Source organism: Aegilops tauschii, chromosome 2 (genome assembly GCF_002575655.3).
Source record: "Aegilops tauschii subsp. strangulata cultivar AL8/78 chromosome 2, Aet v6.0, whole genome shotgun sequence".
Taxonomy (NCBI): Eukaryota; Viridiplantae; Streptophyta; class Magnoliopsida; order Poales; family Poaceae; genus Aegilops; species Aegilops tauschii.
The window spans coordinates 590,757,477-590,829,565 of record NC_053036.3 but is presented as its reverse complement, the minus strand read 5'-3'; the positions used below and the strand labels follow the sequence as shown (position 1 = coordinate 590,829,565).

Below are 72,089 nucleotides of genomic sequence, written 5' to 3'. Positions count from 1 at the left end.
CGGAGGGGGCTAGGGTTGTACAAAGTCGGTTACAGAGAAAGGAATCTTCGTATCAGGACGCCAAGCTTGCCTTCCACACCAAGGAGACTCCTATCCGGACACGGGAGAGAGTCTTCGGTCTTGTATTCTTCACAGCCCATTAGTCCGGCCCACGTACCATAGTCCGGATGCTCGAGGACCCCTTAATCTAGGACTCCCTCAGTAGCCCCTGAACCAGGCTTCAATGACGATGTGTCCGGCGCGCAGATTGTCTTCGGCATTGCAAGGCGGGTTCCTTCTCCGAATACTCCAACACAGTCCTCGGAGAGAAAGACCATGTCCGGCTCTGCAAAACGAGCACCACGCATAACCGCAGAGAGTATAATATTTCATGAGTCCAATCCGCTGACAACTTTTGTAACGTGATACCACGTCATTACCCAGTTATTATTTCGAACCATTTTTCGGCCTGCCGCTTCGAGATGCGGTCTCACTGGCACGTCTTGTTAAAGCAGAGATCGTGTCCCCTTATTGCGGGATTCTCATCAATACGGGCGTGGGTAATCCAACCGTGCCGTCTGCATGACCCTTGGGAACAGGCGAGTTTTAAGGCGAGTGGGGAGGCGCTTGATATTCACTGCCTTTATAAGGAGATAAGGATTCCCTTCTTTCACCCACGCCTTCTCTCTCTCTCTCTCTCTCTCTCTCTCTCTCTACGCTCCCATTCTCGAGCTCAGCGCCCAAGTCCTCATTTTTTCCGCCTCGAGAAAGCACTCGACCATGTACGGATCTGGAGCACAAGGCAGGTGGATGGCCTCCTCCGTCAAGGAGAAGGACATCACCAAGCTTCGGGAGGCCAGGTACCTGGCGAAAGAAATCGCCCATCGGCTGCCGGCCAAGGGGCAAATTGTCCCCACACCGAAACCCAATGAAAGGGTGGTGTTCATCCCCCACTTCGTCCGCGGGTTAGGGTTTCCTCTCCACCCTTTCGTCCGCGGACTCATGTTCTATTACGGGCTAGATTTCCATGAGCTAGCCCCAAACTCCTTCCTCAACATCTCGGCGTTCATCGTCGTGTGCGATGCTTTCCTCCGCATTCCACCACACTTCGGACTGTGGCTTAAGATCTTCAATGTGAAGCCGAAGGTGGTGGATGGCCAACACGCGGAGTGTGGAGGTGCCATGGTGAGCAAGATGCCCAATGTCACATGGCCCAAGGGTACTTTTGTGGAGACCGTCAAAGAGTGGCAGAAACTGTGGTTCTATATCACAGAGCCCCGCGACGCCACCTGGGCCGCGGCTCCTAAATTCAAGTCCGGAGCTCCAATGCGGCTCACCTCCTGGCTAGAGAAGGGCCCGAATTGGTCTTCGTCGGACGAACTGATAGCGCTGCAAACGCGCATCCAAAGCATGGTGGACAAAAACATCAAGCTCGTCAACGTGATCCAGGTGATGCTAGTTCGCCGGATCCTTCCATGCCAGAGCCGAACTTGCCCTTTATGGGAATTCGATCCGGAGGAGCACCAGACCTTGGAAAGGCTCTTCGGAACCACGCACGAAGATATCTGGAAGTTGCTCTTCAAGGGCAACGAGACGCCGCCGGAGACCACCGAGGACCGCGGGCACGGTCTGGCCCATCCCTCCAGTGCGGTAAGTCTTTCGTGTTTCAAGGTGTATCCTCTACTTGCTTATTCAAGGAAGATACCTAAACTTCACTATTTATTTTTTCAGGTATGGACAGAGAAAGCAGAGCGGATCAAGTGTCCGGCTCCGCTGCCCGAGGAACCAGTCATCCCGCTCCTGACAAAGATGTTGGTACCGGCGCCTTACCAGGCACCGGAGAAGAAGGCCAAGGGGGCCAGAAGTGGCCTCCGCCGCAAGGGAGCTTCGGACGTCTCGTCCGAAGACAACAAGACTCACTCCTCTGCCACCGAAGACGACGACGAGGAGGAGGAAGAAAGCAACTCTCCCCCTGAGGGGGAAGGAAGAAGAGGGCGGCCTCCACAAGTCTGGAGGCAGGAGCATCCAAGAGTGGGAAGGGTTCCCTCGCGGATAACTCCGTGTGGGATGTTGACAATAGCCCAGAGTCGCGCCCCCGAAACAAGCCTCTGGCCGCATCGTAGGTACTAAAAACCCCTGATGCATCCATATATCCGGCATCTCTACTTCATAGCTTTAACATGTTGAATTATGCAATTGCAGTCCGGCCCACGACAGCTCCCTGCGATCCTCATCAGGGGGTTTGCTGGATTCGAAGGTGATGGCCAGCGAGTCACCGCCGACGGCTTACTCTCCCAAGGCCAAGGGCGACACCGAGGTGTTGTCCCGAAGGACCTTCCCACGCCAGGGAGAGGTTTAGGAGGCCGTCAGGGTGGCGCCGGAGGGTGAACCCTCGGCCACCGGACACCTTGGGGAGAAAATCCCCATGGAAAGTGGCGATGGGGGCCATATCCAATTCGGCCCCCTGCCGAATACCATTCCGGAGACCTACATGGCTCCGGAATCAAGCGAACAGCATCCTCCAAAGGGAGGAGGTGCGCCTATTCCGCCGGTGACCTCTGTCCATCCAGAGGCACCGGATAATCTGCTGGAAGCGCGACGAGGCGCTTCCATTGTGGAGGAACACCGTATCATTATGGGTATGGTGGTTGATGCTACCTCTTGAGCACTGCATTGGTTTTTCCCTTGAAGAGGAAAGGGTGATGCAGTAAAGTAGCGTAAGTATTTCCCTCAGTTTTTAAGAACCAAGGTATCAATCCGGTAGGAGACCACGCTCAAGTCCCGCGCACCTACACAAACAAATAAGAACCTCGCAACCAACGCGATAAAGGGGTTGTCAATCCCCTCACGGTCACTTACGAGAGTGAGATCTGATAGATATGATAAGATAATATTTTTGGTATTTTTATGATAAAGACTGAAAGTAAAGAAAGCAAAAATAAACGGCGTCAGAAATAGCTCGTTGACGGGAAATTAATATGATGGAAAATAGACCCGGGGGCCATAGGTTTCACTAGTGGCTTCTCTCAAGAGCATAAGTATTATGGTGGGTGAACAAATTACTGTCGAGCAATTGATAGAATTGAGCATAGTTATGAGAATATCTAGGTATGATCATGTATATAGGCATCACATCCGTGACAAGTAGACCGACTCCTGCCTGCATCTACTACTATTACTCCACACATCGACCGCTATCCAGCATGCATCTAGAGTATTAAGTTCAGAAGAACAGAGTAACGCTTTAAGCAAGATGACATGATGTAGAGAGATAAACTCATGCAATATGATATAAACCCCATCTTTTTATCCTCGATGGCAACAATACAATATGTGTCGTTTCCCCTACTGTCACTGGGATCGAGCACCGCAAGATTGAACCCAAAGCTAAGCACTTCTCCCATTGCAAGAAAGATCAATCTAGTAGGCCAAACCAAACTGATAATTCGAAGAGACTTGCAAAGATAACCAATCATACATAAAAGAATTCAGAGAAGATTCAAATATTGTTCATAGATAAACTTGATCATAAACCCACAGTTCATCGGTCCCGACAAACACACCGCAAAAGAAGATTACATCGAATAGATCTCCACAAGAATCGTGGAGAACTTTGTATTGAGATCCAAAGAGAGAGAAGAAGCCATCTAGCTAATAACTATGGACCCGAAGGTCTGAGGTAAACTACTCACACATCATCGGAGAGGCTATGGTGTTGATGTAGAAGCCCTCCGTGATCAATGCCCCCTCCGGCAGGACACCGGAAAAGGCCCCAAGATGGGATCTCACGGGTACAAAAGGTTGCGGCGGTGGAATTAGGTTTTCGTGGATGCTTCTGATGGTTTGGGGGTACGTAGGTATATATAGGAGGAAGAAGTACGTCGGTGGAGCAACATGGGCGCCATGAGGGTGGAGGGCGTGCCTGTTGGGGTAGGCGCGCCTCCTGCCTCGTGCTCTCCTCGTTGATTTCTTGACGTAGACTCCAAGTCCTCTGGATCACATTTATTCCAAAAATCACATTCCTGAAGGTTTCATTCCGTTTGGACTCTGTTTGATATTCTTTTTCTGCGAAACACTGAAATAGGCAAAAAACAGCAATTTGGGCTGGGCCTCCGGTTAATAGGTTAGTCCCAAAAATAATATAAAAGTGTATAATAAAGCCCATTAAACATCCAAAACAGAATATAATATAGCATGGAACAATAAAAAATTATAGATACGTTGGAGACGTATCAAGCATCCCCAAGCTTAATTCCTGCTCGTCCTCGAGTAGGTAAATGATAAAAACAGAATTTTTGATGTGGAATGATACTTGGCATAATTTTTAATGTAATTCTCTTAATTGTGGTATAAATGTTCAGATCCGAAAGATTCAAGACAAAATTTTAATATTGAGATAAAAATAATAATACTTCAAGCATACTAACTAAGCAATTATGTCTTCTCAAAATAACATGGCCAAAGAAAGTTATCCCTACAAAATCATATAGTCTGGCTATGCTCTATCTTCATCACACAAAATATTTAAATCATGCACAACCCCGATGACAAGCCAAGCAATTGTTTCATACTTTTGGTGTTCTCAAACTTTTTCAATCTTCACGCAATACATGAGCATGAGCCATGGACATAGCACTATATGTGGAATAGAATGGTGGTTGTGGAGAAGACAAAAAGGGAGAAGATAGTCTCACATCAACTAGGTGTATCAACGGGCTATGAAGATGCCCATCAATAGATATCAATGTGAGTGAGTAGGGAGTACCATGCAACGGATGCACTAGAGCTATAAGTATATGAAAGCTCAACAAAAGAAACTAAGTGGGTGTGCATCCAACTTGCTTGCTCACGAAGACCTAGGGCATTTTGAGGAAGCCCATCATTGGAATATACAAGCCAAGTTCTATAATGAAAATTTCCCACTAGTATATGAAAGTGACAACATAAGAGACTCTCTATCATGAAGATCATGGTGCTACTTCGAAGCACAAGTGTGGTAAAAGGATAGTAGCATTGTCCCTTCTCTCTTTTTCTCTCATCATTTTTTCTTTTTTTTATGGCCTTCCTCTTTTTTTCTTTTCTTGCCTTTCTCTTTTTTTTAGTCCGGAGTCTCATCCCAACTTATGGGGGAATCATAGTCTCCATCATCCTTTTCTCACTTGGGACAATGCTATAATAATGATGATTATCACACTTTTATTTTCTTACAACTCTAGAATTACAACTCAATACTTAGAACAACAATATGACTCTATGTGAATGCCTCCGGCGGAATACCGGGATATGCAATGAATCAAGAGTGACATGTATGAAAGAATTATGAACGCTGGCTTTGCCACAAATACAATGTCACTACATGATCATGCAAAGCAATATGACAATGATGAAGCATGTCATAGCAAACGGAACGGTGGTAAGTTGCATGGCAATATATCTCGGAATGGCTATGGAAATGCCATGATAGGTAGGTATGGTGGCTGTTTTGAGGAAGGTATATGGTGGGTTTATGATACCGGCGAAAAGTGCGCGGTATTAGAGAGGCTAGTAATGGTGGAAGGATGAGAGTGCGTATAATCCATGGGCTCAACATTAGTCATAAAGAACTCATATACTTGTTGCAAAAATCTACAAGTTATCAAAACAAAGTATTGCGCGCATGTTCCTAGGGGGATAGATTGGTAGGAAAAGATCATCGCTCGTCCCCGACCGCCACTCATAAGGAAGACAATCAATAAATAAATCATGCTCCGACTTCATCACATAACGGTTCACCATACGTGCATGCTACGGGAATCACAAACTTTAACACAAGTATTTCTCAAATTCAAAACTACTCAACTAGCATGACTCTAATATTACCATCTTCATATCTCAAAACAATTATCAAGCATCAAACTTCTCATAGTATTCAACACACTCATAAGAAATTTTTTTCTTTACTAATCTTGAATGCCTATCATAATTAAAGCAAATTACCACGCTGTTTTGTAGGACTCTCAAAATAATCTAAGTGAAGCATGGGAGAACAATAGTTTCTGTAAAACAAATCCACCACCGTGCTCTAAAAGATATAAGTGAAGCACTAGAGCAAAAACTATATAGCTCAAAAGATATAAGTGAAGCACATAGAGTATTCTAACAAATTCCGAATCAAGTGTGTCTCTCTCAAAAGGTGTGTACAGCAAGGATGATTGTGGCAAACTAACAAACAAAGACTCAAATCATACAAGACGCTCCAAGCAAAACACATATCATGTGGTGAATAAAAATATATCTCCAAGTAAATTTACCGATGGATGAGGACGAAAGAGGGGATGCCTTCCGGGGCATCCCCAAGCTTAGGCTCTTGCCACTCCTTGTTTCATACTCCATTAAATCTTTACCCAAAACTTGAAAACTTCACAACACAAAACTTAACAGAAAATCTCGTGAGCTCCGTTAGTGAAAGAAAAGAAAACACCACTTCAAGGTACTGTAATAAACTCATTCTTTATTTATATTGGTGTTCAACCTACTGTATTCCAACTTCTCTATGGTTTATAAACTCTTTTACTAGCCATAGATTCATCAAAATAAGCAAACAACACACGAAAAGCAGAATCTGTCAAAAACAGAACAGTCTGTAGTAATCTGTAACTAACGCAGACTTCTGGAACTCTAAAACTTCAGCCAAAATAGGATGACCTAAATAATTTGTTTATTGATCTGCTGCTATTGGAATCACTATTATATCACGTTCTGGTAATTTTTAACAATTGTTTTCGTGAACAGAAAGTTTCTGGAATTTTCAGCAAGATCAAATAATTAACATCCAAGAAGATCCTATAGGTTTAACTTGGCACAAACACTAATTAAAATATAAAAACAAATCTAACCAGAGGCTAGATCAAATATTTATTCCTAAACAGAAGCAAAAAGCAAAAAAAAACTAAAAATAAAATTGGGTTGCCTCCCAACAAGCGCTATCGTTTAACGCCCCTAGCTAGGCATAAAAACATGGATAGATCTAGGTATTGCCATCTTTGGTTTTAGGGAAGAAAAGTGCAAACTTGTTATCTATGGAATTAATCTTTCTATTTTGATAAAGCACGTGGCTATTAATGGTAGAAGAAAGATAAGCACGTTGCGGAAATTTGCATCTAAGCTAGCTTTTATCTCTTTGATAGATTCGTTTTGGTAGGAGAGCAAAAGAGATGTAGATTCAACTTTCTCATTCATGGGGTGCCCAAATATGGTTTTCATCTTTTCATAAGTATCTACGGCATCCCCTTCAAGAAAGCCTTCTTCAAATATAGAATCTAAGACATGCTTAAACGAAGAAGGTAGGGCAACGTAAAAGCTCTTCAAGTAAATTTCAATTTGGTATTGGGGCACATAGTTAGCCCGTATCCTTAACAGTCTATCCCAAGCATGTTTCAAAGATTCATCGAGTAAATAACGAAAAATTCCGGAATCATCTTCATCAAAATTATTAAGACTCTCATTGACAACTCCGGCAGGTTTTTCCATAGCATTATTTATGAGTTTAGATAGAATAGAAGGATCATCCAAAGTACTAAAACTCGGGAGAGAACCCCCAACTCTTTTTGGTTCCGACATGGCGAAGGAAAGGCGAGCGGAAAAGAGAGGGCGAATAAAACGGCAAGGGTGAAGTGCGGGAGAGGAAAACGAGAGGCAAATGGCAAATAATGTAATGCGAGGGATAAGGGTTTGTGACGGGTACTTGGTATGTTGACTTTTGCGTAGACTCCCCGGTGAAAGATCGTGGATGTCGCCTAGAGGGGGGGGGGTGAATAGGCGCTTTAAAATAATTACGGTTTAGGCTTGAACAAATGCGGAATAAACCTAGCGGTTAATTTCTCAAGCACAAAACCTACAACAACTAGGCTCACCTATGTGCACCAACAACTTATGCTAAGCAAGATAAACTACTATGTGATAGCAAGATATATGACAAGAAGCAATATGGCTATCACAAACTAAAGTGCATAAGTAAAGAGCTCGGATAAGAGATAACCGAGGCACGCGGAGACGACGATGTATCCCAAAGTTCACACCCTTGCGGATGCTAATCTCCGTTTGGAGCGGTGTGGAGGCACAATGCTCCCCAAGAAGCCACTAGGGTCACCGTAATCTCCTCACGCCCTCGCACAATGCAAGATGCCGTGATTCCACTAAGGGACCCTTGAGGGCGGTCACCGAACCCGTACAAATGGCAACCCTTGGGGGCGGTCACCGAACCCGTACACTTTGGCAACCCTTGGGGGCGGTCACCGGTACCCGTCAAATTGCTCGGGGCGATCTCCACAACCTAATTGGAGACCCCGACGCTTGCCCGGAGCTTTACACCACAATGATTGAGCTCCGAACACCACCAACCGTCTAGGGCGCCCAAGCACCCAAGAGGAACAAGCTCAAGGGCACCAAGCACCCAAGAGTAATAAGCTTCTCAACTTGTAACTTCCACGTATCACCGTGGAGAACTCAAACCGATGCACCAAATGCAATGGCAAGGGTACACGGAGTGCCCAAGTCCTTCTCTCTCAAATCCCACCGAAGCAACTAATGCTAGGGAAGAAAAAGAGAGGAAGAACAAGAAGGAGAACACCAAGAACTCCAAGATCTAGATCCAAGGGGTTCCCCTCACATAGAGGAGAAAGTGATTGGTGGAAATGTGGATCTAGATCTCCTCTCTTTTCCCTCAAAAACTAGCAAGAATCCATGGAGGGATTGAGAGTTAGCAAGCTCGAAGAAGGTCAACAATGGGGGAAGAACACGAGCTCAAAGGATAAGGTTCATTGGGGAAGAAGACCTCCTTATACAGTGGGGGGAACAATCCAACCGTTACCCCCACTTCAGCCCCGCAGAGAGCGGTACTACCGCTTGGCCAGCGGTACTACCGCTTGCCCCTATAAGCGGTACTACCGCTCCCCCTCGTGGTACTGCCGCTGGGCCCAGAGCGGTACTACCACGGTGGCAGGGCGGTACTACCGCAAACGAGCGGTACTACGGCCCCACTGCCGCGGCTAGTACCGTAGAACCCGACACGAAAAAGACCCCTCGAATCGAGGCGGTACTAGAACGAGACCGCAGCGGTACTACGGCTAGGGGCTACCAGCGGTACTACCCCTCTGGAGCGGTACTACCGCTCTAGAGCGGTACTACCGCTTGTAGCACCCAAGCGGTACTACCGCTCCGGCCCGCGGTACTACCGCTGGGACCAAAACTGCCATAACTTCTGCATATGAGCTCCGAATTGAGCAAACTCAAGCTTGTTGGAAAGAGGAAGACGAGTAGCATCAAAACAGCATAAGCTCCAACCGAGAGGAGTGAAACCTCCAACCGAGAAGAACCGGCATAACCTCCAACATCAAAAACATCATAGAAGATGCGAGTGAACTCCGTTTTCGATGAACTCGAGCTTGTCAACAAGATGACCATAAGCTCCAAAACTCACAAAGAAAAGAACCAAACAAGAACCAATAAGGATGATGCAAGGATGCAATGGTTTGAGCTCTCTACGAATGATATGATCAAGCTACTCATCGAGAGCCCCCCTTGATAGTACGGCAATCGATCCTATAACCCGGTCTCCCAACTACCATCATGAGACCGGTAAAATAGAAAACCTATCAAGGGCAAACCTTTGCCTTGCACATGGTCCACTTGAGCTAGATGATGACGATCTTGACTCCCGCAAGTTGGACCACCTTTCTTGGTTGCGTTGGCTCGATGAAGACTAGTTGATTGCTCCCCCATGCTCCACTATGGGTGAGCCACTCTTCCGCACATCTTCACAAGTCCATTGTCACCACAATGGACGGCAAGCTTCAAGCATTTGATCTCTTCATGATGCTTCACTTGAACTTGCACACCGCAACATCTTCACAAGTCCATTGTCACCACAATGGACGGCAAGCTTCAAGCATTTGATCTCTTCATGATGCTTCACTTGAACTTGCACACCGCAACCTAACCCCACAAAGAACTCTCACGAAGATCATGGGTTAGTACACAAAGCGTAATTGACAATGCTTACCACACCATTGGATCGCTTGATCCCTCTCAGTACATCTTCTACGCTTTGTGAGTTGATCAAGTTGATTCACTCTTGACTTAGTCTTGATCAACCATGAATCTTTTCAACTCTCTTCATTTGGATGATGTCTTGAAGATATACATGAATGATCACACGATCTTCTTCTCCAAGGCATGCTTGCAATAAGCTCAACTCTCACATGACCAATCTTTGGATAATTCCTTAATAACACCTTGGTCACCACATAAACTCCTTGAAACCAACACATGAACTTCAAGAAATGCCTATGGACAAATCCTTCAAATATAACTCAAGGCAACCTTGTCATCAATTACCAAAACCAAACATGGGGGCACCGCATGTTCTTTCACCCGGCAACGGCGCTAGAAATGGCTCGTTGTTGGGAAATCAAATCTTGACTTGAATTGGCGCGAATCTCCCCGGCAACAGTGCCAGAAATGGCTCGTTGTCGGGAAATCAAATCTTGACTTGACTTGGCGCGAATCTCCCCGGCAACGGCGCTAGAAATCCTTCTTGCTACCTCTTGAGCACTGCGTTGGCTTTTCCCTTGAAGAGGAAAGGGTGATGCAGTAAACTAGCGTAAGTAGAACCAAGGTATCAATCCAGTAGGAGACCACGCTCAAGTCCCGCGCACCTACACAAACAAATAAGAACCTCGCAACCAACGCGATAAAGGGGTTGTCAATCCCTTCACGGTCACTTACGAGAGTGAGATCTGATAGATATGATAAGATAATATTTTTGGTATTTTTATGATAAAGACTAAAAGTAAAGAAAGCAAAAATAAACGGCGTCAGAAATAGCTTGTTGACGGGAAATTAATATGATGGAAAATAGACCCAGGGGCCATAGGTTTCACTAGTGGCTTCTCTCAAGAGCATAAGTATTACGGTGGGTGAACAAATTACTGTCGAGCAATTGATAGAATTGAGCATAGTTATGAGAATACCTAGGTATGATCATGTATATAGGCATCACGTCCGTGACAAGTAGACCGACTCCTGCCTACATCTACTACTATTACTCCACACATCAACCGCTATCCAGCATGCATCTAGAGTATTAAGTTCAGAAGAACAGAGTAACGCTTTAAGCAAGATGACATGATGTAGAGGGATAAACTCATGCAATATGATATAAACCCCATCTTTTTTTCCTCGATGGCAACAATACAATACGTGTCGTTTCCCCTACTGTCACTGGGATCGAGCACCGCAAGATTGAACCCAAAGCTAAGCACTTCTCCTGTTGCAAGAAAGATCAATCTAGTAGGCCAAACCAAACTGATAATTCGAAGAGACTTGCAAAGATAACCAATCATACATAAAAGAATTCAGAGAAGATTCAAATATTGTTCATAGATAAACTTGATCATAAACCCACAGTTCATCGGTCCCGACAAACACACCGCAAAAGAAGATTACATCGAATAGATCTCCACGAGAATCATGGAGAACTTTGTATTGAGATCCAAAGAGAGAGAAGAAGCCATCTAGCTAATAACTATGGACCCGAAGGTCTGAGGTAAACTACTCACACATCATCGGAGAGGCTATGGTGTTGATGTAGAAGCCCTCCATGATCAATGCCCCCTCCGGCAGGATGCCGGAAAAGGCCCCAAGATGGGATCTCACGGGTACAGAAGGTTGCGGCAGTGGAATTAGGTTTTCGTGGATGCTTCTGATGGTTTGGGGGTACGTAGGTATATATAGGAGGAAGAAGTACGTCAATGGAGCAACGTGGGCCCCACGAGGGTGGAGGGCGCGCCCCCTGCCTCGTGCTCTCCTCGTTGATTTCTTGACGTAGACTCCAAGTCCTCTGGATCATGTTTGTTCTGAAAATCACGTTCCCGAAGGTTTCATTCCGTTTGGACTCCGTTTGATATTCTTTTTCTGCGAAACACTGAAATAGGCAAAAAAACAGCAATTTGGGCTGGGCCTCCGATTAATAGGTTAGTCCCAAAAATAATATAAAAGTGTATAATAAAGCCCATTAAACATCCAAAACAGAATATAATATAGCATGGAACAATAAAAAATTATAGATACGTTGGAGACGTATCAGTACAGTCCGTCAGGAGCAGACTGACCGAAGCCTGCACTAGCCTACTGACAGGCTTTGAGGTAAGCGACGCAAAAGAGAAAGTCATAGTATAGACAGTAGCCCCTGAGACACTGTCCGGTGTTCGGAAAGACAAGCCAGACAGAGGATCAAGTAATTTTCGCAGGAAACTACCTAAATATGTCTTATGTGCATAAGCAGGCATCGTTGCTGGCCGCAACCTCTCATGCTGCTGAGGTCTCCGGACTAAAGCAGAATCTGGAGCGGACCGAAGAAGAGCTCGGCCTTGTAAAAAGGCAGCTGGAGGACAAGCAAGGTATGTGGTGACTTGTTGTATATTCGGAAAGAATGAATGATGTGTATTGACCGTAGTGCCATGATATTTGTAGGAGCGGCGACCGAGGTCGAGGTCCTTAAAAAGGCGCTGGCCGATGCCGAGGAGGAAGCTGCCAGGAACAAGCCGCCCGTGATAAGCACGAGGCCAGGCTTAATGAGGTCCAGCAAGAGCTCTAGGATGCCATGAAGAAATGCGAGTCCTTGGAGCGCGATGTTTCGGCTCAACAGACCGAACTCGCCAAGGCTCGCCAAAGCGCGAAAGAGGCCCGGGTTGAAGCCCAGGGCGCCCTCCAGCAGATCCAGGAGGCCAAGAAAATCGCGGCAGGTAAGGCTTTTAGTATGCAAAGCAAGTATGTGAAGAAGAGGTATCTGTTACTAACCCGAATTTGGAGTTCCCCAGGGGCGTTTGTGGATCTGCCATGCAGTGTTTCTGACGCTGCGGAATTCTTTCGAGCCGAAGAAGGGAGCTCAACGGAGAAGCTATTCTGGTCGCAATACCTTGCGCCAGAACATCCGGTACCCTTTAGCGATCAACTAAAACAGCTGGTCGAACTGCATAGGGTGGCCGAACTGGCCATGAAGGACTTAATAATCTGGATGTGGCCTGCCGAAGCCATACCCAGCAGCTACTTTGGTCTCGTGAAGCGGCTAGTCGATGCCTGCCCTCGGCTTGACGCCATCAAGCGGTCGGTCTGCATCGAAGGTGCGCGAATGGCCTTCGCCCGTGTCAAGATGCAGTGGGCGAAGATGAATGCTGTCACGGTCGCGACCGAGGGACCACCCGTGGGCAAGGAGCACCGCACGCCTGCGCGATATTTTAGCGATGTCCTGGAGGGATCCCGCATTGTGGCGGAGCAATGTACGAAGGATGTAATCTTTGAATGAGTTCATTCATATTGTCTTGCTCTGTATTATGAAACAAGATCGGTTATGTAATATAATGCTTGCTTAATATTTTACCTCCTGTGCGGCCGTGTTTATGAAATTTTGAGAGTTGGCCAGTCGTCGGCTTCAGCCCCCACGTAGGTAGTACGGGGGTGTTCAGGATGGAATCTAAACACTCTTGATCCAATTGTTTGGTCCTTGAAGGAGCCGATTCATCGCATAATGCGGAAAAAATTGCTAAAGATTTGAAACCTCCGAAGAGCTGACCGGCTCTCGCCGCATCATGAGAGTCAGTTTTCGGCTTTCTCTACTGAGGTGCTCATCCGGATAAACCAGGACACAATCGCAGTAGTTCTCCCTTTACTACCCTAGCCGATATAGCGAAACGTAAGGTAGTAAGCACAGGAGCCGGGCAACCCAACTATTGACCAAAGACATGATTCGGAGCCAATGCATATAATGCTAAATTTGGGGTGCCGAACTATATTGTAAAAAGTGTTCGGACTTTGTTGCCGTATTATGGGTTGCAGTGAAGCCGCTGGCAGATTAAAGCGTACCAAAGTGCACGGGTGAAACTTGAGAAGATTATCAAAAAAGGAAAAAGGGGGGTAGTAAGCTAGTGCCGCAAAAGTTGGGCCGCAAACTGTTTCCATTATAGTTTGATTAATATGTCAAAGCGTATTTGTAAAAGTGGTGCAATAAGCAACCGGGCTATTTAACATGCCACCACCAGGTCCTGAAAACAGGTAGAGTGATCTTTAAAGAGACCACCTAGAAATTCCCTTGTACACCAGTGCTTCTTGCCAGCTTGGTGTATCCATCCTGTCGAGAGGACCGATGATCAGGTCATCAGAAGAAGCCTGCGGAAAAGAAACTTGAAAAGGATAGAAAAGAAAAATTGAAAGTATGTGTGTCCAGGAGCGGTCGAGCCGTAGTATGGATCACAAGCTAGTTATGCCTCCGTCTGTGCCCATGGTAATTTGAGTGCGTAGTTATGTACGCGCGGTACGAATGCCGCCACTTGGTTGGTACTGGGACGGAGGCCAAATTGCTAATCGAGCTCTTGACGAGCTGGGCTGTCCTGCTGCAGAGTAGTCCGGACTCGTTTGACAGTGTCCGGGAGCTCGGACGAATTAAGGTTCTGCTTGAGAAGGCCGCTCTGTACTCCTGCTGCTAACGCAGCGGTGTGCTCCTCGGTACGGAGGGAGCGTTCCATGTTTCCATTAACTGTTATGACGCTGCGTGGTCCGGGCATCTTGAGCTTAAGATAAGCGTAGTGTGGCACCGCGTTAAAGCGCGCAAATGCGGTTCGTCCAAGCAGTGCGTGATAGCCGCTGCGAAAGGGGACGATATCAAAGATCAGCTCTTCGCTTCGGAAGTTGTCCGGGGATCCGAAGACAACCTCTAGGGTGATTGAGCCCGTACAGCGGGCCTCTACACCTGGTATGAATCCTTTAAAGGTAGTCTTTGTGGGCTTAATTCTTGAGGGATTAATGCCCATTTTGCACGCTGTATCCTGATAGAGCAGGTTCAGGCTGCTACCACCGTCCATGAGGACTCGCGTGAGGTGGAATCCATCAATGATTGGGTCGAGGACCAGTGCGGCTGAACCGCCATGACGGATACTAGTCAGATGGTCCCTGCGATCAAAAGTGATCGGACAGGAAGACCATGGGTTGAACTTTGGGGCGACTGGCTCCATCGCGTAGATGTCCCTGAGCGCGCGCTTGCGTTCCCTCTTGGGGATGTGGGTAGCGTATATCATGTTCACCGTTTTAACTTGGGGGGGGGGGGACTTCTTCTGTCCCCCTGTGTTCGGTGGACGAGGCTCCTCGTCATCCTCCTCACTTTGCGACCCCTTTTCCTTGTTCCCGGCATTTAACTTGTCGGCCTGTTTAAAAACCCAACAGTCTCTGTTGGTGTGATTGGCTGGTTTGTCGGGGGTGCCGTGTATCTGGCATGGGCGATCGAGTATGCGGTCCAAGTTGGATGGGCCCGAACTGTTCCTTTTGAACAGCTTCTTCCGCTGGCCGGACTTGGAGCCGCTGAATCCGGCGTTGACCGTCGTGTCGTCGGTATTATCACCGTTGTTTCGACGCTTGTGTATGTTGCGTCGGGGCTTGCCATTGCTATTGCTGGCTTTCGCAGTGCCAGGTTCGCTTGCATTGTTGTTGCTACGGGCTAGCCAGCTATCTTTGCCTGTGCAAAAGCAGGTCATAAGTGCCGTAAGGGCTGCCATGGACTTTGGCTTTTCTTGGCCGAGGTGTCGGGCAAGCCATTCGTCTCGGATGCTGTGTTTAAAGGCCGCCAGGGCTTCGGCATCCGGACAGTCAACGATCTGGTTCTTTTTGGTTAAGGACCTAGTCCAGAATTTCCTGGTTGACTCTCCGGGCTGCTGAATTATATGACTTAAGTCGTCGGTATCCGGGGGTCGAACATATGTACCTTGGAAGTTTTCAAGGAAGGCCTCTTCCAAGTCCTCCCAGCTGCCGACGGAGTTTTCGGGCAGACTGTTCAACCAGTACCGGGCTCGTCCTTTGAGTTTTAGTGGGAGGTATTTGATGGCATGGAGATCATCGTCGCGGGCCATATGAATGTGAAGAAGAAAATACTCGATCCATACCGCGGGGTCTGTTGTCCCATCATATGATTCGATGTTTACAGGTTTAAACCCTTCTGGGAATTCGTGCTCCATTACCTCGTCAGTGAAGCAAAGGGGGTGTGCGGCGCCTCTATATCGGGCCACGTCACGACGTAGCTCGGATGGAGTCCGCCTGCGGTACTCGGCCCGGGTGTGAGTATGATTGTTGCGTCCGGCTAGGTAGCCGTTGTCGCGTGTCGGGGCACGTCCCCGTGATCCGTAGATCGATCTGTTCTGACCTGCTCTACTATCCAAGTCCTGCCGCAGGTCATATGTATGTCCCCGAGCTGTTTTATCTCTACCTTTACGGTGAGGTGGGGCGGGCTGGTGTTCGGCTTGGGTTGCCGCTTTGTCCCAGCCACGTGGTGGTCGGTCAGCCGCATTGTGCGATGATGGTACGGGCTCCAGCGCCTCATCATCAAACTGAGGTAGCAATTTGTGCTTCAGGTAACTTTTGGCTGGGCGCTTGAGGCCGTATTCCTCGGCTGCCAGGACAACAATCCATCTATCGTTGAGCAGATCTTGATCAGCTTGAAGCTGCTGCTGCTTCTTTTTCAGGCTCCTTGCAGTGGCTATTAGCCGGCGCCTAAAGAGCTCCTTCTCGAGAGGTTCCTCAGGCACGATAAAATCCTCATTGCCGAGGCTCACCTCATCCTCGGAGAGCGGAAGATAATTACTGTCCTCCGAGTCTTCGTGTATGGCCTGTTCATCAGGGCTAACTTGCCTGTCTTCCCGTTCGACCTGTTCAGAAGTTGCCTCAACGGGGTCTTCATTGTCTTCGGCACCGTCCGGAGTGTTATCTTCTCTTGTGCCGGTATCGCTGTCTTTTGCACGGCGTGATTGAGAGCGGCGCCGCTGACGTCGGCGTTTTGGCTGCATCACTGGATCCTTCTCATTGTCGCCATTGTTCTCTTTAGGTGTGTCCACCATGTATACGTCATATGAGGAAGTGGCTGTCTAGTGTCCGGTAAACGGCGGGTTTTGGGCCTCCTCTTCTCCGGCATCGTCGTCCATACCGTCGATGTCTTCGGAGCCGTAATCAAGCATGTCGGTTAGGTCCTCGACAGTGGCTATGAAGTGGGCGGTGGGTGGGAAATGAAATTCTCCGTCATCAGCCTCCAGTTCGAACCGGATATAATTCGGTTGTGAGTCCCCCGCTAAGGAGAGTGTTTTTAATGAGTTTAGCACGTCGCCTAAAGGCGAGTGCCGGAAGATGTCCGCGGAGCTGAACTCGACGATCGATGCCTGATCGAGCTCAACGTGCGCGGACGCACATGGTTCGGATCCTGTAGTCGGAAACGAGTCCGAGGTTCCGGTGACACAGATCCCACTCGAGGTTGGGTCTGTGTGCGGCTCCGACGCCGCAGAGTCTGCGGCTTCCGTGGCAGGGCTGGGCCTCCCATCCTCGGACGACGCGATCTGCTCCAGATCTAGGGCCGGAGCGGTTACAGGTGCTATCTCCTGGGTATGGTCCGATGACAGATTTAAGTCGTGTTCATCGTGGTGACAGGGAGCGGCTGCCGTGGTCTCGAATCGGTCGAAGATCAAGTCTCCGCAGATATACGCGACGTAGTTCAAGCTTCCAAATCTGACCTGATGGTCAGGGGCGTAGCTGTCGATCTGCTCCAGATGGCCAAGGGAGTTGGCCTGCAGTGCGAAGCCGCCGAATACGAAGATCTGTCCGGGGAGGAAGTCCTCTCCCTGGACAACATTGTTGTAGATGATTGACGGGGCCATCAAACCTCTTGATGATGACACAGCGGAACTCTCAATGAAAGCACCAATGTCGGTGTCAAAACCGGCAGATCTCGGGTAGGGGGTCCCGAACTGTGCGTCCGAGGTCGATGGTAACAAGAGACAGGGGACACGATGTTTACCCAGGTTCGGGCCCTCTCTATGGAGGTAATACCCTACTTCCTGCTTGATTGATCTTGATGAATATGAGTATTACAAGAGTAGATCTACCACGAGATCGTAATGGCTAAAACCCAAGAAGTCTAGCCTGTATGACTATGAGTATTCTTATTGCCTCTACGGACTAAGCCCTCCGGTTTATATAGACACCGGAGGGGACTAGGGTTGTACAAAGTCGGTTATAGAGAAAGGAATCTTCATATCAGGACGCCAAGCTTGCCTTCCACGCCAAGGAGAGTCCTATTCGGTCTTGTATCTTCACAGCCCATCGGTCTGGCCCACGTACCATAGTCCGGATGCCCGAGGACCCCTTAATCCAGGACTCCCTCAGCACATTCCAAGCCATTGAGGTCAACATTCCCGCATTCTACGTTGGGCGTACGTTGGGCGGTGAATGTGCCTGTGGCACCTCCGGTGAATGTGCAGTTCTTGATTCCTTGGAAAAATGGCATGATCACCATGCTAATATATTGAAGTGCTCATTTTGTTTGCTAGTTTTTTTAGAATCACCAGGGGAGGATTCCCTCCACCTGAATATATTGCTCAAAGTGGCCATAATGCCAGGAGAGTGATCCAGTTTATAAGGAAAACCGGATCGAAAACCTTAACAAATTGACCATGTTTATGAGGAAACCCGAGCCGAAAACCAGACAAGTAACAAGTGTTACAAGAAAAGGAGAGGAACATGACGCCCAGCATAAGGAAAGACCTAGCTAGCAAACTAACAAGACCAGGTAGATGAGGGGTGCATCGAGGGATCACAATACCAAGACTCTACAAACAGCCTAACGCACCGCACCGGCGTGCGTATCAAACCCCACGGCACAACAGAGGAGCATCCACAATCAACGAGTGCCAACGCTTAACACGAACCTTGACTGAGAGCTCCGCCACGGATGTTCAAGACGATTAGAAAGTCGGGGAGGCGTCATTGCGTCGTCATTGAGCAAAGATGAGCCAAGACGAGACCAAGAGCCCGAGGCTCGCCTCAACAGAACAGGGTCATGAGCATGCAAAGAAGCAGGCCGGAGACCACACGTAGGACAACCGAAGAGAAACACCTGAAGAAGAACACACCACCCTCGGTCCTGAGCAGGCCACACCACCACCACCACGCAAACCACCCTCAACCGGATGTAGTAACTGAAGCCGTCGTTTGGGTGTCCAAGACGACGCCTCCAAGGAGGTAGTGTTGTCGAGGACACAACATCGCCATCCGATCCCGCAAGCCCGATCTTAGGTTTTCACCCGGAGACCACAAAGCAAAGTATTGTAGGTGCTAGAGCTCCACAACGGCACCTCCTGCAAGGAAAACGATGTCCATAGACGTCGTTACCGCCGGCATCGACATAGTCGATACAGGGTTCTCACCCGGAGTTTGAGCACATCCCTACAATAAGACGACAACCAACCACCACCACCATCGAACCCTTCAAAAGACGAAGAAGCACGACAAGCCGCCGGAGCCAACCGCACCTTGCGGAGACCACCAACAACCAAACGTCAGCACTAGGCGCCAGATCCATCAACGATTCTGTTCGCTAGTGATCTTGCCCAGACAAATGCAGTGGTCAGGGTATATGCAAAGCTAATGGGATCTGCGAATGGGAAAGTGGTTGGACTCGAATCAACTGTTCAACAGGTAAACCTTAAATAACAACCGAATTTCACTCAAAAGTTGTAACATTATAGAGACAACACAAGTTCCACCAACGTCTAATCCTGGCATACAACCAATCCCATAGTAGCTTTGCAGTCAGCACTGTGACAATGCAAGTTAAAAACAAAAGGTATCTGCTTAAGAGAACGCACAATGTTTCAAACCAATCTCATATGGATCGACAGAGCTTCCCTGACCTTGTCACCCGGTCCTCAAGATAATATGCACCCCACTCTCAGTATCAACCAAGTCGCTTATATCCCCCACTTTCATACCAATCACTGCCTTCTCGAAAGGCTTCTGCATCTTGCCCTTCTCGAAAGGCTTCTGCTATTGGGGAACGTACTAATTTCAAAAAAAATCCTGCGCACACGCAAGATCATGGTGATGTATAGCAACAAGGGGGAGCGTGTTGTCTACGTACCCTCGTAGACCGTAACCGGAAGCGTTATGACAACGCGGTTGATGTAGTCGTACGTCTTCACGATCCGACTGATCCAAGTACCGAACACATGGCACCTCCGAGTTCAGCACACGTTCAGCTCGGTGACGTCCCACGAACTCACGATCCAGCAGAGCTTCGAGGGAGAGTTCCGTTAGCACGACAGCGTGATGATGGTGATGATGATGCTAACGACGCAGGGCTTCGCCTAAGCACCACTACGATATGACCGAGGTGGATTATGGTGGAGGGGGCACCGCACACGGCTAAAAGATCAATGATCAACTTGTGTGTCTATGGGGTGCCCCCTGGCCACGTATATAAAGGAGTGGAGGAGGGGGGAGGGCCGGCCCTCTATGGCGCGCCCTGGAGGAGTCCTCCCGATGGGAGTAGGATCCCCCCCCCTTCCCTAGTTGGACTAGGAGAGAAGGAAGGGGGAGAGAGGGAGGAAGGAAAGGGGGGCGCCGCCCCCCTCCTAGTCCAATTCGGACCAGAGGGAGAGGGGGCGCACGGCCTGCCCTGGTCTCCTCTCTCTCTCTCTCTCCACTATGGCCCAATAAGGCCCATACACTTACCGGGGGGTTCCGATAACCTCTCGGTACTCTGGTAAAATCCCGATTTCACCCGGAACTATTCCGATGTCCAAATATAGGCTTCCAGTATATCGATCTTTATGTCTCGACCATTTCGAGACTCCTCGTCATTTCCGTGATCATATCCGGAACTCCGAACTACCTTCGGTACATCAAAACACATAAACTCATAATACGGATCGTCACCGAACGTTAAGCGTGCGGACCCTACGGGTTCGAGAACTATGTAGACATGACCGAGACACGTCTCCGGTCAATAACCAATAGCGGAACCTGGATGCTCATATTGGCTCCTACATATTCTACGAAGATCTTTATCGGTCAAACCGCATAACAACATACGTTGTTCCCTTTGTCATCGGTATGTTACTTGCCCGAGATTCGATCGTCGGTATCTCAATACCTAGTTCAATCTCGTTACCGGCAAGTCTCTTTACTCGTTCCATAATACATCATCCCACAACTAACTCATTAGTTGCATTGCTTGCAAGGCTTATAGTGATGTGCATTACCGAGAGGGCCCAGAGATACCTCTCCGACAATCGGAGTGACAAATCCTAATCTCGATCTATGCCAACTCAACAAGTACCATCGGAGACACCTGTAGAGCACCTTTATAATCACCCAGTTACGTTGTGACATTTGGTAGCACACAAAGTGTTCCTCCGGTATTCGGGAGTTGCATAATCTCATAGTCATAGGAACATGTATAAGTCATGAAGAAAGCAATAGCAACATACTAAACGGTCAAGTGCCAAGCTAACGGAATGGGTCAAGTCAATCACATCATTCTCTAATGATGTGATCCCGTTAATCAAATGACAACTCATGTCTATGGCTAGGAAACTTAACCATGTTTGATTCAACGAGCTAGTCAAGTAGAGGCATACTAGTGACACTCTGTTTGTCTATGTATTCACACATGTACTAAGTTTCCGGTTAATACAATTCTAGCATGAATAATAAACATTTATCATGATATAAGGAAATATAAATAACAACTTTATTATTGCCTTTAGGGCATATTTCCTTCAGTCTCCCACTTGCACTAGAGTCAATAATCTAGTTCACATCGCCATGTGATTTAACACCAATAGTTCACATCACCATGTGATTAATATCCATAGTTCACATCACCATGTGGCCAACACTCAAAGGGTTTACTAGAGTCGGTAATCTAGTTCACATCGCCATGTGATTAACACCCAAAGAGTACTAAGGTATAATCATGTTTGCTTGTGAGAGAAGTTTAGTCAACGGGTCTGCCAAATTCAGATCCGTATGTATTTTTCAAATTTCTATGTCTACAATGCTCTGCACGGATCTACTCTAGCTAATTGCTCCCACTTTCAATATGTGTCCGGATTGTGACTTAGACTCATCCAGATCGGTGTAAAAGCTTGCATCGACGTAACTCTTTACGACGAACTCTTTATCACCTCCATAACCGAGGAATATTTCCTTAGTCTTCTAAGGATAATTTTGACGGCATTCCAGTGATCTACTCCAAGATCAAAATTGTACTCACTTGCCAAAATCAGGGCAGGGTATACAATAGGTCTGGTACACAGCATGACATACTTTATAGAACCTATGGCTGAGGCATAGGGAATGACTTTCATTCTCTCTCTATCTTCTGTCGTGGTCGGGCTTTGAGTCTTACTCAACTTCACACCTTGGAACACATGCGAGAGCTCTTTCTTTGACTGTTCCATTTTGAACTACTTCAAAAACTTGTCAAGGTATGTACTCATTGAAAAAACTTATCAAGCGTCTTGATCTATCTCTATAGATCTTGATGCTCAATATGTAAGCAGCTTCACCGAGGTCTTTCTTTGAAAACTCCTTTCAAACACTCCTTTATGCTTTCCAGAAAATTCTAGATCATTTCTGATCGACAATATGTCATTCACATATACTTATCAGAAAGGTTGTAGTGCTCCCACTCACTTTCTTGTAAATACAGGCTTCACCGCAAGTATGTATAAAACTATATGCTTTGACCACACTATCAAAGCGTACATTCCAACTCCGAGATGCTTGCACCAGTCCATAAATGTATCACTGGTGCTTACACACTTTGTTAGCGTCTTTTGGATTGACAAAACCTTCTGGTTGCATCATATACAACTCTTCTTTAAGAAATCCATTAAGGAATGTAGTTTTGACATCCATTTGCCAGATTTCATAAAATGTGGCAATTTTCTAACATGATTCGGACAGACTTAAGCATCGCTACGAGTGAGAAAATCTCATCGTAGTCAACACCTTGAACTTTGTCAAAACCTTTTTCGACAAGTCTAGTTTTGTAGATAGTAACACTACTATCAGCGTCCGTCTTCCTCTCGAAGATCCATTTATTTTCTATGGCTTGCCGATCATCGGGCAAGTCAACCAAAGTCCACACTTTTTTCTCATACATGGATCCCATCTCAGATTTCATGGCCTCAAGCCATTTCGCGGAATCTGGGCTCATCATCGCTTCCTCATAGTTCGTAGGTTCGTCATGGTCAAGTAACATGACCTCCAGAACCGGATTGCCGTACCACTCTGGTGCGGACCTTATTCTGGCTGACCTACGAGGTTTGGTAGTAACTTGATCTGAAGTTTCATGATCATCATCATTAACTTCCTCACTAATTGGTGTAGGCATCACTAGAACTGATTTCTGTGATGAACTTCTTTCCAATTCGGGAGCAGGTATAATTACCTCATCAAGTTCTACTTTCCTCCCACTCACTTTTTTCGAGAGAAACTCCTTCTCTAGAAAGGATCCATTCTTAGCAACAAATGTCTTGCCTTCGGATCTGTGATAGAAGGTGTACCCAACTGTCTCCTTTGGGTATCCTATGAAGACACATTTCTCTGATTTGGGTTTGAGCTTATCAGAATGAAACTTTTTCACATAAGCATCGCAACCCCAAACTTTAAGAAACGACAACTTTGGTTTCTTACCAAACCACAGTTCATATGGTGTCGTCTCAACGGATTTAGATGGTGCCCTATTTAACGTGAATGCAGTTGTCTCTAATGCATAACCCCAAAACGATAGTGGTAAATCGGTAAGAGACATCATAGATTGCACCATATCTAATAAAGTACGGTTACGACGTTCGGACACACCATTACGCTGTGGTGTTCCAGGTGGCGTGAGTTGCGAAACTATTCCACATTGTCTCAAATGAAGACCAAACTCGTAACTCAAATATTCGTCTCCGCGATCAGATCGTAGAAACTTTATTTTCTTGTTACGATGATTTTCCACTTCACTCTGAAATTCTTTGAACTTTTCAAATGTTTCAGACTTATGTTTCATCAAGTAGATATACCCATATCTGCTAAAATCATCTGTAAAGGTCAAAAAATAACGATACCCGCCGCGAGCCTCAACACTCATCGGACCGTATACATCAGTATGTATTATTTCCAATAAGTCAGTTGCTCGCTCCATTGTTCCGGAGAACAGAGTTTTAGTCATCTTGCCCATGAGGCATGGTTCGCAAGCATCAAGTGATTCATAATCAAGTGATTCCAAAAGCCCATCAGCATGGAGTTTCTTCATGCGCTTTATACCAATAAGACCTAAACGGCAGTGCCACAAATAAGTTGCAGTATCATTATTAACTTTTCATCTTTTGGCTTCAATATTATGAATATGTGTATCACTACGATCGAGATTCAATAAACCGCTTATATTGAGTGTATGACCGTAGAAGGTTTTATTCATGTAAACAGAATAATAATTATTCTCTAACTTACATGAATAACCGTATTGCAATAAACATGATCAAATCATATTCATGCTCAACGCAAACACCAAATAACACTTATTTAGGTTCAACACTAATCCCGAAAGTAAAGGGAGTGTGTGATGGTGATCTTATCAATCTTGGAACCACTTCCAACACACATCATCACCCCGCCCTTAACTAGTCTCTGTTTATTTTGCAACTCCCGTTTTGAGTTACTACTCTTAGCAACTGAACTAGTATCAAATACCGAGGGGTTGCTATAAACACTAGTAAAATACACATCAATAACATGTATATCCAATATACCTTTGTTCACTTTGCCATCCTTCTTATCCGCCAAGTATCTAGGGCAGCTCCACTTCCAGTGACCATTTCTATTTGCAGTAGAAGCACTCAGTTTCAGGCTTGGGTCCAGCTTTGGGTTTCTTCATGGGAGTGGCAACTTGCTTGCCATTCTTCTTGAAGTTCCCTTTCTTTCCCTTGCCCTTTTACTTGAAACTAGTGGTCTTGCCAACCATCAACACTTGATGTTTTTTCTTGATTTCTACCTTCGCCGATTTCAGTGCGAAGATCTTGGGAATCATTCCCGTTATCCCTTGCACATTATAGTTCATCACGAAATTCTAGTAACTTGGTGATAGTGACTAGAGAACTCTGTCAATCACTATCTTATCTGGAAGATTAACTCCCACTTGATTCAAGTGATTGTAGTACTCAGACATTCTGAGCACATGCTCACTAGCTGAGCTATTCTCCTCCATCTTGTATGCAAAGTACTTTGTCAGAGGTCTCATACCTCTTAACACGGGCATGAGTCTGAAATACCAATTTCAACTCTTGGAACATCTCATATGTTCCGTGGCTTTTAAAACGTTTTTGAAGTCCCGGTTCTAAGCCGTAAAGCATGGTGCACTAAACTATCAAGTAGTCATCATACCGAGCTTTGTCAAACGTTCATAACGTCTGCATCTGCTCCTGCAATAGATCTGTCATCTAGCGGTGCATCAAGGACATAATTTTTCTATGCAGCAATGAGGATAATCCTCAGATCACGGACCAAGTCTGCATCATTGCTACTATCATCTTTCAACTTATTTTTCTCTAGGAACATATCAAAAATAAACGGGGAGCTACATCGCGAGCTATTGATGTACAACATAGTTATGCAAATACTATCAGGACTGAGTTCATGATAAATTAAAGTTCAATTAATCATATTACTTAAGAACTCCCACTTAGATAGACATCCCTCTAATCATCTAAGTGATCACGTGATCCATATCAACTAAACCATGTCCGATCATCACGTGAGATGGAGTAGTTTTCAATGGTGAACATCACTATGTTGATCATATCTTCTATATGATTCACGCTCGAACTTTCGGTCTCGAGTGTTCCGAGGCCATATCTGCATATGCTAGGCTCGTCAAGTTTAACCCGAGTATTCTGCATGTGCAAAACTGGCTTGCACCCGTTGTATGTGAACGTAGAGTTTATCACACCCGATCATCACGTGGTGTCTCGGCACGACGAACTTTCGCAACGGTGCATACTCAGGGAGAACACTTATACCTTGAAATTTAGTGAGAGATCATCTTATAATGCTACCGTCGATCTAAGCAAAATAAGATGCATAAAGGATAAACATCACATGCAATCAATATAAGTGATATGATATGACCATCATCATCTTGTGCCTTTGATCTCCATCTCCAAAGCACCGTCATGATTACCATCGTCACCGGCGCGACACCTTGATCTCCATCGTAGCATCGTTGTCGTCTCGCCAACTATTTCTTCTACGACTATCGCTACCGCTTAGTGATAAAGTAAAGCAACTACATAGCGATTGCATTTCATACAATAAAGCGACAACCATATGGCTCCTGCCAGTTGCCGATAACTCTGTTACAAAACATGATCATCTCATACAATAAAATTTAGCATCATGTCTTGACCATATCACATCACAACATGCCCTGTAAAAACAAGTTAGACGTCCTCTACTTTGTTGTTGCAAGTTTTACGTGGCTGCTATGGGCTGAGCAAGAACCGTTCTTACCTACGCATCAAAACCACAACGATATTTCGTCAAGTATGTGCCGTTTTAACCTTCACAAGGACCGGGCGTAGCCACACTCGAGAAACTGACACCCGCCAGCCACCTGTGTGCGAAGCACGTCGGTAGAACCAGTCTCGCGTAAGCGTACGCGTAATGTCGGTCCGGACCGCTTCATCCAACAATACCGCCGAATCAAAGTATGACATGCTGGTAAGCAGTATGACTTGTATCGCCCATAACTCACTTGTGTTCTACTCATGCATATAACATCTACGCATAAACCTGGCTCTGATACCACTGTTGAGGAATGTAGTAATTTAAAAAAAATCCTACGCACACGCAAGATCATGGTGATGTATAGCAACGAGGGGGAGAGTGTTGTCCACGTACCCTCGTAGACCGTAAGCGGAAGCGTTATGACAACGCGGTTTATGTAGTCGTACGTATTCACGATCCGACCGATCCAAGTACCGAGCACACGGCACCTCCGAGTTCAGCACACGTTCAGCTCGGTGACGTCCCACGAACTCACGATCCAGCAGAGCTTCGAGGGAGAGTTCCGTCAGCACGACGGCGTGATGACGATGATGATGATGCTACCGACGCAGGGCTTCGCCTAAGCACCGCTACGATATGACCGAGGTGGATTATGGTGGAGGGGGGCACCGCACACGGCTAAAAGATCAATGATCAACTTTTGTGTCTATGGGGTGCCCCCTGGCCACGTATATAAATGAGTGGAGGAGGGGGGAGGGCCGGCCCTCTATGGCGCGCCCTGGAGGAGTCCTACTCCCACCGGGAGTAGGATTCCCCCCCCCCTTCCCTAGTTGGACTAGGAGAGAAGGAAGGGGGAGAGAGGAAGGAAGGAAAGGGGGGCGCCGCCCCCTCCTAGTCCAATTCGAACCAGAGGGAGAGGGGGCGCGCGGCCTGCCCTGGTCTCCTCTCTCTCTCCACTATGGCCCAATAAGGCCCATACACTTACCGGGGGGTTCCGGTAACCTCCCGGTACTCCGGTAAAATCCCGATTTCACCCGGAACTATTCTGATGTCCAAATATAGGCTTCCAATATATCGATCTTTATGTCTCGACCATTTCGAGACTCCTCGTCATGTCCGTGATCATATCCGGGACTCTGAACTACCTTCAGTACATCAAAACACGTAAACTCATAATACCGATCGTCACCGAACGTTAAGCGTGCGGACCCTACGGGTTCGAGAATTATGTAGACATGACCGAGACACGTCTACGGTCAATAACCAATAGCGGAACCTGGATGCTCATATTGGCTCCTACATATTCTACGAAGATCTTTATCGGTCAACCGCATAACAACATACGTTGTTCCCTTTGTCATCGGTATGTTACTTGCCCGAGATTCGATCGTCGGTATCTCAATACCTAGTTCAATCTCGTTACCGGCAAGTCTCTTTACTCGTTCCGTAATACATCATCCCATAACTAACTCATTAGTTGCATTGCTTGCAAGGCTTATAGTGATGTGCATTACCGAGAGGGCCCAGAGATACCTTTCTGACGATCGGAGTGACAAATCCTAATCTCGATCTATGCCAACTCAACAAGTACCATCGGAGACACCTGTAGAGCACCTTTACAATCACCCGGTTACGTTGTGACGTTTGGTAGCACACAAAGTGTTCCTCCGGTATTTGGGAGTTGCATAATCTCATAGTCATAGGAACATGTATAAGTCATGAAGAAAGCAATAGCAACATACTAAACGATCAAGTGCTAAGCTAACGGAATGGGTCAAGTCAATCACCATTTTCTAATGATGTGATCCCGTTAATCAAATGACAACTCATGTCTATGGCTAGGAAACTTAACCATCTTTGATTCAACGAGCTAGTCAAGTAGAGGCATACTAGTGACACTCTGTTTGTCTATGTATTCACACATGTACTAAGTTTCCGGTTAATACAATTCTAGCATGAATAATAAACATTTATCATGATATAAGGAAATATGGCCCAATAAGGCCCATACACTTACCGGGGGGTTCCGGTAACCTCCCGGTACTCCGGTAAAATCCCGATTTCACCCGGAACTATTCTGATGTCCAAATATAGGCTTCCAATATATCGATCTTTATGTCTCGACCATTTCGAGACTCCTCGTCATGTCCGTGATCATATCCGGGACTCTGAACTACCTTCAGTACATCAAAACACGTAAACTCATAATACCGATCGTCACCGAACGTTAAGCGTGCGGACCCTACGGGTTCGAGAATTATGTAGACATGACCGAGACACGTCTACGGTCAATAACCAATAGCGGAACCTGGATGCTCATATTGGCTCCTACATATTCTACGAAGATCTTTATCGGTCAACCGCATAACAACATACGTTGTTCCCTTTGTCATCGGTATGTTACTTGCCCGAGATTCGATCGTCGGTATCTCAATACCTAGTTCAATCTCGTTACCGGCAAGTCTCTTTACTCGTTCCGTAATACATCATCCCATAACTAACTCATTAGTTGCATTGCTTGCAAGGCTTATAGTGATGTGCATTACCGAGAGGGCCCAGAGATACCTTTCTGACGATCGGAGTGACAAATCCTAATCTCGATCTATGCCAACTCAACAAGTACCATCGGAGACACCTGTAGAGCACCTTTACAATCACCCGGTTACGTTGTGACGTTTGGTAGCACACAAAGTGTTCCTCCGGTATTTGGGAGTTGCATAATCTCATAGTCATAGGAACATGTATAAGTCATGAAGAAAGCAATAGCAACATACTAAACGATCAAGTGCTAAGCTAACGGAATGGGTCAAGTCAATCACCATTTTCTAATGATGTGATCCCGTTAATCAAATGACAACTCATGTCTATGGCTAGGAAACTTAACCATCTTTGATTCAACGAGCTAGTCAAGTAGAGGCATACTAGTGACACTCTGTTTGTCTATGTATTCACACATGTACTAAGTTTCCGGTTAATACAATTCTAGCATGAATAATAAACATTTATCATGATATAAGGAAATATAAATAACAACTTTATTATTGCCTCTAGTTCATATTTCCTTCATCTGCATTTTGCCCTTCTCGAATGGACCTACGACCATAAATCGTGAAACCCAAAGTTAGGCCCGACCATGGATGAAATTTTGAATCAAAGAACATAATGTAAGAATGCAAGCATCATGGATACAAGAGAAGAGAGTAATGAACTAGTGGAAACTGGAAAGACCACGAGTTTGTTGCAGAAAAAGACAAGACGTGACGGTCTGATGCACATGCCATTCCTTCATTACAGCACCCCACTAACGTAAATAAAGGGAAAACATATTCTGGATTAATGATTTTGCATCCCCAAAATATGATAGCATTTGGATGCAGGGATTGTCTACGTAGTACAGATGGTTCATCCCATACTCCCATGCAAAATAGAGTTTACCTGAACAAGCCTAGAGCAATTCACATTTCTTAGCATTGTAAGATGTGGTTGGTTGAGAAAACCAGAAAAAATACTGCACCGGCAAGAAAACAATGTAGTGATGTGTGCTATTTTCATGATTTTAGTCCCTTCTGGATGCTGGGCGCATGCAGTGCAAATATGTCAACACAATAAGAACATATTTGAGAAACTGGACGTCACTTGGTTGGTGGGGGTGCACCAGCGCCAACCCACCCACCAGGGTCCGACACCTGCATGAGGTCAGTGAAAAACAAAAGGTCTCTGCTTAATAGAACCCGTGATGTTTCAAACCAATCTCATATGGATCGACACAGCTCCCACGGATGTTGTCACCCAGTCCTCAAGAGGATGTGCACCCCGCTCTCAGTACCAACCATGTCGCTCATCTCCCCTACTTTCAGACCAATCACCGCCTTCTCGGAAGGCTTCTGCATTTTGCCCCACTTGAATGGACCTATGGCCATAAATTGTGAAACCCGAAGCTAGGCCTGATCATGGATGAAATTTTGAATCATAAAACAAAATATAAGAATGCAAGCACCATGGATACAAGAGAAGATGGTAATGAACAAGTGGCAACTGGAAAGACTACGAGTTTGTCACAGAAAAAGACAAGCCTTAATGGTCTAATGCAACATGGCATTCCTTCATTATAGCATCCAAATAACGTAAATGAAGGCAGGCTCACAAGACAGCCTGAACATTGGGATTAAACATACATAAAGTGTGCACCGGGTTTTACATATAGTTGCAGCCAACAAAAAATCAGAATTATGTAACTTATCAATGCTTATTTGTTAAATTTCAATAATTTTTAATTATCAAACCTCCAATGTAAAGTCATGACCTCCCTCTAGATAATTCTATAAGATTGAGTTGTAGTATTAGCATATGTAATAACGAAAAGCAAAGCGCGGTCTCACGCCATCTCTTTATTATATAGTCTCGCACCAATGAATACATTGATATATTGCTCCAAAGGAGCAAATAGAACACTTTGCAATATAATATTTTGAACTATAAACTCATATTACTAAAGATTGTGATAAAAGAAAATAATAACGATGTAAAATACCGCGGCACCTCCTCCAAGCTTGGCATATTAAAAACATCTTAAAAATATTTTCCAAGCATATTGTTGAAGAATTAGATTCTACTTACATAGTAAGAATATTGCATTTTAATATTTAGCTACAATGTTATGTGGTTAATTTATGAAATATAGTTGTTAATATTGTGTGTCGAGAAAGTGAATTATAAAGAAATACAAAAATTTAGTATAAACAAGTGATAGTTCTCCCGCAACCATCGCCCGATAGTTATCCTGGAAGATTAAGTAACCCCATCACTAGAAATGCAATGTTGAACTAAGCAGTTTGTGTTATTATGCTCACAATCAAGGAACTGCTACTCAAGTACATGAAAAGTGATGTGGCGGCTTCATAGAGAGAAGTATGTTGTTGGTTGTTCCTATTCATAGTGCTTATGAGCGCCAAGATTATGATAATTGACAAGGCATATGGGCTTGTTCGCACCAACATCACAGAGGGTCTACACTTGGGGCTACACGCGATAGCATTTACACTATCATGCAGTATCGATCACACGTCAATCGGAAACGGCCGTCTGGACTCGGCTATACTTGCTCACATCGTTGGTTTTATTTATTTTGATGATTCATAAGCTTTACAAAACAGATGCTAGTCTAGATGCTACAGATGCATACTGCTAAAGGAACTATGTCTTGAGTCTGCAAGAAAACATGATAACTATATGTTTTCTTCTAGCTAACATGCAAATACATATTTATATTTGTGCAGCAAGTAAGGTGGTTTCTTCTGTAATTGTTTCTCGCCAATGATACAGTTTGTGGAGCACCAACAAACCCTACAATCTCCTAAAAAAACAAGCCCTATATTGCGTTGCATTCAAAAGAATTGGCCCTTAACCTCTTTGCACAGAGCCATGTTGATATGGAACTCTTCTTTTCGGTCCCCAGAACTCACCAGCTGACACACTCGTTTTCCGAATATTCCACGCATATGTCTAATCAAATTTGGTGAATGCTGAACGTGTGATGTATGGGTGCCCTGCCAAAACATGATCACGGAATAGTTTGATGAACCTCCATTTTTTACCCTCTTGCTGCTATGATTTACCGCCCATAAGTTTTCTTTATTAGTGGGTGTTCTCCTCCTTTTTCTCATGCATGATTTGAATTGTTTTTTGACGGAATAGGTGGTATTCTGCTGCGATTTTGATTCTTTTGGCAGCAGTCTCGGCTGGCAGAGATCGTTTTCTTTTCGTTGACTCGTATTACTATGTTATGGTGTGAACTGCAAAGCTAGAAGGATACTACTTACTGTTGTGGTTGTCATTTCCTCTGTTTTAGTTGTTGCTTCTGTTCGCTAGTGATCTTCCCCAGACAAGTGCAGTGGTCAAGGTAAACGCAAAGCTAGAGGGATATGTGAATGAGAAAGTGGCTGGACTCGAAATGACTGTTCAACACTTAAACCTTAAATAACAACTGAATTTCACTCAAAAGCTGTAACATTATCGAGACAACACAAGCACCACCGACGTCTAATCCTGGCATACAACCAATCCCATAGTAGCTTTGCAGTCAGCACTGTTACAATGCAAGTTAAATGACAAAAGGTCTCTGCTTAAGAGAACGCGCAATGTTTCAAGCCAATCTCATATGGATCGACAGAGCTTTCACGGGCGCTGTCACCCGGTCCTCAAGATGATGTGCACCCCGCTCTCAGTATCAACCACGTCGCTCATGTCCCCCACCTTCAGAGCAATCACCGCCTTCTCGAAAGGCTTCTGCATCTTGCCCTTCTCGAATGGACCTACGGCCATAAATCGTGAAACGCTAAGTTAGGCCTGATTATGAACGAATTTTTGAATCATAAAGAGAATGACTGAATTGAAGCATCAGGGGTACAATAGAAGACAGTAATGAACTAGTAGAAACTGGAAAGAGCACGAGTTTGTCGCAGAAAAAGACAAAGACATAACAATCTGATGCACATGTCCTTCCTTCATTACAGCATCCAAATAACGTAAATAAAGGCGAAACAGATTCTAGACTCATCCCCTAAATATGATAGCATTTTAATGCAGGGATTGTCTACGTTGTACAGATGTTTCATCCCATACTCCCATGCAAAATAGAGTTTACCTGAAAAGGCCTAGAGCAATTCACATTTCTTAGCAATGTAAGATGCAGTTCATTAAGAACACTAGAAAAAATACCGCGCCAGCAAGAATACACTATAGTGATGCGTGCTAATTTTCATGATTTTAGTCCCTTGTGGATACTGGGTGCAGGCGGTGCAAATATGTCAACACAATAAGAACATATTTGAGAAACTGAACGTCACTCTGAGGGTGCTCCAGTGCCAACACGCCCACCAGGGTTCGACACCTGCATGAGGTGGAATTTGTTTACGCGCCGGGGACTGACTGGCTGGTGCCCGTCGTACTTCTTTAGAACAATGCCACTGGGTGCTAGTGCCTGGTTGGTCGACTTAATTTTTTTTCAACGTTCTGCTCATAATGGTGCTCAATTGTCCCATTTGATGTTCCAAAATCGATGATTCGATAACCCTAGGAAATTATCAATTATAGAAAGGTACTGCAGAGAAGCATGCTGTAACTTTGGACAGAGCAACTATGAGATACTGTACAATTTAAACATGTCATCATGTTCAGTTGGTCAGCTTCTAGTTTTAGGAAAAATAATATATCACCACGTCTTTATAGTGTACTGTGGTGTGTCCCACAGGCGTGTGTTGTCCCTGCAACATTCCACAATATTCATACAGGTAGGAATCTTAGCAAAAAAATGAACTGGCTAAGGCAGGCTCAAAAGGCAGCCTGAACATTGGGATTAAGCATACATAAAGTGTGCACCAGGTTTTACATATAGTTGCAGGCAACCAAAAATCAGAGAAAACAAGGAAACCTTAGCCCATTATTAACAAAACTCATAGAAAGAACAAATTAGGGAACTAACTGGAGTAAATCATCCTGTGTTGGTTAACGCGACCGTTATTCGTTCTAGTGGATATAAGTAGTTACCTAATTACTGGAGGTTCAACGGACAACAAAAAAATTATAACAGAAACAGAGAGATATTAATTGGTCAGTTCAAACGACACGCTTGGGTACCGACTAAGAACCGCCTTATAGTGGACTAAGATTAGATAACAGAGAGATATTAATTGGTCAGTTCAAATACAACAGACTTGGGTGCCAACAACGAACCGCCTTATAGTGGACTAAGATTAGATAACAGAGAGATATCAATTGGCCAGTTCGAATACAACAGACTTGGGTGCCAACAACGAACCACCTTATGGTGGACTAAGCTTGGATAAGAGAGATATACTAATTGGTCAGTTAAAATATAACAGACATGGGTACTGACAACAAACCGCCTTATAGTGGGGCTAAAAGCCAACAGAACTTGTAGAATGCTTCAAGAGTTGAAGAGGAAACATCTGGCATTCATGCACTGTTGCACACAATTGAAGCTACTCCTGCATAACAACTCAGATTATTGCCTGAATTATAGTGCACATCTCTCAGTCAGATGCAGCAGCACTCCAGTGAGGCTGTATGGGACTAGCCAACATATCCAGGTTATGTAACACGCCACGCAAGCTGGTTTTGCCGATTCTGATCGGCATTCCACACACCAGGCGCCACCGACACCCCCAAAATTGGCCACACCCGGAAGCAAATCCACACATCCATAGCAGCAGCACATACACACAGAGCAGCAAATCGGGCGGGCGGGGAGGAGGGAGGGGGGAGGCACTGACCGAGGTCGCCGCCGCGCTTGGCGGAGTTGCAGTCGGAGTTGTCGCGGGCGGCGGCGTCGAACTGGAGCTCCCCGGCGGCGATCTGGTCGCGGAGGGCGCGGGCGAGGTCGGCGGCGTCGTCGCGGGTGGTGGCGGAGATGGCGACGCCGTCGGGGTCCCGCCACGAGGCCTTGCGCCGGGACCCCTCGTGCTTGATCAGGATGTGCGACGCCCGCATCGTCTCCCTCTTCCCCTTGCCCCCGTCCCCCGGCTTCTGCTGCGGCCGGTGGTGGGGGTTGCGGTCGCGGGAGCCGGAGGAGGGGTGCTCCGCGCGGCGGCGCTTGCTGTCGGCGGCCGCGGCCGCGTCCTGCCCGCCCGGCCGCTTCCGGGCCGCGGCCGGGGCGGGGGCGGGGGCGTCGGTCCCTATCTTGGCGTCGCGGCGGGCCGAGGAGCGGAGACGCTTGGGTGGGTCGGGGGTTTGGATTTCGGTTTCCGTTTCTGAAGCTCTTCTTGGTCTGTCGTCAGGGTCGCCGAGCCCATTATTATAGCACGAGGAGGCTTGACCTCGACCTCAACCTTAAACTGTCTGCCTGACCAATTTTGGGAACACAAACATTCTGAATTTTTATATTCTCTACGTCTAGATACATCTATTTGTCCAACAAGTATTCCCGGACGAAGAGAGTACTAACGAAAACGACACATGAGGCGACCACAAAGAATGTAGCGCCAGATCCAGATCCAGGTACGAGAAAAAAGCCCTATTTGCATAGCATTTGTCAACCACAAATCCAGCGCTGCCAACCAAGATCCACATCACTGAAACTAGTTGTAAATAAATCTACAATTAACAAAACCAAATCCAACAGCCCTAACATTTACACTGGTGTTGACACATCAGGCTCTCTCTATAAAGCGCATCATGGCAAACAAGCACTGGAAGTAGCAATCACACAGCAAACTGCCTGGGGGTTCTTCAGCATTTGGGAAAGATGATAACACCACACAAAACGCCGGTAATAAATCTAAATCCCCTACCAAAATACACTGTCAGAAAATCAGCCTACGGTCAACTAAGGAAGGCACTACTGTGTTCAGAACAGCAATCTAGCTTAAATCCTGCTCTCTGCTTTATTTTGATTTTGCAGACGCATCCTGATCAGTGAGTTGGCCTACTGGTCTGCCTGGATGCAGTCGTTCAAGACTTGCATGCCGTTCTCGCTCATCTGCTGTACCTCCGAAGGCGATAGGATCCGGATGCATCGGACGCAGTTGATGAATTCCCTGCCAAGATTCAGGGAAGCACACATAGTGAGTGAAGAATTCCTAAGAACTACTACTACATTTGGAAATGGATGAACCCAAGGGATATGGTGTGATGGATTTTGTCATGAAATCGATGGAAAGCTGCCAATATACTTACTCCCACGGATCGTCGCCGACGAGAAGCACGTCATTTTCGTAATCGACGTACACTAGCTTCCAGTCTGAACTCGCAGGATGCTCGAGTTTCCCCTGGAGCCCAAACATTGACGCGATGGCTGATCTCAGCTCACGGTAATCCCTATACCGTGTGACATCGATGGATCTTCCGACGGATCCTAGCTTTTGAACCTGCATGTCATGGATCAGAAGATAAAATAAGCATAGCAAAAGTTTGAAGTCACTACCTCATTATCAAAGAAGTTTCAGCAAATGCTGCCTACTTAGAAGTGTTGTAGTACCATACCTTTGTGTATGTCCGCACCGGTGGTTTCATCGGCTTCGCACTTCGGCCGATGCTGTACTCTGCGGCATCCATGCTGCAAGACGATGTCCCCCTGGAACTGTTATGGATCTCTGGCAGAGACAGAACTTGGGACTCCTTCAAACTTGGCAACTTCGAGTACATCCCCAGATTAAAGCCCTCAGTAGTCTGCGGTTGAGAGCATGAGGAGATGTTATTCATTCCTCTTTGCATGGATTCCATGTGATTTCCACTATCATCTTCAGAGAAGCTCATTTGTACATATGAGTTGGATGTGCTCGGTACGTTACTTCCGTCGTGGTGCACATCCAGATTTTGCATCTCAGGTGACAGAAATGTTAGCGAATGCAGATCCGGGCTGCCGATGAAGTCTTGTATGGAATTGGGGAAGCAGTCTGAGAGGCAAGAGTTCTGAAAAGTCTCCAGAGTATCAGTATTTATTGTGGAACCTATATTAGCAGATGGACTGAAGATGTTCTCTGATGCACTAACTGACTGAATGCCATTGGAGTCTTGGTAATTGGGAGGCTGAACCATCCAATCCAGACCATCAAAGAACTGCGAAAAAGACGCCTGGTTGGGAAATGAGTTGACTGACTTCCCTCCATCAGGTGATATTGATGATTCCAACTTTGGTGGTGACACTAGTTCATTTTGTTCGACCTGCTGACACTGCAGCTGCCCAGCAAAATCACCATGAGTAAGTGCACCAGATGAACCTTCATTGTTACCACAGTTAACATGTTTGGTGTCACAACTGACTAGTTCTGCTTCTGAAACATGCTGTTGGTCGTCGCAAATCCGTGAAGGTGCCGAAGAAAGTTCAGAATTCTCTGAAATGGTTTTGCGAGATGAGCCTTTCTTGCTCCTCCGAGGCTTGACTCTAGGCTCACCCTTGCCATTTTGCTCTGAAATGCTTTGACTTGGATATTTATCTGTGTTTCTTGGCTCTCTTCCTGCAACATGTAGCTCCGACGCAGAAACTGAATCAGCGGCAGGCTGAACTTCACAGCTTTCCGAATCGCCTCTCTGCATCTTAGGAGCATGCAGCTGCTGCTGCTGGGCTTCATTGGAAGGCATGCTTTCTGGCTTTATTGAACCAATGGGATGACCAAATGTTGAAGGAGGCATGTAGTTTTGCTTGACATTTTGAATAATACTAGAATAAGAGGACTGGTGACAACTGAGTGGAGTCCCCATGTTTTGGCCAGATTGATTCAGAAACATCATCATGGCCAATTCTGATCCAACAGCGGGCATGTGCGGCAAGTTACCATATGGATTTCCAGGTGCCCTCTGAAATGGTGACATATTTACAGATGCAATATCTAGCCCAGGTACTGCGAATAAAGAAAAAAGAGTTAGTATCCAACTTACAAAATGATACAACAAATATTTGCAGATTCAGTCACTACCCCAGGTACTGCAATTAATAAAGCATGGTTGAGAAGTACCTCCATAACCAGGCAGGCATTGTCGCTTCGAATTCAATGATGCAGAAGGGAACACTATAGTGTTCTCCGGAGTTTCAATGTCCCATATGCTCACACGCTCGAGTCTTTCTCCGTATCCATGTTCATCCCATTCAATCTGTTGATGCAAAGTATATTAGGAGGGCCACATGATGATAGGCAGGTTCATTCAAGTTTTTTGGAAGGAAAGCAAGGCACCTGCAAATTGCGCCATTTGGAGTTGGGCCATCTCATCGGATCAGAATCGCTAACTCCCACGATTGTACCAGTGTATCTGTCAAACAGATCAATTTTTATTCAGATATGATGCAGAACAACTTCACCGAGCATATACACATTGAAAGATGGTGCTAAACCTTCATCCGTGAATGGTATATTGCATTATACTACTACTCATTATTGTAGAGGTGGCTTGATATGGTCATTTTTCTCAGAGATGAAAGCGAGAAAGATTTGCAGAACAAGTAATTTAAACTTGAAAGCATAACAGTATATATTGCCTTCAGATATCAGTTGCATTTTACTGGAGAAGAATACAGAGGATCAAATCAAAAGCAGAAAAAATATGCTATCTGCCTATGACAAAGTATTTAGTTCTAGTTAGTGGACAAACCTGCGCTTGCTTGATTCCTCTGTCTCAAACATCATAGCCATTCTCATGCCAACAGATTGCTGGATATAGTTGGCCTTATTGTACCTTGCAACGGGAACTACAAACGGCGACGGGCTCGTCCTGAAGAGATTTCAAGAGCGTATATATGTTAAACATGCCACCAGTAAACCAGGCAAAATGGAGATAGAGAAAGATTTGTACCTAGGATTGTAGTAAATGGTAAATGAACTACCGCTTGATGCAGCATGAGCTGCCGCAGCCAGAACACCTATGTGCATACTATCAGTGGACAGAACCGAAGATGACAATGCCGTTTGCTGATTGGTGGCACGCCTAACACCCACAAGTAGTTGTGACTTCTCATCCCTGAAACCAGTAACTTTTGTCAGGAATGGACGTTCGACTCTCACAAATTCACCGAGTGGAAATCTTCAAGGTAATATAAGTTGTTTCCAGTCTGATTGAGTAAAGGTTTGGTGTCTGTGTCACATAGCATTATAGCACTAATCAGGGTAGCTTAAATGTGTAAGTTAAGTACAGCTACGGGTGCATGAAAAAATTGAATTCAGCAAGTTGGAAATGTCTATAAACAGATAGTAGAAAGACCAATAAGTAATGGATTATAGTACATTTGTTACATCTTAATAACATGGACATCATTTGAGATTGATTCTACACTGTGACCAACTTTGTAGCCCCGAAATATGATGGCAGTTGAATGCAGGAATTGTCTCCATAATCCGTATGGTTCTTTCCATCCAATAATTAAGAGTTCACACCAATACCATAAGTCTGAACCTTTTCAGATGCAGTAGTGCAAGATGCATTTGGTTAAGATCCCAAACATACATACTATCATGCAAGTTGGGTCCATATATATACCTGATAAATAAGACAGAATCCCCTGCTTTAAGCCGTTTCGCGCCGACAAACAGACTCCATCCAGTCGTTAGAAGATGTCGCTTTGGCTGTCCTGTAAGTAGCACCAAGTGAAGAAACTTTTAGAAGACAGGGACCCAGGACACCCAAATTATGTACCCTTGAATGAACAATTTAAAAGCAAGTCAAACAGCATTCGACCCTACCACGATAAATGTGACGGAATGTCCACATGTTGTCATGCAAATCTCGCACGATAAGCTCCTGATTAGGAGGTTGCATCGAGTAATCCTGCAAGTCCAAAGACATAACCTATGTATGAGCTGAGGCACTCACAAAGAGTAACCAAGTAGATAAATGAAAATGTGGACAAGATGCTGATATATACCAGCTGTGGGAACAGCTTCTCTGCGGCTCTTCGCGGCACCGAGAACCCGCCGTGCGTGCTCGTGTCGCTCGCGGTCAAATTCTTGCAGAAATACTCCGCGGGATGCTTGCTCTTGGCATAGCTGCCGAGAGACGGGATCGGGAACACGTCGGTTTCCTGAAATTGACAGAATCTTGGAATCAGGTTGACAGTTTTACACATTCAGTCAACACTGTAGAAAAAATGCAGTTCAGCATGTTGTGAATTTTTCACCCAAGCTCCATTTCCGACAGTACTTACAGAGTTTACTGGTTGCAGAGTCATCTGTGCATAGACCTCATCGGTGTCCTTGTCAGCCTGTGAAAACAAAAAACAAGCAGTCAAGCATCCATCAGGGGTAATGGTAATGCATAAGGCCACTAACCCCTACACCTGAACCTGAAGATGAACCAAGTAATCTTACATGCATGGTGATGTTGTGGACTTGGCACAGCAGCTGCGACGGCAGGCTCGGGTAGTTGGGGATGCGGGAGTTGGGCGTCTTCTTGGTGGTGGCCGCGACCTGCCAGATCAAGAAAAACTTCAGCATTCCATGTATGAAGTCAAGTGATCTGAACCAGATGAACAGAGCAGGACTGTTGGTGCAGTAGAAGGATTCAGACGGACCTGCTCGCTGTGGCCCTGGGGGAAGTAGTAGACGAGGCTGCCGCGCTGCGGCAGGCACACCAGCGGGCCGGCGCAGGCGTGCCAGAGCTCCGAGTTGATCACCTTCTTGGCGCCCTGCGCCTCCCCCATGAGCTGCATTTCGTCGAGCAGCGCCGCCGCGTTCCTCAGCACGCCGAACGTCGGCAGCAGCTGCTGCTGCTTCTCCTGCGAGGCCGCCGCCATCTATCTCCCCCGACCAAATCCAAACGAAGACGACGCTGAAGAACCGCTGCTGAACGGAGCTGGAGCTGGATTCACGACCGTCAGACGAGCAGCTCAGCCAGACTTCGGCATTGATGAATCAATCACAGATTCTCGGGAATCAGAGTGCCTGCAGGTCGTCGCAAGAGAAGCAGAGGATATCTGTCAATGTGTGAGCAAGCAAGCAAGCAGGCGGGGCAGGGTTATGTAGGCAAAGGGGAACAAGAAGGCCCCAAAAAATGCGTTCGGAATGGCGAGCTAGTAGTAGCAAGCTAGAGAGAGAGCTCGGGTTGGGTCCGTATGGCTATGGCTGGCTAAAAACCCGCCTCTCCCTCACTTTCCCGAGAAAGAAGGCGGCTTTTGTGTTTTCAGTCACGCGACGCGGGAGCCGAGGGCCGACAGGGGCTGGAGCTAGGGGGCAGAGTAAAATGGCGCTGGGAATCTTGCTATACTCGCACACTAGCCCAGCTTAGGTGCTCGACGGAATGCCGTCCCCTCTCCTGCGAGGTCGAGCATGGCGTGGGGTCGAACCACGGAACAAGGAGGCCCCCATCCTATGGGATCGCTAGAACTAGTCCCTGAAGCAGGCGAGGGACGAGGTGTGGGGCATTTCACAGGAAGGAGAAGAGGACGAAAGCCCATGCAGGTGCAGGTGCAGTGAACGGAACCCGTGTGGAGAAGGGCAATGCCGCCGGCTGGGGCTGGCGCCGCACCTCCGACTGGGGGAGCAGAAGCATCGAGATCGCCGGCCGGCGGCATTCCATTCGAAGCCACTACCCACTAGTATTGCGAGTGGTGAAGCGAGATAGAAGAAGCAGGAGGTCGAGAACCTACCTTCTCCGGCGGGCACGCGGGGAGGGGGCGAGCAGAGCGCCAACAATGTCTCCGAGGAGGAAGGCACGGACGGGCAAGTGCAAGTGCCGGAGCGAGTGTAAAGAGGAGGAGGGGGGCAGGTGCCAAATGCGCGACGGGCAGGGGCTGCGGGGCGCTCCGCCTCTGATAAAGGCAAGGCAAAGCGGTGGAGTGGAGGCGTGCTAGGCAGGCCCGGGAGCACGCGCGGAGCGGAGGAGCCCCGGCCGCGGTGGTGGTAGTGGTGTGGAGGCGGTACGGCGTAGAGCGAAGCAGTAGTAGGGCGTAGGATGGGCCTGGGCGGGGCGGTAGAGTGGGCAGTAGAGGGCAATGATACATACATACGGTGTGCGCCTTTTGCTGCGCGCGCGCTTCTTCTCCCTCCCTTGCCAACAATGATGCCGACCTTTCGAGGGTTTCGTTGATTCCTCATTCGAGCACCTTTGGCTTGATCCCCACTGGCCACCGGGCAGCCGAGCAGAGCTGAGGGAGGCGTGGTGGTGGAGGTGGTGTTGGTACGCGCCTGTGGCTTGGCCTGCGACTACGTACGTATTGGCACTGGCACAGCCGAGCGAGCTGAGGGAGGCGTGGAGCAGTGGCCCGAGTACGCACGCGCCAACGTACCTGCTGCACTGCACTGCTCCGCTCTGCCTGCTGATGGATGGTAGGACTACTTCATTTCGTAGTACGTCCATCACAGATCACACCACCACGTCTAGCCGCCGTCCGGCGCACGCGGTGATGCCGTCACTTGTCCGGCGTGCTATCGACCAGCCACCAGTCCACCGTGTTTGTGTGTGTGTGTGTGTGTGTGTGTGTGTGTGTGTGTGCATGTGCGCTGCTGACCGCTGGGTTTGCGAGCGAGACGCTGGTTTTCTGGATGGGATTCATGTGCGGATGTATGCATGGACTTCGGCGATGCTCCAGCGGCAAATCGTGGGCGCTACGCCTGTGACGCGAGCGAGGTGCCACTTCGACGTGACCCTTCCAAGGCGCGCAAAACTGGGGCGGATTTTACAGACTCGTAATACGCTCGGGCTACGTCACGTCCACAGCTTGATAGCGAGTGTATGGCATTGCGTGACAACTGCCCAATGCCATGACGACAGGGCACTGGAACAGTATTTTTGTAGGGACTGTCTAATTGACATCTGAGGGTTCCTTTGATTCAAAGGAATTCCGCGGGACTTTTGGAGGGTTAGAATCCTTAGGATTTTTTCCTACGTTTGTCGTTTGATTCACGGGATTGAATTCTATAGGATTTTTTCCTATGGAATCAAGTGTACTACATTTCATTGGAAATCTAGCATCCACTCCAACCTCTTTTTTCAATTCCTTTGTTTTTCCAGTAGCATCAAACACTCTATGCTAATCCTATAGGATTCAAGTGGACATGCCACTCAAATCCTGTATTATCCCTATTCCCGCGTTTTGAAAATCCTGCAAATCAAAGAGGGCCTGACTGTTTTTCAATTTCAAAAACAGTCAAATTTTCTGACCAATCAACACATTACACATGTATTAGCAGGAAAATCTCGCTCGTTCGTCCTGCACAAACAAACCCCCTCCTCATCAGGGACCACAACCAACTTGCAACCCACGCAAAGGCCAAACCCCCCTCCCCCCCCCCCCCCCCCTCCGTTTCAAAAAAAAAAACCTCCCCCTCAAGCACTGGAACAGATATCACAATACACGCCCCTTCCCCTCAAGCACTGGAACAGATCTCACAATACACGCCCCTCCCCCTCACCTAACAGATCTGGGAGGCGCCCATGGGAAAGGGAGAGGCGGCCATGGCACAGCGGGGAGGGGGAGAAGAAGGAAGAGCAAACACAAAATTGGGAGAGGGGCATCTCCCTGATGAGGAGCAGCAGGGAGATCAACAACAGAATCCGCAGGTCAGCAAAACAGTCTTACACCAACTCCTCACCATCATCTCCCTTCACCTCTTACATGAACAAAAACTGAAGGAATTTCCTTCACCTACAAGCCAGAGATCAACATTCAGAAACATTCAGCAACCTAGTTCAAATTCCCAGTGTAAAATCCTAGAAAATTACAGTGCAAATCACCATGTAACTAATCTTGTACCTAGAAATTTCCAATGTAAATTCCCCATAAATTCCAGTGTAAACATGTAGACAAATGATGTAATTACATTGAAAGAACACAGTAATCTACACTGTAAATCATAGAAAAAAACAATACACAAATCTGATGTACTTACACTGTAATGCATACTTTCAGTGAAGATTGCACTGTAAGTTACAGAGTAAATATGACTGTAAAATACAGACTTACAGTGAAAATTACCTAGAAACTTACAGTGTAAAACCCCTAGAAATTCCAGTGTAAACCTAAGGGTTTTACACTGTAAGTACCCAGTAAAAATGCACTGTAAATCCACTGTAAGTACTTAGGTAATTACACTGTAAGTACCCAGTAAAAAATCCACTGTAAAAATGCACTGTAAATCCACTGTAAGTACCTAGTAAAATGCAGTGTAAAACCCCTATAAAAATACAGTATGCACACATACTATCTCCTGCCCCTCACCCAATGCATAGAAACACAAAAGTACAGAACACATTGAAGCATGCAGACATTACAAAAATACTTTCATCTTTACTATATGCTTTGTTGCTCATGATTATGTTAAACTGACATTCTACTTTCCAAAATGTGACAGGAGAGGAGCATGATGAGGGCAGTAATTGAAGAGGATCTAATGAGATTGTCATACGAAGAACTAATACTAATTGTGAGATACAATTGCTAAAACTTTGGGAATATGTTTAAAACACATAAAAGGGTAAAAAGCTAACACAATTATGATGCAGGAAACATTTTCTTTCACTGCACTCCTTCATTCCGACATTATGTACAAGGTAAGAATCAAAAATAAAAAAATACCAAGTACATTTCAGGTGATGTGTAAAAAAACTTGTGATGAACCTTGCAGGTACATTCAGGAGATGGATCTACGAACATTGCCGAAACTATCTACGAAAACTCCAGGAGCAAATCAAATGACAGTTTCATCACAATAAGAGATGACAATGTAATCAAAACAACAGCTGAATAACTATTGCAAGAAAATGCCGAAGGAAAGCACACTAACAATCATTAAACTTACTTTGCAGACACTGGAGGCAGACTTGCATCACGAAATGCCAGCGAGCGAAGATGGGGGGGAGAATCCGATCCCTGGGACACAAACCTGTTCTACAACACGAATCTGCAACAGGTACGCACCACGAAAATTCAGAAATACAGACGATGAACATAAAAGAAGTGCAGAGAACATCTCAGAAGAAAGTAACTAAAACAAAATCCCTAAATGTTGTAGGAGCCTCAAGATGTTGATCCCAGCAGAGCAGCGGCTAACACGAACGCAAGCACAGGCATGAATGAAGAAGGAGAAAGAAAAGAACCAGAACACTCACTTGAACAAGAAGGAGACGATGAATTCCTCGGTGAAGAATACATTGAAAGATTCCTGCAAAATGAACAAGAAGCTGCATCAGAGGGCAATCTGATGAACACTAGCAGTAATTTCAAGCCGCATTTAGGCATGCAGTTCAAAACAAAGGAAGAAGCTCAGGAATATTTCAATTTCTACTCGAAAGTGGCAGGATTTTCAGTTGCTACAGTAGCAATCTCAAGAACAGCAAGCAAAAAAAGAAACAATGAGGTGAAAAGGATCACTATGAAGTGCAACAAGTGGGTCAAGACAAAAGAAATAGAGAAGGAATGCATAGTGCCCATGAGAAAATCTACAGTCATTACTAAAACGGATTGTAAAGTTGTGATGTCATATCTGAGAAAGGAGGCATATGGGTAATCACAAGACAACAAGTAGAATACAACCATGAGTTAACACCAATAGTAGATTCTTCAGGTCACATAAGTACATGTTGGATGAAGAGAAGTGCTTGATAAAAGTTTTGAAGCATACAAACCTTGAAACAAGAAGGATTGTTGTTGTCCTGGCTTACATAAGAGGAGGAATGGCTCATCTACCATACACAAAGAAACATGTCACTAACTATGCAGCAACAATAAACAGAGACATCGCAAACTCTGACATGATGGAAGTAGTGCAAATGTTCAACAAGAAGCAAACAGAAAATCCTGGCTTTTGCTACTCGTTTGAGCTTGATGGAGAGAATAAAGTGAGAAGCTTATTCTGGACAGATGTGAGGTCAAGAATGATGTATGAAATATTTGGAGATTGCATCAGTTTTGACACTACATTCCTAACAAACAAGTACAACTTACCGTTTGCACCGTTTGTGGGAATATCCCCACACGGCAACACATACTTGTTTGCTTGTGCATTCATTATCAATGAGACAAAAGACACGTTTGCTTGGTTGTTTGAACAATTCCTTATGGCTATGGGAGGCAAGCATCCTATATCGATAATTACAGATCAGGACAAGGCAATGCAAGGAGCTATTGAACAAGTATTTCCTAATGCTACCCATAGGAGCTGCCTGTTTCACATAAAGAAAAAGGCAGAGGAGAAAGTTGGGCCATGTTTCCAAGCTAATGAAGGCCTCTATGAAGATTTCCAGGACATTGTGGACAACTCCTTGACTGTGGAAGAATTTGAAACAGACTGGCAAGAAATGATAGAGAAATACCAAGTTCACCACATAAAGTACTTCAGCGACATGTGGGAAAACAGGAAAAAGTGCATACTAGTGTATTTCAAGGACAAGTTCTTCCCATTCATTCAAACTACAGCTAGAAGTGAAGGAACTAATGCCATTTTCAAGAAAGGGGTTGGGGCTAAATTTAGTGCTACTAGCTTTTTAAGAGAGTATGACCGGATACTTGATGTTGTGCATGACAGGGAATAAGAATGTGACCATGTTTCCAGAAAGAAGAAGGTTGCAAGGAAATCCTTCTAGTCAAAATACAGCATAGAAAGGCAAGCACATGAGATGTACAACCTTGGAATATTCAGAAAATTCCAGTTTAAGATGGCAGATACAACAAGGCTGCATGTCTTTGAACAAGAAAAGGACAAATACTACATTGTTACCCAGGCTGAAAACTACCCTCTAAAGGAACTCCGGAAAAGGTCATACCTAGTGCAAGTTGGATTGAAAGAAGAAGAATACTCTTGCATTTGTTGCACATTCCAGAAAGATGGACTGTTGTGCTCACACATACTTCGAGTAATGATACATCTCAACATTGAGAAGATACCAGAAAAATACATCATTGATAGATGGAGGAAAAATGACTACAAGCTAGATATTACAAAGACACCAGTTGTTGCAGCTGAGAACTCCACACTAAGGTACACTGTGTTGGCAAGGAAAATGGTGCATGTGGCATCAATAGCTTCAAAGAAGAAGAGGAAGTATGAATATCTGCTGGGAAAATTAGACAGGATACAGAAAAGGCTCCGGGAAATGGATGATGAAGAAGAAACAACAGATGAGGGACAGAGTGTAGCAACGAGAACAGTTACATTCGTACCAACAGTAGGAGAGGGAGAAACAACAACACCATCATTCATAATACAAGACCCAGATATAGCGAAAACAAAAGGTGCTACTACGAGTATTAGCAAGGTACACATCAATAACATGTATATCAAATATACCTTTCACTTTGCCATCCTTCTCATCCGCCAAATACTTGGGGCAGTTCCGCTTCCAGTGACCAGTCCCTTTGCAGTAGAAGCACTCAGTCTCAGGCTTAGGTCCAGACTTGGGTTTCTTCTCTTGAGCAGCAACTTGTTTGCCGTTCTTCTTGAAGTTCCCCTTCTTCTTCCCTTTACCCTTTTTCTTGAAACTAGTGGTCTTGTTAACCATCAACACTTGATGCTCCTTCTTGATTTCTATCTCCGCAACTTTTAGCATCGCGAAGAGCTCGGGAATTGTCTTATCCATCCCTTGCATATTATAGTTCATCACGAAGGTTTTGTAGCTTGGTGGCAGTGATTGAAGAACTCTGTCAATGACACTATCATCAGGAAGATTAACTCCCAGTTGAGTCAAGTGGTGGTGGTACCCAGACATTCTGAGTATATGTTCACTGACAGAACTATTCTCCTCCATCTTGCTGCTATAGAATTTATTGGAGACTTCATATCTCTCCATCCAGGCATTTGCTTGAAATATTAACTTCAACTCCTGCAACATCTCATATAATCCATGACATTCAAAACGTCGTTGAAGTCCCGATTATACCTTTCAAAAATTCGAGCCGAGTCGAGCCAGCTCGGCTCGACTCGCTAGAGCTCGTTTTGTTAACGAGCTAGCTCGACTCGACTCGTTACTATAACGAGCTCAAATCCAAGATTGGCTCAACTCATTTAGCTCGCGAGCTAGCTCGTTTAGCTTGTTAAGCTCGTTATAGGTATGAACATAAAACCTTAGTAATATGATAAAAAGTTATTAATTGGGAATGTAACGTGTACATATTAAGCATGTACGATGTTCACAAACTATTGTAACTAGCTTAACTTATAATTGTTAGTACCATCAACATGTCAGGAAGTCAATAACATGTACCTGACCACAATAATCACCAAGTCAGTAACATGTAGATGACCACAATTCCACATACAAATGGTACATGACCACAATAATCAACAAGTTAGCAACATGTACATGACCCGGGAGGTGGGTTTACGCGGCACTACCGCTATCGCGAACTCATGATTGAGAAATAGATGGGACGGGACGAGAATCGACATACTGGTCTCTCGCTATTGTGGCGTGCGTCTCCTAGGTGGTTGGGCCTAGTGTTATGCGAATGGACCCTGTGTTGTGCCTATGCGATTGGCCTAGGATGCAAGGTGGTGTTGGGTGGGTGAGTTTTATACCGAGCCTAATGAGTTACACGAGTACTCGTGAACTCGGCTCGTTTAACTTGGTCTATAAACGATCTTAAAATAAAGCTTGGCTCGGCTCATTATTCTTCGAGTTCAAGTTGATTCGAGTCGAGTCACGAGCTACTGATTTAGCTCGCGAGCTTCGAGCTTTTTTTCCAGCCCTATGCCAGGCATTCACAATGTCTGCAGTTGCTGGAGCGGGTGGTACACCTAACGGTGCTTCTAGGACATAATTCTTCTGTGCAGCAATGATGATAATCCTCAAGTTACGGACCCAGTCCGTGTAGTTGCTGCCATCATCTTTCAACTTAGCCTTCTCTAGGATCGCATTAAAATTCAAAGGAACGATAGCACGGGCCATTGATCTACAATAACATAGACATGCAAAATACTATCAGGTACTAAGTTCATGATAAATTAAAGTTCAATTAATCATATTACTAAAGAACTCCCACTTAGACAGACATCCCTCTAGTCATCTAAATGATCACGTGATCCAAATCAACTAAACCATGTCTGATCATCACGTGAGATGGAGTAGTTTTCAATGGTGAACATCACTATGTTGATCATATCTACTATATGATTCACGCTCGATCTTTCGATCTCAGTGTTCCGAGGCCATATCTGCATATGCTAGGCTCGTCAAGTTTAACCCATGTATTCCGCGTACTGGCTTGCACCCGTTGTATGTGAACGTAGAGCTTATCACACCCGATCATCACGTGGTGTCTCGGCTCGACGAACTGTAGCAACGGTGCATACTCAAGGGAGAACACTTATACCTTGAAATTTAGTAAGGGATGATCTTATAATGCTACCGTCGTTCTAAGCAAAATAAGATGCATAATAAGATAAACATCACATGTAATCAAAATATGTGACATGATATGGCCATCATCATCTTGTGCTCATGATCTCCATCAGCGAAGCATCGTCATGATCTCCATTGTCACCGGCGCGACACCTTGATCTCCATCGTAGCATCGTTGTCGTCTCGCCAACTATTGCTTCTACGACTATCGCTACCGCTTAGTGATAAAGTGAAACAATTACATGGCGATTGCATTGCATACAATAAAGCGACAACCATATGGCTCCTGCCAGTTGCCGATAACTTTACAAAACATGATCATCTCATACAACAACTTATATCTCATCACGTCTGATAACCCACAAGTATAGGGGATCGCAACAGTTTTCGAGGGTGGAGTATTCAACCCAAATTTATTGATTCGACACAAGGGGAGCCAAAGAATATTCTCAAGTATTAGTAGTTGAGTTGTCAATTCAACCACACCTGGATAACTAAGTATCTGCAGCAAAGTATTTAGTAGCAAAGTAGTATGGAAGTAGCGGTAACGGTGGCAAAAGTAACAGTAGCAGTTTTGTAGTAATTGTAACAGTGGCAACAGAAAAGTAACTAAGCGGAGAACAATATGTAAAAGGCTCGTAGGCATTGGATCAGTGATGGATAATTATGTCGGATGCGATTCCTCATGCAATAGTTATAACATAGGGTGACACAAAACTAGCTCCAATTCATCAATGTAATGTAGGCATGTATTCCGAATATAGTCATACGTGCTTATGGAAAAGAACTTGCATGCCATCTTTTGTCCTACCCTCCCGTGGCAGCGGGGTCCTATTGGAAACTAAGGGATATTAAGGCCTCCTTTTAATAGAGTATCGGACCAAAGCATTAACACTTAGTGAATACATGAACTCCTCAAACTACGGTCATCACCGGTAAGTATCCCGATTATTGTCACTTCAGGGTTAACGGATCATAACACATAATAGGTGACTATTGACTTGCAAGATAGGATCAAGAACTCACATATATTCATGAAAACATAGTAGGTTCTGATCTGAAATCATGGCACTCGGGCCCTAGTGACAAGCATTAAGCATAGCAAAGTCATAGCAACATCAATCTCATAACATAGTGGATACTAGGGATCAAACCCTAACAAAACTAACTCGATTACATGATAAATCTCATCCAACCCATCACCGTCCAGCAAGCCTACGATGGAATTACCCACGCACGGCGGTGAGCATCATGAAATTGGTGATGGAGGAAGGTTGATGATGATGAGGGCGACGGATTCCCCTCTCTGGAGCCCCGAACGGACTCCAAATCAGCCCTCCCGAGAGAGATTAGGGCTTGGCGGCGGCTCCGTATCATAAAATGCGATGAATACTTCTCTCTGATTTTTTTCTCCCTGAACGTGAATATATAGAGTTGGAGTTGAGGTCGGTGGAGCACCAGGGGGCCCACAAGGCAGGGGCGCCCCCCCCACCCTCGTGGACAGGGTGTGGGCCCCCTGGTCTTGATTCTTTCGCCAGTATTTTTTTATAAATTCCAAAAAGATTCTCCGTGAAGTTTCAGGTCATTCAGAGAACTTTTATTTCTGCACAAAAATAACACCATGGCAATTCTGCTGAAAACAGCGTCAGTCCGGGTTAGTTCCATTCAAATCATGCAAGCTAGAGTTCAAAACAAGGGCAAAAGTGTTTGGAAAAGTAGATACGATGGAGACGTATCAACTCCCCCAAGCTTAAACCTTTGCTTGTCCTCAAGCAATTCAGTTGACAAACTGAAAGTGATAAAGAAAAACTTTTACAAACTCTGTTTGCTCTTGTTGTTGTAAATATGTAAAGCCAGCATTCAAGTTTTCAGCAAAGTGCTCAAAATCCTCATCATCCTTTTTCTTGGATGGTTTAGGAGGAAAAGGCATGGGTTTCTGAACCCATGGTTCTCTTTCCTTACTGTGCTTCCTAGCGACGAAGTCTCTTTTATCATAACGTTGATTCTTTGATTGTGGGTTATCAAGATCAACAGCAGGTTCAATTTCTACATCATTGTTATTGCTAGGTTGAGCATCAACATGAACATCATTATTAACATTATCACTAGGTTCATGTTCATTACCAGATTGTGTTTCAGCATCAGAAATAGAAATATCATTGGGATTCTCAGGTGTGTCTACAACATGTTCACTAGAATCATGCAAAGTCCTATCATTTTTCTTTCTCTTCCTCTTAGAAGGACTAGGTGCATCAACATTAGTTCTCTGATAATCCTGCTCAATTCTCTTAGGGTGACCTTCTGGATACAAAGGTTCATGAGTCATTCTACCCCCTCTAGTCACAACTCTAACATCGTTATCATTCTTCTTACTATTTAATTCATTGAACAAATCATTTTGAGCTTTAAGTACTTGTTCTACTTGAGTGGTAACCATAGAAGCATGTTTACTAATAAGTTTAAGTTCACCTTTAACTCTAGACATATAATCACTCAAGTGTTCAATCATATAAGCATTGCGTTTCAATTGTCTACCAACATAAGCATTGAAGTTTTCTTGTTTAACAATAAAATTATCAAACTCATTTAAGCATTGGCTAGCAGACTTATAACGAGGAATATCACCTTCATCAAATCTATAAAGAGAATTTACCTTTACTACCTGTGTCGGGTTATCAAGACCATGTATTTCTTCAACAGGTGGAAAATTAAGACCATGTATTTCTTCAATAGGAGGTAAATTCTTAACATCATCAGCTTTAATACCTTTTTCTTTCATGGATTTCTTTGCCTCTTGCATATCTTCAGGACTGAGAAATAGAATACCCCTTTTCTTCAGAGTTGGCTTAGGAGTTGGTTCAGGAAGTGTCCAATTATTTTCATTAGTCAGCATATTATTCAATAGCAATTCAGCTTGATCAACTGTTCTTTCCCTGAAAACACAACCAACACAACTATCCAGGTGGTCTCTGGAAGCATCGGTTAGTCCATTATAAAAGATATCAAGTATTTCATTTTTCTTGAGAGGATGATCAGACAGCATTAGGTAATTGGAGAAGCCTCCCCCAAGCTTGTGGGAGACTCTCTTCTTCTGCACAAAATTATATATTTCCCTTAAGGCAGCTTGTTTCTTATGAGCGGAGAAATATTTAGCAGAGAAGTAATAAATCATATCCTGGGGACTACGCACACAACCAGGATCAAGAGAATTAAACCATGTTTTAGCATCACCCTTTAATGAGAACGGAAATAATTTAAGGATATAGTAGTAGCGAGTTTTCTCATCATTAGTGAATAGGGTGGCTATATCATTTAATTTAGTAAGATGTGCCACAACAGTTTCAGATTCATAGCCATAAAAAGGATCGGATTCAACCAAAGTAATTATCTCAGGGTCGACAGAGAAATCATAATCCTTATCAGTAATGCAGATAGGTGACGTAGCAAAAGCAGGGTCATATTTCATTCTAGCATTCAAAGACTTTTCTTTTAGCTTAGCTAATAATTTCTTAAGATCATATCTATCATTGCAAGCAAGAAAATCTCTAGCAGATTCTTCATCCATAACATAACCCTCAGGCACAACAGGCAATTCATATCTAGAGGGAGAATCTTCATCATCACATTCATCAATATTATCAGTTACAATAATTTCATTTTCTCTAGCCCTAGCAAGTTGTTCATCTAGAAATTCACCTAGTGGCACAGTAGTATCAAGCATAGAAGTAGTTTCTTCATAAGTATCATGCATAGCAGAAGTGACATCATCAATAACATGCGACATATCAGAATTAATAGCAGAAGCAGGTTTAGGTGTCGCAAGCTTACTCAAAACAGAAGGTGAATCAAGTGCAGAGCTAGATGGCAGTTCCTTACCTCCCCTCGTAGTTGAGGGATAAATCTTGGTTTTATCGTCTTTCAAGTTCCTCATAGTGACCAGCAGATATAAATCCCAAGTGACTCAAAGAATAGAGCTATGTTTCCCGGAACGGCGCCAGAAAATAGTCTTGATAACCCACAAGTATAGGGGATTGCAACAGTTTTCGAGGGTAGAGTATTCAACCCAAATTTATTGATTCGACACAAGGGGAGCCAAAGAATATTCTCAAGTATTAGTAGTTGAGTTGTCAATTCAACCACACCTGGATAACTTAGTATCTACAGCAAAGTATTTAGTAGCAAAGTAGTATGGGCGTAGCGGTAACGGTGGCAAAAGTAACAGTAGCAGTTTTGTAGTAATTTTAAAAGTGGCAATGGAAAAGTAACTAAGTGGAGAACAATATGTAAAAAGCTCGTAGGCATTGGATCAGTGATGGATAATTATGTCGGATGCGATTCCTCATGCAATAGTTATAACATAGGGTGACACAGAACTAGCTCCAATTCATCAATGTAATGTAGGCATGTATTCCGAATATAGTCATACGTGCTTATGGAAAAGAACTTGCATGACATCTTTTGTCCTACCCTCCCGTGGCAGCGGGGTCCTATTGGAAACTAAGGGATATTAAGGCCTCCTTTTAATAGAGTACCGGACCAAAGCACTAACACTTAGTGAATACATGAACTCCTCAAACTACGGTCATCACTGGTAAGTATCCCGAATTCCCGATTATTGTCACTTCGGGGTTAACAGATCATAACACATAATAGGTGACTATTGACTTTCAAGATAGGATCAAGAACTCATATATTCATGGAAACATAATAGGTTCGGATCTGAAATCATGGCACTCGGGCCCTAGTGACAAGCATTAAGCATAGCAATGTCATAGCAACATCAATCTCAGAACATAGTGGATACTAGGGATCAAAGCCTGACAAAACTAACTCAATTACATGATAAATCTCATCCAACCCATCACCGTCCAGCAAGCCTATGATGGAATGACTCACGCACGGCGGTGAGCATCATGAAATTGGTGATGGAGGAAGGTTGATGATGACGAGGGCGACGGATTCCCCTCTACGGAGCCCCGAACGGACTCTAGAACAGCCCTCCCGAGAGAGATTAGGGCTTGGCGGCGGCTCCGTATCGTAAAACATGATGAATCCTTCTCTCTGATTTTTTTCTCCCCGAACGTGAATATATAGAGTTGGAGTTGAGGTCGGTGGAGCACCAGGGGGCCCACGAGGCAGGGGGCGCGCCCAGGGGGGCAGGCGCACCCCCACCCACGTGGGCAGGGTGTGGGGCCCCTGGTCTTGATTCTTTTGCCAGTATTTTTTATAAATTCCAAAAATATTCTCCACAAAAATAACACCATGGCAATTCTGCTGAAAACAGCGCCAGTCCGGGTTAGTTCCATTCAAATCATGCAAGTTAGAGTTCAAAACAAGGGCAAAAGTGTTTGGAAAAGTAGATACGATGGAGATGTATCAACGTCTTGACCATATCACATCACAACAAGCCCTGCAAAAACAAGTTAGACGTCCTCTACTTTGTTGTTGCAAGTTTTACGTGGCTGCTACGGGCTTCTAGCAAGAGCCGTTCTTACCTACGCATCAAAACCACAACGATATTTCGTCAAGTGTGTTGTTTTAACCTTCAAAAGGATCGGGCGTAGCCACACTCGATTCAGCTAAAGCTGGAGAAACAGACACCCGCCAGCCACCTGTGTGCGAAGCACGTCGGTAGAACCAGTTTCGTGTAAGCGTACGCGTCATGTCGGTCCGGGCCGCTTCATCCAACAATAACGCCGAATCCAAAGTATGACATGTTGGTAAGCAGTATGACTATTATCACCCATAACTTTTTGTGTTCTACTCGTGCATATAACATCTACGCATAGACCTGGCTCGGATGCCACTGTTGGGGAACGCAGTAATTTCAAAAAAAATCCTACGATCACGCAAGATCTATCTAGGTGATGCATAGTAACGCGGTTGATGTAGTCGAACGTCTTCGCGATCCAACCGATCAAGTACCGAATGCACGACACCTCCTCGATCTGCACACGTTCAGCTCGGTGACGTCCCACGAACTCTTGATCCAGTTGAGTGTCGGGGAAGAGTTTCGTCAGCACAACGGCGTGATGACGTTGATGATGAAGTTACCGACGCAGGGCTTCGCCTAAGCACTACAACGATATGACCGAGGTGGAAATCTGTGGAGGGGGGCACCGCACATGGCTAAACAATCAACTTGTGTGTCTTTGGGGTGCCCCCGTATATAAAGGAGCAAGGGGGAGGACGGTCGGCCCTCCTTGGCGCGCCCCCAAGAGGGGAATCCTACTAGGACTCCAAGTCCTAGTAGGTTTCCACCAAAAGGGGGAGAGGGAGACGGAAGGAGAGGGAGAGGGAGAAGGAAAGGGGGCGCCCCCCTTCCTAGTCCAATTCGGACTCAAGGGGGAGGGGGCGTGCGGCCTGCCCTGGTGATACGTCCATTTTGCATCATGCTTTTATATTGATATTTATTATGTCACAATACTTATGCCTATTCTCTCTTATTTTGCAAGGTTTACATAAAGAGGGAGAATGCCGGCAGCTGGAATTCTGGGCTGGAAAAGGAGCGAATATTAGAGACCTATTCTGCACAACTCCAGAAGTCCTGAAACTCCACGGAAGTTATTTTTGGAATTAATAAAATATACTGAGCGAAGAAAGTACCAGAGGGGGCCCACACCCTGGCCACGAGGGTGGGGGCATGCCCTACCCCCCTGGGCGTGCCCCCTGCCTCGTGGGCCCCCTGGTGGCCCTCCGGTGCCCATCTTTTGCTATATGAAGTCTTTCGTCCGAGAAAAAAAATCATAAGCAAGCTTACGGGACGAAACTCCGCCGCCACGAGGTGGAACCTTGGCGGAACCAATCTAGGGCTTCGGCGGAGCTGTTCTGCCGGGGAAACTTCCCTCCGGGAGGGGGAAATCATCGCCATCGTCATCACCAACGATCCTCTCATCGGGAGGGGGTCAATCTTCATCAACATCTTCACCAGCACCATCTCCTCTCAAACCCTAGTTCATCTCTTGTATCCAATCTTTGTCTCATAGCCTGAGATTGGTACCTGTAGGTTGCTAGTAGTGTTGATTACTCCTTGTAGTTGATGCTAGTTGGTTTATTTGGTGGAAGATCATATGTTCAGATCCATTATGCATATTAATACCCCTCTAATTATGAACATGAATATGCTTTGTGAGTAGTTACGTTTGTTCCTGAGGACATGGGAGAAGTCTTGCTATTAGTAGTCATGTGAATTTGGTATTCGTTCGATATTTTGATGAGATGTATGTTGTCCCTCCTCTAGTGGTGTTATGTGAACGTCGACTACATGACACTCCACCATTATTTGGGCCTAGAGGAAGGCATTGTGAAGTAATAAGTAGATGATGGGTTGCTAGAGTGACAGAAGCTTAAACCCTAGTTTATGCGTTGCTTCGTAAGGGGCTGATTTGGATCCATATGTTTCATGCTATGGTTAGGTTTACCTTAATACTTCTTTTGTAGTTGCGGATGCTTGCAATAGGGGTTAATCATAAGTGGGATGCTTGTCCAAGTAAGGACAGCACCCAAGCACCGGTCCACCCACATATCAAATTATCAAAGTACCGAACGCGAATCATATGAGCGTGAAGAAAACTAGCTTGACGATAATTCCCATGTGTCCTCGGGAGCGTTTTCCTTCATATAAGATTTTGTACAGGCTTGTCCTTTGCTACAAAAAGTATTGAGCCATCTTGTTGCACTTTATTACTTTCTACCCGTTACAATTTATCTTATCACAAAATTATCTGTTACCTATAATTTCAGTGCTTGCAGAGAATACCTTGCTGAAAACCGCTTATAATTTCCTTCTGCTCCTCGTTGGGTTCGACGCTCTTACTTATCGAAAGGACTATGATAGATCCCCTATACTTGTGGGTCATCAAGACGCTTTTCTGGCGCCGTTGCCGGGGAGTGAAGCACCTTTGGTAGGTGGAATCTGGTAAGGAAAAATTTATATAGTGTGCTGAAATTTACTGTCACTTGTTACTATGGAAAGTAATCCTTTGAGGGGCTTGTTCGGGGTATCTTCACCCCGTCCGGAACCACAATTAGCCACCCCTCAACCTACTGAACCTACTGAAAATGTTTACTTTGAAATTCCTTCGGGTATGATAGAGAAACTGCTAGCTAATCCTTTTGCAGGAGATGGAACATTGCATCCCGATTTACACCTAATCTATGTGGATGAAGTTTGTGGATTATTTAAGCTTGCAGGTATGCCCGATGATGTTATCAAGAAGAAGGTCTTCCCTTTATCTTTGAAGGGATATGCATTGACATGGTATAGGCTAGGTGATGATATGGGATCATGGGACTACAAGCGATTGAAATTGGAATTTCATCAGAAGTTTTATCCTATGCATCTTGTTCATCGTGATCGTAATTATATATATGATTTTTGGCCTCGCGAAGGAGAAAGCATTGCTCAACCTTGGGGGAGGCTTAAGTCAATGTTATATTCATGCCCCAATCATGAGCTCTCAAGAGAAATGATTATTCAAAAATTTTATGCTCGGCTTTCTGACAACAATCGCTCCATGCTCGATACTTCTTGTACTGGTTCCTTTATGATGAAGACTATTGAATTCAAATGGAATTTATTGGAAAGAATTAAACGCAACTCTGAAGATTGGGATCTCGACGAAGGTAAGGAGTCAGGTATAACACCTAAGTTTGATTGTGTTAAATCTTTTATGGATACCGATGTTTTCCGTAAATTTAGCACTAAATATGGACTTGACTCTGAGATAGTAGCTGCTTTTTGTGAATCCTTTGCTACTCATGTTGATCTCCCTAAGGAGAAGTGGTTTAAATATCATCCTCCCATAGAAGTAAAAGTAGTTGAACCTATTAAAGTTGAAGAAAAGACTATCACTTATAATGATCCTATTGTTCCTACTGCTTATGTTGAGAAACCACCTTTTCCTGTTAGGATAAAGGATCATGCTAAAGCTTCAACTGCGGTTCGTAAAAGTAATATTAGAGCTTATACACCTCCTGAGCAAGTTAAAGTTGAACCTAATATTGCTATTGTTAAAGATCTCTTGGCTGATAATATTGATGGGCATGTTATTTATTTCTGTGATGAGACTGCTAGAATTGCTAAACCTGGTGCTAAAGATAAACATAGACCTGCGGTAGGCATGCCTGTTATTTCTGTTAAAATAGGAGATCATTGTTACCATGGCTTGTGTGATATGGGTGCTAGTGCTAGTGCAATACCTATTTCCTTATACAAAGAAATTATGCATGATATTGCACCAACTGAGATAGAAGATATCGATGTTACCATTAAGCTTGCCAATAGAGATACCATTTCACCAATTGGGATTGTTAGAGATGTTGAAGTCTTGTGTGGGAAAGCTATATATCCTGCTGGTTTTCTTGTTCTTGGTTCCCCACAAGATAGCTTTTGTCCCATTATATTTTGTAGACCCTTCTTGAACACTGTTAATGCTAAGATAGACTGCGAAAAGGATGTTGTTACTATTGGTTTGGATGATATGTCTCATGAGTTTAATTTTTCTAAATTTCGTAGACAACCCCGTGATGAAGAATTGCCTAGTAAGGATGAAATTGTTGGTCTTGCTTCAATTGTTGTGCCTCCTAATGATCCTTTAGAACAATATTTGCTAGACCATGAAAATGATATGTTTATGAATGAAAGAAGGGAAATAGATGAAGTATTCTTTAAACAGGGACCTATTCTGAAACACAACTTGCCTGTTGAAATCCTAGGGGATCCTCCTCCACCCAAGGGTGATCCCGTGTTTGAGCTTAAACCATTGCCTGATACCCTTAAATATGCTTATCTTGATGAAAAGAAGATATATCCTGTTATTATTAGTGCTAACCTTTCAGAGAAGAAGGATCATTACCCCTTGCCATTCATAGATCAAATGCTAGAAAGATTATCCAAACATACACATTTTTGCTTTCTAGATGGTTACTCTGGGTTCTCTCAAATACCTGTGTCAGCTGATGATCAAGCAAAGACCACTTTTACTTGCCCTTTTGGTACTTTTGCTTATAGGCGTATGCCTTTTGGTTTACGTAATGCACCTGCTGCCTTTCAGAGATGCATGATGGATATATTCTCTAAATTTTGTGAAAAGATTTGTGAGGTTTTCATGGATGATTTCTCTGTTTATGGATCCTCTTTTGATGATTGCTTAAGCAACCATGATCGAGTTTTGCAGAGATGTGAAGAAACTAATCTTGTTTTGAATTGGGAGAAATGCCACTTTATGGTTAATGAAGGCATTGTCTTGGGGCATAAAATTTCCGAAAGAGGTATTGAAGTTGATAAAGCTAAAGTTGATGCTATTGAAAAGATGCCGTGTCCCAAGGACATCAAAGGTATAAGAAGTTTCCTTGGTCATGCTGGTTTTTTATAGGAGGTTCATTAAGGACTTCTCAAAAATTTCTCGGCCTCTGACTAATCTATTAAAAATAGATATACCTTTCGTTTTTGATGATGATTGTGTAGAAGCATTTGAAGTACTTAAGAAAGCATTAATCTCTGCACCTATCGTTCAGCCACCTGACTGGAATTTACCCTTTGAAATTATGTGTGATGCTAGCGATTATGCTGTAGGTGCTGTTCTAGGGCAAAGAGTTGATAAGAAATTAAATGTTATTCAATATGCTAGTAAAACTCTAGACAATGCCCGGAGAAATTATGCTACTACTGAAAAAGAATTCTTAGCAGTTGTATTTGCTTGTGATAAGTTCAGACCTTACATTGTTGATTCTAAAGTGACTATTCACACTGATCATGCTGCTATTAAATACCTTATGGAAAAGAAAGATGCTAAGCCTGGACTTATTAGATGGGTTCTCTTGCTACAAGAATTTGATTAGCATATTATTGATAAAAAGGGAGCTGAGAACCCCGTTGCAGACAACTTGTCTAGGTTAGAGAATGTTCTTGATGACCCACTACTTATTGATGATAGCTTTCCTGATGAACAATTAGCTATCATAAATGCTTCTCGTACTGCTCCATGGTATGCTGATTATGCTAAATACATTGTTGCTAAATTTATACCACCTAGTTTCACATACCAGCAAAAGAAAAAGTTTTTCTATGATTTAAGACATTACTTCTGGGATGACCCACATCTTTATAAAGGAGTATATGGTGTTATTAGACGTTGTATACCTGAGCATGAATAGGAACAGATCCTACGCAAGTGTCACTCCGAGGCTTATGGAGGGCATCACGCTGGAGATAGAACTGCACATAAGGTATTGCAATCCGGTTTTTATTGGCCTACTCTCTTCAAGGATGCCCGTAAGTTTGTCTTGTCTTGTGATGAATGTCAAATAATTGGTAATATTAGTAGACGTCAGGAAATGCCTATGAATTATTCACTTCTTATTGAACCATTTGATGTTTGGGGCTTTGATTATATGGGACTGTTTCCTTCCTCTAATGGGTATACTCATATTTTAGTTGCTGTTGATTACGTTACTAAGTGGGTAGAAGCTATTCCAACTAGTAGTGCTGATCATAACACCTCTATAAGATGCTTAAAGAAGTTATTTTTCCGAGGTTTGGAGTCCCTAGATATTTAATGACTGATGGTGGTTCACATTTTATTCATGGTGCTTTTCGTAAGATGCTTGCTAAGTATGACGTTAATCCTAGAATTGCATCTCCTTATCACCCACAGTCTAGTGGTCAAGTAGAATTGAGCAATAGAGAGCTCAAATTAATTTTGCAAAAGACTGTTAATAGATCTAGAAAGAATTGGTCCAAGAAACTTGATGATGCATTATGGGCCTATAGAACTGCATATAAAAATCCTATGGGTATGTCTCCGTATAAAATGGTTTATGGAAAAGCATGTCACTTACCTCTCGAACTAGAACATAAGGCATACTTGGCCATTAAAGTGCTCAACTATGATTTCAAACTTGCTGGTGAGAAGAGGTTATTTGACATTAGCTCACTTGATGAATGGAGAACCCAGGCTTATGAGAATGCCAAACTGTTTAAGGAAAAAGTTAAAAGATGGCATGACAAAAGGATACAAAAGCGCGAGTTTAATGTAGGTGATTATGTATTGTTATACAACTCTTGTTTAAGATTTTTTGCAGGAAAACTTCTCTCTAAATGGGAAGGTCCTTACGTTATCGAGGAGGTCTATCGTTCCGGTGCCATAAAAATCAACAACTTCGAAGGCACAAATCCGAAGGTGGTGAACGGTCAAAGAATCAAACATTATATCTCAGGTAATCCTATAAATGTTGAAACTAATATTATTGAAACTGTAACCCCGGAGGAATACATAAGGGACACTTTCCAGAACGTTTCAGACTCCGAAAAGGAATAGGTACGTGGTACGGTAAGTAAACCGACTCCAAAACAGTTCTAATGGCAAGAGTCACAGTGATCTTCACCTTTCCTTTTTACATTTTATCCTTTGGCAAGCACATCGTGTTGGAAAGATCCTGATATATATATATCTAATTGGATGTAAGTTAGCATGAACTATTATTGTTGACATTACCCTTGAGGTAAAAGGTTGGGAGGCGAAACTATAAGCCCCTATCTTTCTCTGTGTCCGATTAAAACTCCGTAACCACAAGTATTGTGTGCGTGTTAGCAATTGTGAAAGACTAAATGATAGTTGAGTATGTGGACTTGCTGAAAAGCTCTTATATTGACTCTTTCTGATGTTATGATACATTGCAATTGCCTCAATGACTGAGATTATAGTTTGTTAGTTCTCAATGAAATTTCTGATTCATACTTTACATTGTGAATAGATTGTTACTTTAGCATAAGAAATAATATGACAATATCCATATATGTTGTTGTTATAAGAATGATCATGATGACCTCATGTCCGTATTTTATTTTATCGACACCTCTATCTCTAAACATGTGGACATATTTATCGTTATCGGCTTCCGCTTGAGGACAAGCGAGGTCTAAGCTTGGGGGAGTTGATACGTCCATTTTGCATCATGCTTTTATATTGATATTTATTGCATTATGGGCTGTTATTACACATTATGTCACAATACTTATGCATATTCTCTCTTATTTTGCAAGGTTTACATAAAGAGGGAGAATGCCGGCAGCTGGAATTCTGGGCTGGAAAAGGAGCAAATATTAGAGACCTATTTTGCACAACTCCAAAAGTCCTGAAACTCCACAGAAGTTATTTTTGGAATTAGTAAAAAATACTGAGCGAAGAAAGTACCAGAGGGGGGCCACCCACCATCCACGAGGGTGGGGGCGCGCCCTACCCCCCTGTGCGCGCCCCCTGCCTCGTGGGCGCCCTGGCAGGCCTCCGGTGCCCATCTTTTGCTATATGAAGTCTTTTACCCTGGAAAAAATCATAAGCAAGCTTTCGGGAAGAAACTCCGCCGCCATGAGGCGGAACCTTGGCGGAACCAATCTAGGGCTCCGACGGAGCTGTTCTGCCGGGGAAACTTCCCTCCGGGAGGGGGAAATCATCGCCATCATCATCACCAACGATCCTCTCATCGGGAGGGGGTCAATCTTCATCAACATCTTCACCAGCACCATCTCCTCTCAAACCCTAGTTCATCTCTTGTATCCAATCTTTGTCTCATAGCCTGAGATTGGTACCTGTAGGTTGCTAGTAGTGTTGATTACTCCTTGTAGTTGATGCTAGTTGGTTTATTTGGTGGAAGATCATATGTTCAGATCCATTATGCATATTAATACCCCTCTGATTATGAACATGAATATGCTTTGTGAGTAGTTATGTTTGTTCCTGAGGACATGGGAGAAGTCTTGCTATTAGTAGTCATGTGAATTTGGTATTCGTTCGATATTTTGATGAGATGTATGTTGTCTCTCCTCTAGTGGTGTTATGTGAACGTCGACTACATGACACTTCACCATTATTTGGGCCTAGAGGAAGGCATTGGGAAGTAATAAGTAGATGATGGGTTGCTAGAGTGACAGAAGCTTAAACCCTAGTTTATGCGTTGCTTCGTAAGGGGCTGATTTGGATCCATATGTTTCATGCTATGGTTAGGTTTACCTTAATACTTCTTTTGTAGTTGCGGATGCTTGCAATAGGGGTTAACCATAAGTGGGATGCTTGTCCAAGTAAGGACAACACCCAAGCACCGGTCCACCCACATATCAAATTATCAAAGTACCGAACGTGAATCATATGAGCGTGATGAAAACTAGCTTGACGATAATTCCCATGTGTCCTCGGGAGCGTTTTCCTTCATATAAGAGTTTGTCCAGGCTTGTCCTTTGCTACAAAAAGGATTGGGACATCTTGCTGCACTTTATTTACACTAGTTACTTGTTACCCGTTACAATTTATCTTATCACAAAACTATCTGTTGCCGATAATTTCAGTGCTTGCAGAGAATACCTTGCTGAAAACCGCTTATCATTTCCTTCTGCTCCTCGTTGGGTTCGACACTCTTACTTATCGAGAGGACTACGATTGATCCCCTTTACTTGTGGGTCATCACCTGGCCGCCCCTCTCTCTCTCCACTAAGGCCCATCGAGGCCCATTAGTTCCGCCGGTGGTTCCGATAACCCTCCGGCACTCCGGTTTTATCCGAAACTTCTCCGCAACACTTCCGGTGTCCGAACATAGCCGTCCAATATATCAATATTTATGTCTCGACCATTTCGAGACTCCTCGTCATGTGCGTGATCACATCCGGGACTGTGAACTACCTTCGGTACATCAAAACACATAAACTCATAATACCGATCGTCACCGAACGTTAAGCGTGCGGACCCTACGGGTTCGAGAACTATGTAGACATGACCAAGACACATCTCCGGTCAATAACCAATAGTGTAACCTGGATGCTCGTATTGGCTCCCAAATATTCTACGAAGATCTTTATCGGTCAAACCGCATAACAACATACGTTATTCCCTTTGTCATCGTGATGTTACTTCCTCGAGATTCGATCGTCGGTATCATCATACCTAGTTCAATCTCGTTACCGGTAAGTCTCTTTACTCGTTCCGTAATACTTCATCCCGCAACTAACTCATTAGTTACATTGCTTGCAAGGCTTATAGTGATGAACATTACCGAGAGGGCCCAGAGATACCTCTCTGAAACACGGAGTGACAAATCCTAATCTCGATATATGCCAACCAAAAAAACACCTTCGGAGACACCTGTAGAGCATCTTTATAATCACCCATTTACGTTGTGACGTTTGATGGCACACAAAGTGTCCCTCCGGATATTCGGGAGTTGCACAATCTCATAGTCTAAGGAACATGTATAAGTCATGAAGAAAGCAGTAGCAATAAAACTAAAACGATCGTAATGCTAAGCTAACGAATGGGTCTTGTCCATCACATCATTCTCCTAATGATGTGATCCCGTTCATCAAAGGACAACACATGTCTATGGCTAGGAAACATAACCATCTTTGATGAATGAGCTAGTCAAGTAGAGTACTAGGGACACTTTGTTTTGTCTATGTATTCACACATGTATCATGTTTCCGGTTAATACAATTCTAGCATGAATAATAAAAATTTTATCATGAATTAAGGAAAAAATAATAACTTTATTATTGCCTCTAGGGCATATTTGCTTTAGTTTTCACCATAGGGTGCACCGCAATAGGCAATGCCAGCACACGTCTTGTTCCAACAACCATGCACGCTCGTTATTACCATCGCGCATGCTTCTTTTATTTTATTTTTTGAATTGCGCACGCTTCTTTTAATTAGAATGTGTGTGCCCGTCTAGCGCACACACGTTGATCTATCTAATTGTTTCAGTTTGTTGTGGCTAATCGCAAACAGTTAATCCATGTGAAGTGTATGCCATCAATCTCATACACTTTGATCTGGCTGACCCGTTTCTGTTCTGTTGCCTAATCGCAAACAATTAATCCTTCTGAAGCGTATGCCCTCAATCACACACACCTTGATTTGGCTGACCGTTTCTTTTTGTGTTGCCTAATCACAAATAGTTCATCCGAGTGAACCGTATGCTGTATATCGCACACACCTTCATCTGGCTGCCCGTTTCTTTTGTGTTGCCTAATCACAAACAGTTCATCCGAGTGAACCGTATGCTGTGTATTGCACATGCCTTCATCTGGCTGCCCGTTTCTTTTGTTCCTCCTCATCACAAACAGTTAATTAAACTGAACCGTATGGCCTTCATCGCACACGCAACTAAAATCTGAACCGTGTTTGATGCATCCGTCATCGCAAACGTTTTATACATTTTTGACGGTTTTCATACACCACCGTTTGCGATTATTGCATCGCACACAGTTTCTCGAAGGGTCTCTGATCATATTGTCGGGTTAGCAGCATCCTGTAGTAGTGTCCCTTGCATACAATTTGCTTTCATTCGTCAACTTGCACTCATGGGCTTTGCAACATTCTTTGATCTTGACACCGTGGCCCTTTTGTGGAGCAAGGCTCTTAAAGTAGCCTTTGTTGGGCACTTCGAGAATGGTCTTTATGTGGTGAACTTTTCAGAGCGACCCAATAAGACCGCGATGTGCCTAATGGCTAAAGTTGATGTGGGCTGGCTTTGGCATCGCCGACTTGCCCATGTCAATATGAGATCTTTGCAAAGTCTCCTCAAAGGGGATCACGTTCGTTGACTAACAACTGTGAGTTTTGCCAAAGATCGTGCTTGAAGTGCCTGTATCGAAGGAAAGCTTCATGAAACGGCTCATCGATCCTCGACTATCATCTACTCGAAGAGGCCCTCAGAGCATGTCTAGTAGTACCCCTAAACCCTCAAACCCTTAGAAATAAACCGCTTTTTCTGGGTTGGAACAAAAAAAACGCAAAGACTAGAACCCCTAAACCCTCAAACCCTCAAAAAAAGTAAGGGTCCAACCCTCAAACCCAATTCCAACCTGTAGAAGTGAGGGTTGGAGAGGGGCACTCGACCCCAACCCGCACTCCTCTTCCCACGTCGCACAGGAGGGAAAAATCCCGTCCCCAACCTCCCACCTCCTCCCTCCCAAGCCGCCGGCCGCCGTGCACCATGGAGCCGCCGCCCGCCTCCGTCCTCACGCCCGCCCCCTCCCTTGCCCCGCCCGTCGCCCCGCCCCCAATCGCCGACTTCGCGACGCCCGCGTCGGCCCAGCAGCCGCCCGTCCCGAGCCAGGCACAGGTCGCGTCGGTGATCGCCGCCACCCACGTCGTCGGTGCCAAGCGGCGGCGTGTTGGCTAGCACATCGTCCCTCCGCAGCCCGCGGTCGCCCCGGCCCCCGCCTCCTCCCTCGCCCCGCCCGAACTCACCCCGCCGCAGCCGCCCACCACCAAGCGCGGTCGGAAGAAGTCGTCGGTTGGGCCGAAGGGTGATGCGGTCGCCAAGCTCGCCGCGGGATGGACCCCGGTCGTGAAGAGGACCACCTCCCGGACGAAGACCACGCCCGCGCCCCCAATCGCCGACCCTCCGCCCGTCGTGCACGTGGTGCTCGACGGTATGCCCACAACGACAACGTCGTTCATGGGACTTCTCCAAGGCGCGGAGGTGGACCTCGGGGCTCCTCCTCTCGAACCCTTTGGGTTTGGTGATGACTTGGAGGAAGAGGGTGATGAGGAGGAGGAATGGGAAGATGAGGAGGAGGTGACCGAGATAGAGGAGGAGGTGTTCGCCGCCGTTGCCCGCCCCGCCATCTTCTCCCTTATGTTCGACAAACTATACCATGGCCAAAGATATTCTCTTGGTTCGTGCTTGGGCACATGTGGGGATGGATGCAAGTGCCGGTACCGATCAAACCGGTAAACACAATTGGCAACGCGTAGAGGACACCTATTGCAAGATCAAGCCGAAGACCGGTGGGTACATCTCTCGTACATACCGGTCGCTTCAAGGCCGGTGGGAGTTGATGAAGCCCCAATGTGCTCGTTGGAGTGCGGCAATGGACCAAGTGAAGGATGCACCGCCTAGTGGAACTGTGGAGACTGACTATGTGAGTACATGTGTGTGTTTTCACATCTATTTTGATGCTCTTACAGCTATTGTTAGGTTCTTATGTGTGTTTACTATGCTATTGTTGGGTTTGTAGGAGGCAATTGCCGGCTTGAGGTACAAGGAGATGGCCGCTTCCAAGGGCAAAGCATTCTCATTTAAGCATGTTTGGGCAATTCTTCAAACTTTTGACAAGTGGAAGTTGAGGGATCAAGAGACTGCACCCAAGAAGGCGGCAATGCTTAGGATGGACGATAGTGATGAGGAGGAAAGGAACTTGTGCAAGCCTGAGGGAACCAAGAAGGATAAGCTAAGGAAGAAGATTGAAGTAGAAGCGTCAAACATAAGGGAGAAGATGGAGCATATGATGAAGTCAAGGGAGACATTGACAATGAAGACATTGGAGACAAAGCTTCTTATCATCGAGAAGAAGAAAGAGGTGAAGCTTGCACAAGTTGAAGTAAGGCGTGAAGAAGCCAAGCGCAAGGCCGACTTGGAGGAGAGGATGATCAAGGTTAAAGAAGCAAAGGCATGGAAAGAACTCATGGTGGAAGAGAAGGAGCACATGATGATGTCCAAGAAGGACATGGATGAAGACCAATTGATGTGGTGGAGGGACTACAAGGAGGACATCGCGGAGAGGAAGAGGATATTCCGTGGTGCGTCCTCTACTCTTCAAGGTGACACTCCGATGAGTGGTGGTGGCGATGGCGGTGTGGAGGACTCCACCACCAGCGCCTATGGAGGTGCTTGATGGATGTGGAAGTGGTCTAGGAGATGGCGCCGAGGTGCAACTTTTTGGTGATGGTGCCGATGAGAGGGGGAAGAATATGATTTTGTGATGTAAGCTATTAAACCATGCATCAATGATACATTTCCTAGTTTGTTTCAAGGTTGATTGTGTTTTTCTAGTGATAATTGTGATATGTCAAATGACAGTTTTAAGGGTTGGGGTTGCGGCAAAGACTAGAACCCTCAAACTCAACCCTTATAACGAAATATTCCGTTATAAGGGTAGAGTTTGAGGGTTCTAGTCTTTGCCCCTGTTTTTCAACCCTTAAAAGTGCCAAAAAAAGGCCAATTCTCAACCCTTAAACTGGTTTGAGGGTTTGAAGGTTTGAGGGTACTACTAGTGATGCTCTTAGAGCTCCTTCACATGAATCTTTTTGGTCCTCCATCCTTTGTTAGTCTCTGTGGAAGAAAGTATTGCTTGGTAATTGTGGATGACTACTCAAGATATACATGGGTTTACTTCTTCAAGAGGAAGAGTGAGACTCATCAAACCGTCATCAACTTTACTAATGAAGCTCAATGTCAACATGAAGCAAAGATTTTGATAATTAGAAGTGACAACGGCACCGAGTTCAAGAACTACACATTGGATGAGTTTCTTAGTGACGAGGGGATCAAGCATCAATATGCCGCACCCTATACCCCACAACAAAATGGTGTGGCGGAGAGGAAGAACCGGACGTTGACGGATGCGGCAAGGACCATGATGGCGGAGTTTAAATCTCCATACAACTTTTGGGCCAAAGCCATCAACACCGCATGTCATGCATCCAATAGGCTCTACCTCCGCTAAGGCTTGAACAAGACTCCATATGAGATACTTACCAGCAACAAGCCCAACCATCATGTAGGTGATGAAATTCCTCCCCAAGCCATAAGAAGAATGGGGATTGGTCAAATACTCCCCATTGAGGAACCCCTTATGGCCGAAGGAGAAGGACAAAGATCTACTCAAGTGGAGCCATCACCTACGCTAGACCCACACGCTTCCGAAGAACAAAGTGAAGGCCCTCAACCCTATGAGAAAGATCAAGGGCAAGATCAACCCCGCGGAAATGGTGATGCACCAAATGATGCCCAAGATCAAGTTCATGCCCCCGAGCTCACTCAAGATCGAGAGCAAGCTCAAGATCAGAGCAAACTCAAGACGGTGCTCAAGATGAGCAAGATGATCCTCAAATGCACATCGAGGAACTTTTAGAGCGCCATGCCACCAAGGTGTCTTCCAAGCTCGAGTGTCAACAACATGTCATGGAGAATGTGTGAGGGAGTCCTGGATTAGGGGGTCCTCGGACAGCCGGACTATATTCATTGGCCGGACTGTTGGACTATGAAGATACAAGACTCAAGACTTTGTCCCGTGTCCAGATGGGAATCTCCTTGGCATGGAAGGCAAGCTTGGCAATACGGATATGTAGATTTCCTCCCTTGTAACCGACTCTGTGTAACCCTAGCCCCCTCCGGTGTCTATATAAACCGGAGGGTTTTAGTCCGTAGGACAACAACAATCATACCATAGGCTAGCTTCTAGGGTTTAGCCTCTCCGATCTCGTGGTAGATCAACTCTTGTAATACTCGTATCATCAAGATCAATCAAGCAGGAAGTAGGGTATTACCTCCATCGAGAGGGCCCAAACCTGGGTAAACATTGCGTCCCCCACCTCCTGTTACCATCCGCCTTAGATGCACAGTTCGGGACCCGCTACCCGAGATCCGCCGGTTTTGACACCGACATTGGTGCTTTCATTGAGAGTTCCACTGTGCCGTCACCATAAGGCTCGATGGCTCCTTCGATCATCAGCAACGATGCGATCCAGGGTGAAGTTTTCCTCCCCGGACAGATCTTCGTATTCGGCGGCTTCGTACTGCGGGCCAACTCGCTTGGCCATCTGGAGCAGATCGATAGCTACGCCCCTGGCCATCAGGTCAGGTTTGGAAAATTGAACGATACTGCCGACATCCGCGGAGACTTGATCTTCGACGGATTCGAGCCCATGTCAGGTGCGCTGCACAATCATGACGAGCATGATTTAGCTCTGCCGTCGGACAGTGTTCGGGAGATCACACCTGCAACCACTCCGGCCCTCAATCCGGAACAAATTGCACCATCTGAGGACGGGTGGATGGACCCCGCCACGGAGGCCGCACACTCAGTGGCGATAGAGCCGAATACTGACTTCACCTCCTACGAGACCCGTGTTGCCGAACCGTTGGATTCTTCCCCGGCCACAGACTCCGAGCCGCCTGCGTCCGTGCCCATCAAATCCGATTGGGCACCGATCATGGAGTTTACCTCCGCGTATATCTTTCAGCACTCGCCTTTTGGCGACGTACTAAACTTGTTGAAGTCTCTCTCCCTGTCAGGAGACCCTTGGCCGAACTATGTCCGGCTAGAATGGGATGCGGACGACGAAGAAATTCGCGCCCCACCCACCACCCACTTAGTAGCCACTGTCGATGATTTAACCGACATGCTCGACTTCGGCTCCGAAGACATCGACGGTATGGACGACGATGCAGGAGACGAACAAGAACCACCGCCCATAGGGCGCTGGACTGCCACCTCATCGTATGATATATACATGGTGGACACCCCCAAAGAAGGCGATGGCGATAAGGCAACGGAGGATAATCCCTCCAAGAAGCAATCCAAGCACCGACGTCAGCGGCGCCGCTCTAAGTCCCGCCATAGCAAAAGCAGCGATACCGGCACAAGAGACAATAACGCTCCAGATAGTGCCGAAGACGACGACAATCCCCTCCAGCCAGACCTCGAGCGGGAGGATGAACAAGCTAGCCCTCCGAAACAGGCAGCAAACGGATAATCAGAGGATGACAATTACATGCCTCTCTCCGAAGACGAAGTGAGCCTCGGCGACGAAGAATTTGTCGTGCCTGAGGATCCCGTCGAGCAGGAGCGCTTCAAGCGCCGGCTTATAGCCACAGCAAACAGCCTGAAGAAAAAACAACAACAGCTTCGAGCTGATCAAGATCTCCTAGCGGACAGATGGACTGAAGTCCTGGCAGCTGAGGAATACGAACTCGAGCGCCCAACCAAGAGTTACCCAAAGCGCAGGTTGCTACCTCAACTCGAGGAGGAAGCATTGAAACCTACATCACCAGCGTATGATGCGGCTGATCGGCCACCTCGTGGCCGAGACAGAGAGGCATATCAGCACGAAGTCCAGCCCACACCCCGCCGCCATTCAAACAAAAATACCAAGGCCCGGGGCAACACGCGGGACCTGCAAGACGTATTGGAAAACAAAGCAAAATATGCAAGATCGATCTAGGGATCACGGGGTCGCGCCCCAACGCGTGACGATGATCGTCACGCCGGATACACCAAAAGCAAATCCGGCCGGGCCGAATACAGCAGACAAGACTCGTATGAACTGCGTCGTGATATAGCCCGACACAGAGGCACTGCACACCCCCTATGCTTCACTGATGAAGTAATGGATCACGAATTCCCAGAGGGTTTTAAACCCGTAAAGATTGAATCATATGATGGCACAACAGATCCCGCGGTACGGATCGAGGATTTCCTCCTCCACATCCACATGGCTCGCGGTGATGATCTACATGCCATCAAATACCTCCCACTAAAACTCAAAGGACCAGCTCGGCATTGGCTGAAAATAGCTTGCCTACAGACTCCATTGGCAGTTGGGAGGATTTGGAAGATGCATTCCTTGACAACTTCCAGGGCACTTATGTGCGACCACCGGATGCTGATGACTTGAGCCATATAACTCAGCAGCCAGGGGAATCGGCCAAGCAATTCTGGACCCGGTTCCTAACTAAGAAAAACCAAATTGTCGACTGTCCGGATGCAGAGGCCTTAGCGGCATTTAAACATAACATCCGTGACGAGTGGCTCGCCAGGCACCTCGGTCAAGAGAAGCCAAAATCCATGGCAGCCCTCACGACACTTATGACCCGCTTTTGCGCGGGCGAAGATAGTTGGTTGGCTTGTAGTAACAATACAGCAAGCAAACCTGGCACATCAAAGGCTAGGTATAGCAACGGCGAACCACGACGCAACAAACACAAGCGCCGCAAATATGGTGAAAACGCCAAAGATACGGCAATCAATGCCGGGTTCAGGGGCTCAAAGTCCGGTCAGCGGAAAGGGCCACTCAAAAATAACAATCCGGGTCCATCCAGTCTGGACCGCATACTCGATCGCCAATGCCAAATTCATGGCACCCCAGGAACGC

The 72,089-nt window shown here is 45.3% G+C and overlaps 3 protein-coding genes across 4 annotated transcripts; 1 reads left to right on the top strand and 2 right to left on the bottom strand.

Annotated features, from left to right (window-relative positions):
* Window positions 1-32,347: 32,347 nt before the first annotated feature.
* On the bottom strand, window positions 32,348-35,635 carry LOC120974212 (uncharacterized). Its single transcript, XM_045233645.2, has 3 exons — window positions 35,584-35,635; window positions 34,674-35,216; window positions 32,348-32,693 (listed from the first exon to the last, which is right to left on the bottom strand). The coding sequence occupies exons 1-3, from the start codon at window positions 35,633-35,635 to the stop codon at window positions 32,569-32,571; spliced, it is 720 nt and encodes a 239-aa protein (XP_045089580.1). The 3' UTR covers window positions 32,348-32,568.
* On the bottom strand, window positions 35,469-41,720 carry LOC109746150 (auxin response factor 11). Of its 2 annotated transcripts, none has more exons than XM_020305279.4 (14): window positions 41,471-41,720; window positions 40,397-40,766; window positions 40,194-40,292; window positions 40,031-40,087; window positions 39,752-39,907; window positions 39,570-39,654; window positions 39,367-39,457; window positions 38,686-38,850; window positions 38,485-38,604; window positions 38,070-38,145; window positions 37,854-37,989; window positions 36,382-37,739; window positions 36,076-36,266; window positions 35,469-35,936 (listed from the first exon to the last, which is right to left on the bottom strand). In XM_020305279.4, exons 2-14 carry the CDS (start codon window positions 40,616-40,618, stop codon window positions 35,825-35,827), a joined length of 2,868 nt encoding a protein of 955 aa, XP_020160868.1. In that variant the 5' UTR covers window positions 40,619-40,766; window positions 41,471-41,720; the 3' UTR covers window positions 35,469-35,824. The 2 variants fall into 2 exon arrangements, with proteins under 2 accessions (XP_020160868.1, XP_020160869.1); XM_020305280.4 differs by having other exon boundaries at window positions 39,573-39,654.
* A 1,450-nt stretch (window positions 41,721-43,170) lies between these two features.
* Window positions 43,171-45,460, top strand: LOC120974713 (uncharacterized). The gene is made up of 6 exons (XM_040401123.3): window positions 43,171-43,383; window positions 44,175-44,246; window positions 44,326-44,373; window positions 44,448-44,546; window positions 44,629-44,732; window positions 44,835-45,460. The coding sequence occupies exons 1-6, from the start codon at window positions 43,258-43,260 to the stop codon at window positions 44,893-44,895; spliced, it is 510 nt and encodes a 169-aa protein (XP_040257057.1). The 5' UTR covers window positions 43,171-43,257; the 3' UTR covers window positions 44,896-45,460.
* The last annotated feature ends 26,629 nt before the right edge of the window (window positions 45,461-72,089 follow it).

What these genes read in the sequence shown, in the direction of transcription:
- LOC120974212 (XM_045233645.2), bottom strand. Translation starts at nt 35,635, where the DNA reads ATGCTGAAGAACCCCCAGGCAGTTTGCTGTGTGATTGCTACTTCCAGT. An exon ending in GATTGCTACTTCCAGTGCTT is followed by an intron (nt 35,217 to 35,583) that starts GTTTGCCATGAT and finishes GTTGAGGTCGAG; the next exon opens with GTCAAGCCTCCTCGTGCTAT. An exon ending in CAAGCGCGGCGGCGACCTCG is followed by an intron (nt 32,694 to 34,673) that starts GTCAGTGCCTCC and finishes TTATGGCCGTAG; the next exon opens with GTCCATTCGAGAAGGGCAAG.
- LOC109746150 (XM_020305279.4), bottom strand. Translation starts at nt 40,618, where the DNA reads ATGGCGGCGGCCTCGCAGGAGAAGCAGCAGCAGCTGCTGCCGACGTTC. An exon ending in CCAAATGGCGCAATTTGCAG is followed by an intron (nt 37,990 to 38,069) that starts GTGCCTTGCTTT and finishes TTGCATCAACAG; the next exon opens with ATTGAATGGGATGAACATGG. An exon ending in CGGTGCGGACATACACAAAG is followed by an intron (nt 36,267 to 36,381) that starts GTATGGTACTAC and finishes CATGACATGCAG; the next exon opens with GTTCAAAAGCTAGGATCCGT.
- LOC120974713 (XM_040401123.3), top strand. Translation starts at nt 43,258, where the DNA reads ATGGGAAAGGGAGAGGCGGCCATGGCACAGCGGGGAGGGGGAGAAGAA. An exon ending in ACGAAGAACTAATACTAATT is followed by an intron (nt 44,247 to 44,325) that starts GTGAGATACAAT and finishes ATTATGATGCAG; the next exon opens with GAAACATTTTCTTTCACTGC. An exon ending in ATTCCGACATTATGTACAAG is followed by an intron (nt 44,374 to 44,447) that starts GTAAGAATCAAA and finishes TGAACCTTGCAG; the next exon opens with GTACATTCAGGAGATGGATC.